General features: G+C 39.0%; 1 protein-coding gene across 1 annotated transcript; it reads left to right on the forward strand.

Moving 5' to 3' along the window:
- The first annotated feature begins 2,990 nt into the window (after window positions 1-2,990).
- On the forward strand, window positions 2,991-52,056 carry CA8 (carbonic anhydrase 8). Its single transcript, XM_039703051.1, has 9 exons — window positions 2,991-3,173; window positions 3,413-3,604; window positions 7,298-7,422; window positions 24,896-24,991; window positions 27,423-27,485; window positions 28,839-28,887; window positions 31,496-31,608; window positions 38,628-38,800; window positions 49,840-52,056. Exons 1-8 carry the CDS (start codon window positions 3,095-3,097, stop codon window positions 38,760-38,762), a joined length of 852 nt encoding a protein of 283 aa, XP_039558985.1. The 5' UTR covers window positions 2,991-3,094; the 3' UTR covers window positions 38,763-38,800; window positions 49,840-52,056.
- Window positions 52,057-72,089: the final 20,033 nt, after the last annotated feature.

The raw sequence follows: 72,089 nt of genomic DNA on the forward strand, positions 1-72,089 counted from the left end.
GAATAAGAGGGCATTTATATGTAATATAATTATATATTTAACATATTTTCATTATAAATTCAACTATTGGGAACTTCTACACAAACTTAAATGATTTTACGTTTGTTTACGTCATTAAAGGAGATCAAATCCCACTGATCTTGAAGAAACTTTAGCTCATGCGACTTTCTCCATCTGATTGTTTCAGCCCTTTTATTTGAAGCTGGGTCCATAAACGAATGAGCTGGTTTGTGCGGCGTTCAATATCCACATCCATCTTTATACATTTTTGTAAGGTCAATATTCACATTTGCCATTGGAGTTTAATGTGAGGGCTCAGTCCCGTGCTCCATTTCCTTGTGGAGAAGTGAACCTCTTTGTTACTTACATTTTTCACCATTAAAGAAGTCTCAGGAATCCTCAGTGGAATCTAATCTGTTCATTCTCTAATCTATGCCTGATGGATACTAAGGAAGAAACAGGATATTTGCACAAAAACTACTCAGCAGACATATGGGAATAAAGAGATGTCAATTACTCGGCAGGGATTTACCTGCTATGCCTAATTTTGCAGAGGAATATGGAAAGAATTGAAAGGTTAAAAGGAAGGGCAACAAATTTGTAGCAAAGCCATGAAAAGTATTTATTGCAAGACAGGAGCTCACAGGTCTGATAACGTTATCCCTCATAAGCATGAAATTCTAGAACAGACATCCCACAGGAAGGTTACTGCAGGAAAGGACTTAATAGAGAGCATGAATGAATGAAATACTGTATTTGAAGGACTAAGGCAATGAACCCAGCCTCCTAGGACTCTTTGGTTCATTTCCAAAATATGCCTCCTTTTTTAGAAGAAAATGAATTTCCAGTCAGATGGACCAGAACAGATGACGATTTAGGGTAATGTTTGTTTTTTCCCCAAGTGGTTGAACAATGATTCAAAGGAATCTGTATTAATAGAAGCAGGTGGTGTGTACTTTAAGAGTAGATTATGAAACCTAACAACTTAATAAAGCCAGTTGGCTATGGGAGGTGGGTATGCATATACAACATGATACTTCAAGTGACTAAAATGCATGTTAAAAATTTCCTAGTCCTCTCTTTGTACTGATGTCAGGTGCTCAATATATGAAAAATGTCTGTTTGGGTTTTTTCCTCAATAAACTGCATCATGTTGTAATTTGGGTAGTATGATACTGCAGAAGGAAATCTGTGTTTCTTCTCTGCTCTTGAAAAAACCCAACCCAGTAAACTCTACTTCTTTTGCCCTGTTTTCTTTTCACCTTGCATGCAGCTCATGAACAAGTGAGCTTCATTAATGAAGCTTCATCTCAGTCCTTAATTTTTCATCTCACACTCACACTGATAATAATTTCTGCTCCCCTGTCAGTGCTGCACAGGAATCACAGGTACTGCTGCTGAGTTGGGGATCACTGAAGCACAAATATCTCCACACTGAGATCAAACCTTGTGGATCAACAGCACGGGATAAAGATGTTATCACCATGGGATACCAGAATTCAGGGAGGTCTGGTCACTGTCTTTAAGTGGACTAGGATGGTAAGCAAAGGGCACTTCTTACATTTTGGCAATGCTATTTGACTGCCTCTGTTATGTTTTTTGATTGCTGTCAGGGATTGCAGTCTGTCAGTACTACATTCCCATTTCCCTTCCTGTCACTGATGCAAGTTTTTGGGCCACTGCCTAGAAGAGATCTCTATAACAGAGGTCCCTTCTGTCCTTTTTTTCCCCTGACAGAATGAATATTCTCTAGCTCCATACACGGCTGTTTTCAAAGGAGAATGAAGAGTCCTTTCATAACCTTGAACTGAGGCATCTTCATCTTGGGAGAGAATTTCCTCAAACCTTCCATTTTTGGATAATCTGCAGTAGGAATTGATGCCACATTTCTTCCTTTAGGACAGAAAGGGCTGAAGTGGGCTCCCTTCCTTATTCAGTGGCTTCCTTATCCTCACTGAGGGTTTCTGTTCCTCCACAGAAGGGACACAGTGCTCAGTAGTGAGGAGTAAACACAGAGGCACAGAATGGCTGATGCTGGAAGGAACTTCTGGACATCATCTTGTCCAAATCACCTGTTTAAGCAGGGCTGCCCACAACAAGGACTGTGGTCACATTAATACCTTCATGGATGGAGACTCCTCAACCTCCTGGGGCAACCTGTTCCTGATGTCCAAAAAAACTGTCCCATGTTTCAGTTTGTGCCCATCTCCACTGGTCTTGTTACTGGACCCCAATGAAAAGAGCCTGGCTCCACCCTCTTTGCCTTTTCCCTTCGGGTATTTGAACACATCCCTGAGATCCCAGTGAGCCTGCCCTTTAAACTGAACAACTCTCTCAGCCTTTCCCATAGGAGAGATGGTCCAGCAGCTTAACCATGGTCATGACCATTTGTTGGACTCTCTCCAGTATGCTCATGTCTCTCTGTACTGGAGCAGCTCAGATCTGAACCCAGCACCCCATCCATGTGTGTTCTCAGCTGTGCTGAGCAGAGGGGCAGGATCACCTCCCTCGACTTGTCGGAACTGCTTTGCCCAATGCAGCCCAAGGTGTCGTTCACCTTCTTTGCGGCAAGGGCACACTGCTGGCTCATGTCTGACCTGATGCCCGCTAGGACCCTCAGTGGGTGGGAGCCATCCACCCACTGCCAAACTGCATTCCAGTCAGGGAGTCCCCCACTTGTCCCGGCGCCTGGATTGTTCCTCCCCAGCGGCCGGGCTTTGCCCTTCGCCTTGTTAAAGCCGCTCTCCCTGGGTGTCCCCGTGTGCACAGAGCGCCTGTGCCCCGCTGGAGGGGCAGCGGGAGCTGTGGAGACACGCACCCACGCGGGCCGGGGAAGCAGCCTGCGGAGGACGGCGAGGAAGACGCGGGGAGGCTCAGGAGCAGCGTCCCGCCCGCTGCCGCCTCACCTCTCGCTCGGGGACAGCGAGCGGCTGCCGGCGGCCGCCCCGGCCCTGCCCGGCCCCGGCGCTCGCCGCCAGCCGCGGGCGGGGGCGGAGGGCGGAGGGCGGGGGAGGTCCGGGCGCGGAGCCGAGCGCCGCCAGCCCCGCGCTGCTCGCACTCCGCACAGCCCGCCCGGCTCCCGGGCCGCCCGCCCATGGCTGACAGCAGCCTGATCGAGGGCGCCGAGCCCCTGCCGCGCCGGGAGGAGGCTCCGGAGTGGGGCTACGAGGAAGGTGAGGAGCGGGCGGCGACTCCGCCGGGGAGAAACTTTGTCCGCTGCCGGGGGAGGAGGAGGCGGTGTGGGGATTTCAGTGGCGGAACGCAGCGGGGTTCCGGGGGAGCGCCGTCCCGCAGCAGCTGCATCCCGCCGGCGGGAGGGCAGCGCGGGGTCCGGCCGAGCAGCCCCCTCCCCGGCCCGGGCAGGGTCTGTCTCACCCGGGTCCCCCCTCACCGCTTTTCCCTTGTGCCTCAGGAGTGGAGTGGGGGCTGATTTTCCCCGATGCTAACGGGGAGTACCAGTCGCCCATCAACTTGAACTCGAGAGAAGCCAAATATGACCCCTCGCTGCTGGAAGTGCGTTTGTCACCGAACTACGTGGTGTGTCGTGACTGCGAAGTGATCAACGATGGGCATTCGATTCAGATTGCCCTGAAGTCAAAATCAGGTATGCTGAAACATGGCTTTGATTTTCCCGGCTAAAGCTTGTGTTGTCTGAAGACTCACTGTGCTCATGTCCCGGAGGGTAGCAGAAGCAGCCTTTCTCAGCTGAGAGCAGCTGTGCCCATTCCGCATGGACTATGCCCGGTGAGAGTGTTGCTGTTGACTTTGGTAGGAAGACGAGCAAGTGTTGCAATGGGAGTTGCAGATTTCGATGCCAAATTGGATGGTCAGTGGGATTGCTTCAATACATATCCAGAATTTCTTCTTGTGGTGGTGGTATCCAATTCACTGGCATTAATAGCTGTCTGCACTCAGAAGCAGTACAGACTATTGCTAAGACAGTGTAGTGCCAAACTGTTCTGTACAGTTGGAAGGATTTGTTCATGGTTCAAAGACCATGTAAGTTAAAAGTGCTTTTTCCCATTAACTTGAGTGGGTTCTGAATACTACCTACAGAATTGGACAGCTTAAGATAGATAAACCAGTTATATACACGCTCACAATATTGATGAGGACCAAGCAGAAGGCAGTCCTCATTTCTTAAAGGACGACATTTTTTGGTGTCACTCATCAAATTTGATTTAGAAGAAAATAATAAAAGAAACAATTCCAATGTAAGTGAAGTTGCAGTATCTTATCCAGACCCTTCATCTGGGTAAACTGTTCTGTATGAGGGAGGCAAGAAAGTAGGAAGGAAAAAAACCTCTGTTTTGCTTTCCAGCACTTAGTTCTTACTGTGTGTTTGGAAGAGCCTCCATGTTATTCCAACCAGTCTTAGCTAGTAACAGCCCTTTGGGGGCATTTAAACAGCTGGACATTGTCAAACCATGAGATATTCCAACTTCTGTTTCCTTCTGAGAACTCAGTAGTACTGGGAACTACAGCTGTGCTAAGTGAGGGAGTCAGTTCAGTTTTACACAGTTTTTTAAAAACGAAGGATTTGTTATCTTAATAATGATGCTTTCCTTTATAATTTCCTTTCTATGATAATTTCCATGTGTTTTTGCAACACGGAATGTTTCTTTCCATGGAATTTTGCAGATTTGCAATAAAAATGTTGTTCTTCCAGTCAGTTTTACTGCCTTCTTCAGAAGCAGAGCTCTTTTCCCAAGGGATAAGGCTCTCCCTGCAGGATCAGGAATACTTGAATTCTCCTGTGGAGGAAATGAGAGTGACAAGTGTCCTCATCATTTGTATGACAAAATGCAACTCCTTCCATGCTACCTTTCCCAAGGGCAGTTTCTAACTTAGTAGTGATTAATAAAATGGGACCAACACACCTAAATGCCTTTGCAAAACCATTAAGAGAGAAAAAATGAAAGACTTCTTTTATACTTGAATGCAATGTGATGCCGGACAAATGAGTCTTGAATTATAAGAAAATGTAAAATAGAAAACAAGTTTATGACTGGAGTATGGAATTATGATTTAGGAACTCTTGGTTTAGTTTCAGCTTTTTCTTAAATTTAATGTTACGTAATTTGCCATTTTCCCTTTGTAAACTAGTAATAATTTGGGAGGGAGAGGACAACATTTATTAGACCTACCAAGAGGACAAAAGAGTTAATAAGTTGTGATTGAACCTGGCCTAGTATTCTGGCCATTTTTCAGGGATTTCAGAAACTCCTGCAGTTTCTTTTCCTCACAGGAGATCTCTGATGACAAATCCATTTAGCTGGATTATTTTGTTGGGAACTATTGAGCACTGGATGCTTTTGAAACTTGGCCCAATTAATGTGCAAGAGATCCTCATCTACTGTAATGTTAGCAGTCAAAGAAACATTTATGGAAAAAAGTAAACTGACTAAGATACATATTAAAAGCAAATTTGTTATTACTGGTGAATGTGCTTATCATTTAATTCAAGACACGCAGTCCATATGAAACTCCCAAATCCTTCTCATTATTTAATTGGAAACATTTTCACAGCTGCTTTCATTTTGATAGTGGGATACATGTGGTGCATTAGGTGGAAGAACCATAACCAACTATGAAATAGTTTTATCATGGGATCAGTCTCCTAACTGAAGCCCTGGAAATAAACTCTTTGAACCTCCTGGAGATCCAAAACTACATCGTATAGAGAACAATTGTTCTAGTTACAGTTTTTCTCAGAACAATGTTTCAAAACAGAGAAAAGGCTCAATTATCCTAATTTAGATTATTATTATTATTATTGCTGTGGTTGTTGTCCTAATTGAGCACTACTTGAGTATCATTATTCTTTTTGTTTGTCCAGATTTCTTAAATAATTCAATTGGTTGTTTCCTTGAGTGTTCACTGGATTTGTAGATTTTCCCTCTAGGGGATATAGGTATAGACAGAATATAGATAAAACAAAGTTAATAAGCAAATCTGAATCTATAACCATATTTAGGACATATAATTTTAAAAACTCTAATGGCTGTTAGATAAGTTGTGAAGAATTATTAAAAGAGGATTAACTGGAATATTTGACTTTTTTCCTCCAATGTAATTACTTATGAAAACCATAATTGATCTGTTTTCTTTTATTTTTTTTTACAGTTTCATACCTTTGGTTTTGTGTTTGTGCAATTGTAATATGATTCAATTGCTAACTTATGTTTTACTATTACACCACCTCTTGTGCTCCAAGTTCAGGTGGTATAGCTTGTGTGTCAAAATAGCTATATATTATGGAACTAATTCCCTTAGGCTATTTTCATGCAGTTAAATAATCCTTATCAATTATCAGAGATTGTAAAAGATTAATTCCAACTCTATGAAATGTAAGCTAGAATTTAATGGGTTCTGGGAAGACTGTGAATGCCCTTAAATAAAACTCAGCCCTGCCTAGAAGCCAATATTCAATGATTTTAGTGGGAAGTTACGTTCAGCTTGTGATGTAATATTTGATCTAAAGCAGATTCGGAAATCCCTGGGTGAAATGTTTCCATTGATTAATTCCATAGCAGATTTGGCCTCACAATTGCTTGCTTTTACTGCTTCTGGTGGAAGTTTCTATTAATGCAAAAGTACTGAGCAGCTATGTACATTTTTTTGTACACGTGTTGGATTGTGGACAGATGCTTTTAAGAAATTCCAGATGTTTAAAAAACTGAAGTAAGGAAAACCCATGGCTGCCTAGAAGCTGTTTTTAAGTAAATGAGGTATGCTGGTTTTGCTCCAGTGTGTAGATTATATTTTGGTGGGGAGGCATTCAGCATCTCAGAAGCCTGACAGGTGGTATATGACTGAACACCTTTACCCAGCAAAATATTTGCTATCAAAAGTTTTCTATCCATTTCTGTGACCCACAGTAAATATAGGTGATGAAAATCAAACATTTGGACAACTTGGAGGTTACTTCCCAGTTCAATTCAGAAGCCCTACCATCTGTTTAGAGCACACAGTTAATGTCTTGTTACGACAGATAAACATTCCCTCTTCTGACTGGTAAAGGTACAATGCTTTTATTTGGTGTTCTGCATCATAAAACAAAGAGTTCAATATGACAGCAGTTTTACTGTTTTTCATAACTGCCTCAATTCATGCTCTATACCTGCAAGGTTCTTCAGAAGTAAAGGTGACAAGACTGTCAACTTAACTCTTCTCTTCTCTGGTACCACTAAGAATATAGAAGATTACCACAGACTCCTTGCTGTATTTGGAGAATGTATTCAGTGGCTTGTCTGCTTTGAAAGTCAAGTTCTTTACCGCTTATCTTCTTCCCCAGTGTTAATAGGGGGGCCATTACCTCGGGGACACGAGTTTGAGCTACACGACGTTCGATTTCACTGGGGGAGAGAAAACCAGCGTGGTTCTGAACACACAGTTAATTTTAAGGCCTTTCCCATGGAGGTAAGAGTGCTCTGCATTGTATAACACCCGTGAAATGGAAAAGATTTTATTTCATAGCCTGCATTCTTGGTAGTTCAAAAGCGACTTCCTTTTAGCTCTGCATGCTTTATATTTCAACCACAAAGCTATCTTCCTGGGGTGTGCTTTAGTGCAGGTAAATTAGGATATGCATCTGGAATAGAATGCCTCCAGCACTCATCACACTGTATGATTAATTGGTCGTAAAGTTAACTTGCAGAATTATTAACTTCTTTCTTATTAGTGTTCTAACAAGATCTGCCATTTCAACACTTCCTATGTCACCTTGACTAATAGCTATAGATGTGGAGAACTAGCCACTGGAAATATTTCCATGGTGAGTAATAACAATGTAGGTCAGTTTGGAGTAAGTGTAGAGAAATTTGTTCATGAAACAGCTTTACATACTTGAAAATTAAAGATTATGTGATAGTCCTCTGTATGTTCTCCAAGATCTGAAAGAAGTACACAATTTTGAAATAAAAGCAAAGTGATAATGCAGTCTTAAAAAATTCAGTTCCTCATGGGGTTCATGTCATAGGCAACACAAAATGCTTGGTCCTATTTCTCCTGCCCTCCAGCAGTGGTTTGTCTTCACTTCCCACTGTCCCATTGCTTACAGCTGTCAAGGAATGGCTTGGAGTATTCCTTAGGCCCTGGGCTGCAAGACTATTTTTAAAATATACCAGCCCTGATGTTTGGTGTCTTCAGCTTTGCATCTTTTATTTCACTTGTTGCGCACTATTTGTTTTAAAGAAACTCAAGATTTTTTTGAGTTCTTTAATTTATTTTTGCCCTATTTATCTATCATAGTTCCTCATGAGTCTGAAACTGTTTCTTTTATTCACTGTTCTCAGTGCTAGGAAATTTATTATTGTAGTGTTCATAACTATTGGAATAGAACTGTCTTACGGGAAAGAATATGCAAATATTAAAGAATGTTAAAGCAACTACTGCAGAAATAAGTGTAAAAATCTTGTAGACTTACATCATCCATCTAGTTTTTAGGGTTGTTCAAATACTTTCTTTAAGAGTTGTGGGTCAGATTTTGGTCTCTGCTATTTGCTACTTTACACTGGTCTATCACAACCTCCCATATATAAACTTAAAAATTTGAAGTTTTCAGGTTGAATTGAGTCAGATCACAGAATCATTTATGTTGGAGAAGGCCTTTATGATCAACAAGTCCAATCACAAACCTAATACTGCCAAAGTCCTCCCCTAAACCATGTCCCTAAGTACCACATCTATGTGTAGCTCCCCTCTGCAGGATGATTCCAGGCAGGTCTTGGAAATGCAGAATTGCTTTGGGTAAGACTCATCAACCAAAGGGAAAACAAGGCAATGACTTCTGCATCCTGATTACCTGGCATAATATATACAATATGATTTATATGGGCTGTAAGACCTTCAGGATATTGCAGTGTTCCCTTGAGGCAGGAAGTAGCCAATTCATTATAAAATAGCTCTGCTTAGTGCTTTTCTTCAAGGCTGGTTGAGTGTGTGGCGATTGAGAAATATGCATATGAACTATGCTGAGAACTGTACTTGGGAATCTATCAGGGTTTCCTGTCTCTTTGTTTATTAAAGATCACTTGCAAAGAGTCTTGGTGGTATTTGGGAACAGTATATTGATGATCTGCAGAAGACCTAGAATTATCTACTGCAGATCAGTCCAGAGAAAAATATGCTTGACCCTAAGATACAAAACAACAAACTTAATAAGTCATGAAAGGATTTCATTCTTCACCTACTTTAAAAGCAATGCAGCAGCTGCACAAACAGAATTCTGGCACAGTTGAAGAACATCACCTGGAGGTGAGCAAGCCAGTGTTTTTCTGTTTCTTGCATCTAAGCACCTTTCAACTAAACTCTAACTTCCAAGAAATAATTACTGATTCAAAAATTCTCTAGCAGAAGCAAATCTTACCTATAATATACTTTAAGTACAATATGAATGTTTCATTTAGTGAACAGATAAGTTCTTATGGCAGAAAATGGCCAGTTAATCACCTTCTGCCCCAAGTTCCAAGAAAGTGCAGAGCAGTTTTTTTGACAGATGAACTGCATTTCCTTCTGCTATATGCACAAAGAGCTGTTATATTAATTCCCTCTCAAATTGTCCAAGTCAAATATTATACTTGAGCAATAAATAATAAAACGGGTGCTTGTGGCCACTATAAGGTTTAGGTAGCACACTTCAGAATGGAAGATTTGCTATTTGCATTCCAGGCATAGCCTTGTCTTCTTTTTTTTTTTTTTTTATAACAATGGCTTTGATCAATGGACCAGGAAATCTTGTTTTCTTAGCTTTTGACATTGGCATTGGCTTATACAGTTGTTGGAAATCATCAAATTCTGAATGTATATTTGCCTTGATTTCTACTGGGTTTCATAGAATATCCTGTCTTGAAAGGGGCCCACATGGATCATCCAGTCCAACTCTTTAGTAAATGGCCCGTATGGGGATTGATCCCACAATCTTGGTGTTATAAGTCCCATGTTCTTATCAGCTGAACTGAGTTTGTTGGTTACTCAGCACAAACAGCAATTGATGCCTATTTTGGCTACATCCAAGCAGTCTGCTGCACAAAATAAGCTGGCAGTTGTTTGTGCATCAGTGCATGCCTAGGAATATGTTGCACGCCAAGTGCATAAGTTTGGATCTTTTTCAAGTGTAACAAATCTAGTAGGTCATCTTCCTAAGGAACTAGAAATTATTTCCATGGCAAATGATAGGGATTCTCTTCTCTTTGTAAGAGGAAAACGAGGAGATAATTGGTAATATGAAAGTGGAAGCGCTTGATTTAAGTGGGTACATTAACAACACAACAGGTTGGCCTAGATTACACTCTCTACTACTCTATTTTAAAACCTGAACTGAGCAGTTCTACAAAAATCAGCTTTTAGTTTGATGAGATCTGAGATGACTATCTGAGACTAATTATTGGCTAGAGCAGCAGTCTGGTTTTTTTTAGGGCTGAAGACTGTATAGCTTTATTTTATTACACTGGACAAAATAGTTGTGAAACAGCTTCAGATTATCATGTAATGACCTTTGTAAAAGATTTTGAAAAAGAGTGTAATTTTTCAAAATTTGGAAGGCCAATCTTCAATTACTTCCTTAGTCTCTTCATCTTTGGTACCATAATTTCTATTAAAGAAGTTAGGCAATATCCTGTATTAGTTGGGCAATATCCCATGTTTCTTAGTGCAAAAATCCATTACTTCTTACTACACAGCCAGGGCCTTTGCATGTGGTTAGGATATATAGTTTCATGGTGTAGTTGGGTAGATTACAAAGCTTGTGTAACCTCTGGAACAACTTCTTGAGCTAATACATATTGTCCAAAAATGTTGTTCCTGTGGCTTGGAGGCTGAGTTCTTTGGGTTTTTTTTATTCTTACATGAGGTTCAGCAAAGATGTGTTTTCCACCTTCCTTGACTGAAGAAACCAGAATGTAGACAGTGATATGCCAGTATTTTCATTTTCACTGAAAAATCTGTGTTTGCAATAAGTCAGGAAAGCAGCACAAAGCAAAAATATTTGTCAAAAGTAAAAATGGTAACACCTCTTAAACCAAGGAAAAGCAGGGGCCTGCACGTACCAATACTCCTCCCTTTTTTTCATGGAAAAAGAGCATGAAGACCACTGTTGCCCTTTAGGCAGGAATCGGAAGAAAACATTTGTGCAACTTTCTGTAGAAATCTATCTTGCCAACTACTTTTACTTCATGTAAAAGAGTACTACTTTGCTTTTTTGGCTAAAGATGTGTTGGCCGTGACATTTGCTAATGTTTAGTAATGGTCTTAGCATTGAGAGACTGTTTCATGCCAGCAAATGGAACAGGGTACCAAATATCTGTGCCTTACAGTACAAATTGCCACGAAGCAGTGAAATCCACATTTACACATGTGATTTACCTGAAGCTGATTTAGGTGTAGGAAAGAGAGGAACTCTTTGGTATCTTTATTCCTCTCCTTGATGCCCAGAGTATGGGTTGGAGAAGGAGGAAAAGCAAATGAGGAACTAACTTTCTTCATTTAACTTTCCCTTACCTCTGATGTATGACAGGGAGATAGAAGAGGACAGGAATTGCAAATTGCTGATATTTATTTTTGTTAATTAAGTGAAATGGGAGCAGCTAAAAACGAGTTCCCATTGCACCTGATCTCTGTATAAACATAGCATATTATAGTGCCAGGCTGAAGGAACTTATATCAAAAAAGAAATGAAATCCAGCAGGAGAAAGTAAATCATATAACATCAATGCAGGTTTATGGGAAAAAAAAATGTTTTCACTACTTCTGAAATAAAGGGAAACAGAAAAATATAAGGGGGGTTTAAGGTTGTCTCTTCCTCTTAGTTAGTCAAATAGTGGTGTGACCAAAGGCACAAACTGACCATAAAGGCACAGTTGTTTCCAGGCTCTCGCTCTGAAATAAAACTCTATCAGGTAAAATAAAAAGGTTCCTTTCACCACTTGCTATATAACTAGGAGGATAATTCTCTGTAATCCATCCTCTTTAAAATGTAGGATTACATTAGCTGTGAACCATGTGAAAGCTCTCAGCAGAAGTGGGTTGGCAGAAAATAATTTAAAAATGTTTCCAAGATGTGCAGGAAGATTAAAAACTATTATTGTCCGCCCTACATTTTTTCTTCTGAGTAGTACAGAAGAAAATACAGTTGCTGCAAGGACCAAAATCAGTTCTGCACAGGAATAAAAACTATTCCTTTCTGTTGGATAACAAAATGCAAACGAATTAATTCTGTAGACTCATTCAGAGTAACTGAAATATCTGCTGCAATGAAGGTGACAGTGCAAAATACATATCCTACCCTCGATTTGATTTAAACCATGATGTTTTCCTTTGTTAACAAGAAATGGTGCCTGAAGTACTCATCTAACACAGTTAAAACTTTAGGGCTTCAGGTGATGCTTTTAACATTACTCTTACCTACTAAAGCCTTTACAGTCTTCAGCCTGGGGTTTTCTCTGTGCCTGGCTCTGAAATCACTTATCTGCACACAGTGCATCCCCTTTCTGGCATTTCTGGAGAGAAAGTATTATGCTTTCAACACAGAAATTTATCTTTTGCCAACTTTTAATAGTCTTTGCCAAGGCTATTTGACCTTGCTGTCTCTTTTAATAATTTTCCTATTACCTTATCTGAACTAAAAAATAAACCAGAGTATTTTTAATTGTAATAGAAGGCCTGGGAAACAGCGTGCTTGCCAGCGTGTCTTTCCCTCTTTATTCAGAGACTGACAAGCTGCAGAAGGACTGGGTGGGTGTGAATGGCAAGCAGAATTCAAACCATGATGACAGTAGTTTCTTTATTAGATCTATGATCCAAATAATATACTCTAAAAGATAAACCAAGGAGTAAATCCTGTTGCCTTAGTTGCTTGCATTGCTTGCCTGATTGTGAAAAAAAATTAATTCCACTCATATTTGCAGCATAAGACCTTTGAACGAAAGATATCTGTGAATTTAGCAGGAGGCAAAAAGAACAGATTCCAGAAGAGTTTATGTAGCATCATGCTGAGGTCTGGAACTCTTCTCAGACACTGTCCAAGTTTTCTGGTGGAATATTAACTTGTTACTAATAGTCTTGGACAATCTTCTAAATTTTGGAATCATTGCAGGTGAACACTCTTAGCTGTGATTAAACACAGTGTACCTTATAAGGAAATGATGCAATAGCTAATATCCTTTTCAGGTTATGAATAAGACTAGTAATTGTTTAAAGTAGATATTTTCATTGGACTGCATCTAATTTTTGAGGACAGAATTTTGGAAATATACAGGAAAATTGTGCCAATATTTAAACAGATGTTTTCAGTTTTGTTTTCTAAATCTCAGTGATTTCTACAAAAGCAATTTTTACATGTTGTGTAGACACCATTTAAGAAAGTAACAGTAATACTTAGATTTACACAGCACTCTGTGGGCTGTGGGCTGAGCACAAATTCCAGGACTGTCAGTGAATTGTGTTATGTAGGATCCTAGTCCCAAATGTGCAGATGTTTTAAGTATTTTTCTGCAATTTTCTATGTAGCATACATTCTGCAATCCCCTAATTGATGTGACTTCTCTTTATAGTTTTTGTGGTGGGACAAAGCTGTAAGATCCTTGTCTCCTCCCAATGTATAGGGAAACATGAAACCAGCAACAAGATTAAAAAAATTACCATCATTGTAAAAGCACACATGATCAGCTTATGACTCCTGAGATTGCTAGTGCTTTAAGTTCTTTCAGTGTTATGGTTTTATTGTTGTTGTGGGTTAGTGTGACCTAAGAAGGCACATGCAGTCTCTGGAGTACACTTTGGTTTTGGGTAATTTGCCACTATGGGCTTCACTGGCCCTTGCTTTGCTCACTCACATATAGTTTTAATTTTTCAGGAATGCATCTGTGTGCTTTCTAATGTGAATTCCTGAAAGCAGGTACAAAAATGGGCTGATGCACTTACTCAAAAGTGCTTTTATCTTGTCTAACACCTAAAAAAAAAATTAAGCCCTGTGGAAAAAGGCACACACCTTTAGAGGTAGCAAATGTGCTACCCTTCAGTGCAAAATCTACAATATATTTATTGAATTGTGGAAGATATGTGAGCTGCCAGGCACCAGGTCAAAGAGGAGTGGTGTTAATAGTGTTTACTGAAGCCTCTTTATCTTTTTGTCTGTTTTTTAAGAGTAATTTGAGTTTTGTGTGGAGAAGCTCTATATGCACCAAAACCACTTTTGAGGTCGTGGTTGCAATCATCTATGATTAGCAGCTTCTACCAGGATGGAGAATTTCAGTATTCATTGAAGAAATAAATAGCTCAAACTAAAAATGACTGAGCAGAACAGGACAAACTAGCAGGAAAAAAATTGCAAGAGGAGAAAAGCTGGGTGAAGGAAAAGAGAATGAGAAGAAAATGAGGAGCAACTGAAGAGAGAAGCCCTTCTCTGGGCTCCCTGTTCCACCTAATCTCAGTCTGTTAGTCTATTAGTCTCAGTTTAGTTCTACCAGAAGCCACAGGCAGTCTTTGCCCACATCAATTTTCTTGCAGCCCTGCTGGGCTAAGGTAAGCTGCTCAGTTGCAGCCTGTTTGGTGGCACTGTGTCCTTGTGGAGGCAGGCGTGTAACCTTGGCCAGAAGAGCTCTTAGCATACCATCTGTGGTAGCAACAGTACAGCCTCTGACACTTTTTAAAAATATGGAATTCTTTTCCGTTCCTTGAGCAGATTTACAGCTTTTCCTTCTCCTTAACGCGACTTTCTTACACAGCTGTCTTGCTGACAGTGCTTGGATTCATGGATAGCGAGGTTGCTGTCAGACAACCCTTACAGAAAACTCTATTCCCCAACTCTAACAGAATGGCTACTTATATATCTGCTGTGGGAGAAGACATTCTGTAGTCTCTGAGCAGATGGGACTTCTGAAGAGGATTTAAACTTAGTTTGGAGCTCAACAAAATTGCTGCTCAGGTCTTTGCCATTTTTTTTTTGGCTGTGTGCCCTTGCTGTGATTTGCTTCAGTTGTACATAATTTTCTAATTTCTGCCATGATCCTTGCTGGCACTCTGCATGTATTTTGCTTCAGTTTCCTGCTGCCTTGGTTTTCCTATTAGGTTTTCCTTGGCACTTTGCCCTAACCACTAGGTCTAACTGTTTTGCTATCTAAAACTTATCACTTGTTGAAGAAGGGGAAAGGAGATTCCTTAGTTTGTTGTTTTCCATACTGCATGCTTGAGTCAGTACCAGTTCCAAGACTGGCCCCAATGCATAATTAAATACTTTAAAAACCAGAAATAATAGCTTTTTGATGCTAGCCCAAAATTTCATGTTATTTGTGCTAATGGTGCACTCGTGGTCCTCAAGAGGGCTGAAACGTGTAGATCACCTAAGATCTGAAAACCTTAGGAGGCTTCCAGAAATATTTGCTTTTGTGCCTGAGTGCATCACGAGCACAAATAATATAATCCTTAAAACATCAGTGTAGGGGAGATGAGTTCTCTATTGCTATTGTCAAGGAACTGGTAGGAAACAAGTTCAAAGGGATTAAATTGTTTGGCCATGGTCAAACCAGATGCCTTTTGTAAAAGTGGGGGAGAACTGACTCATGATTCCTAGATGCTTGAATTCTAGTGAGGGTTCAGACACTGTAGTGTTGGAGTACCTAACTTAGGTTGTAAATCCTGTTTCAGTAATTTAACAAAAGGGCTACCTGATGCCACACTGTTTTCAATGAGGTACTGGTCATTTCTGACCTTTTGCTGTCCCAGCATTAAGCCTCATAATGAACAGAACTGGGAAACAGCTAAAGTTTAGCAAAATTTGTGGAGTTTATAGAGCTTTGAAAGAAAAAAATATAGCATGCTATTACACAATCTGAAAACTTGAAATTCAGGAGAAAACTGTTGGAGAAGCATAACAAAGTTTATTATTTCAAAGGAAGCTTAGCCAACATTACAGGAAAACAAAAACCTGCCTGAGTTTCCTAGAGGAGTGTATTATGGAAGAACAACTGCTCCCTGGATAACAGTCAAGACTATGACTTAAGAAGATAATATGCAGCTGCAGATTCTCATATCTTAAGACAGACCATTACCTTTGAAACACAGAGAACTGTGGGATACAAATCAGTTATTAACAAAACATGGCAAATTAACAGGGAAGGAGTGCTTTCTCTTCTCCCATAATGAGAGAATCTACCACTGAGAATTAAATTGGTGATTAAAAACCTCCTACACATGAACAGCCTGGTTTTAAATCCAAGACAATAGATTGCAGGCAACACTTTGGATCTGAACATGCTTTTATTAAATGCTTTGTCATATAAATAACACTTGCAGAATTAAATGCTTGACCTATAGCTCTTTGTGTTTTCTGTCTTCTTGATGATATTGCTAGTCTGTAATATAATCAACTATCCATCAGGGTCCAGTCTTTTCCAGCTTCACCCTGTCTAACTGTGGACCTATGAAAGCACATGCAGGCATGCACATGCACCCTCTCAGGCTGGTAAGAACCCAGATTGAAGGTAGGCTGGAGAATCTTGCAGTAAAACCTTTGCTTTTTCCTTCCTGGCTTTCATATTTCAAAGGAAAGAAAAAGAAAGGCTTGAAAGTATATTTGTTTCTGTTAGCATAGGTAAAGGCAGAGCCAGGGCACTTCAGCCTGCATGTTTGCTGAAGCCAAACATGGTAGGGAACAATAAGCTGCTCTGTGGTGCTCCTTGCTTTGCACACTGAGCAGAAACTTGGCACAAAGAAGAGTCTGACCTATGAATCTGACAGTAATAACTGTGTGGCTGTTTAGTTTCTTGCCATTAGGTTGATATTGAAAGTTGGCAGCATGGAGACAGGGACATTTTCAGTCCATTCATGCATTTTTCAGTCCTCTTCTTAGCCTGTATACTTACATTACAGTTTAAAAAAAGTTAATTTTGATTAATTCCTGTTTTCTTTTAATCTCTTGTGAGTGCCAGTACACATAAGCTGTGCTTGTGATTTCAAACATGAAGAAAAAAAATACATACAGATGACAAATTATGTATCCTCAGTTTACCCTATGATGTTTTTGCCAGTGATTTTCCTAAGAAACAGGCACACTAATGTTACATATCAGTAGCTTCTGTGGGCAAACAAGGACATAGGTAAAAACATCTATGTTGCAGTTGCATTAACCATGAAGATTCCTTTTTTTTTTCTTTTTTCCCACTCTTTTAGACCTTCTGGCTTCTTTTCCCAGAACAGAAAGAAGAGTGCTGGTTGGATTTTTATGTTTCCCATTGCTTTTCTTTTTAGCTTACTCTTTGTAGCTGTCGTGTTTTGAGTTTTTCCATGTACATCAGTACTTCCTGCTGTTAATTTCATTTTTTAAATGAACCAATAGTTCTTTGTGTAAAATGAAATGAGGATGCTGCATGTGGTTAGACTTTTCAAAGGGAGCAGAGATTCCTGTTTAATATTAGATGTTACAATGTTTTTATACTCTGTTATGTAGATACTTCTTTTGAGTTTGCCAAAAGAAACTACGATAGTGTTTCCTGAGATGCTGCAAATAATTCAATTGTCCCACCATTTGTTACCTTTTTTGTGGCACATCTGAAAGCATGCCACACAATTGCTTAGACTACTTCTGCTTTCACTAGACTGACTTGTTTGGAAAGAGAATAGGTTTTGAAAGTGTCCTTGCAGTCCTTGCTTTTATGATTCAACAAAAATAACTTTTTTTACAGCTGTTCTTCTTTCAAAGATGTTCATGGAGAAGTCAGCAAAGGTTCTGGACTGCTGTGGTGTCCCAGTCAAGCCTATGTTCAGCATGTTTTAGCTATGAATTTAGCTTTTGACCTGAAACATGTAGTATCTCACTCTGTGATTGTGAAGTTCTTGGAACAGTATCTCCAGGATACCTTGAGCTCTGCTCCATCTTGATTTATGTGCACCTAATTTCTCTGATCTTAGATTACAGACTTCTTTGTTCAGAGAATGTCATCTTGTTCTGAACATACTTGGAGCCTGACGATTAATGTGCAGACTAGATCTGCTTGATCTTTAACACTTTCAGTAAATTATAACAAGCAGAAGTTGAGCAGAAACTGTGCTTTCTCTTCTACATTATATTAATCAGGAGATTTTTAATGCTAACAGTATTGTCATCTGTGTTCATTGGAACTGCTTCAGTTATGGCTCTTAGTTGTGAACTTAGTGCTGCTTTCAAAGATAAGCAAGGAGTTTCCTTTATGTAATTTTTTCATTACAATGATCTATGTATGTAATTTTAAGGAGCATTTAAATTATACTAAAATTTAGTGGAATTTTGGCACCTATCCACTATAGAAGCCTAGAAAAATTTAAATATGGAAGAATAAACCAAGTGCACAAATTTATAACCTAATGACATTCTCATGCTCTTCATTTTACCCAGCGTTTATGATTTAGTAATTTGCTTCTATTTGCATTTTCAAAGGAAGCCTGTTTACGTTGACCATACTATAATGTTTAACCATGAAGACTTTATGGGTATTTGTTTCTTTGTTTTGTGGCATGAAGTATGTACATGTACTTCTGCCTCTCTTAAGATATTTTCAAACAGTCCATCAATTCCATTAACTTTATTTTCTTAAACCTCTCCTTCAGGCTGTTAATAACTAACTTTCTGGTTTTTTAATCACTTTTCTGAAAGCTGTGTGCCCTGGTCATATCCTTGGTTTGGTCCCCTTGTGAGGATTTGGAACTTAATTACTGTATGTTATGGTCACTGCCAACAGCTTAGTCAATTGCTTCCTGAAACAATTCAGTGCCAAGTCAAGTATCAACTCATAAATTCTTGTGCACATGTAAAATAGCAAGACAAATTTTTCCATATTTTGTTCTCCTGAGATGTCGCTTACGCAATATTTGTGCTGTTGAAATTACACATCATTATTGTACAAGTAGACTGTGTCGCCTTCCACTATTACTAGCCAAAATCCTGAGCTTCATTTCATCCCTCTCAATCCAGAAAAAAGCCTTCCTGCTGGCCACAGTTAGGTAGCTGAGTTTGCCCTACTCCATTTTTATGGCATGTGGATGAAACTGGAATGTACTGATCCCTGGCAAACTTGAGTGAGTCCAGGACAACCTTTGATATCTCTACAATCTTTAGCAGAGGAATTCTAAAGCTGCTTTAATTTGCCTTAGAGATATAGATTTATCCCTGAGACCCTGTTTATGGAATCAAAAGAGTGTTTCAGCTACACTCTTTCTCAGCAGAGACAGAAATATCACAAAACCCAGTCTGCTCAAAATTTCCAGACTGACATGTTTTAGGTGCCCCTCTGATTTAAAGCATCATGATAGAGTATTCCTGTATTAGTATTTTGATGTATAGTCTGTATGCATTGAAATAAGTGTTGGGAAGATGTGAGAGCAATGACAAATCTCGCATCCTTGAGAGATTTGTTGAGAGGTGCCTTTTATCCTCTAATATTATTAGACTAAGTGAACTTTTGTGGAGCTTGTAACAGCTGGTTACACCACTAGCAAGGAATTGCTGTATATCCTAGTTCTGAGCAAGGAACAAAGGTTACTAGAAGATTAATTTACACATGATGCAGCATGCACTGAAGAAAGACGCTTTTGTAATAATTAGCTTCTCAGTCAAGAGTGTAGAGAGTGGAAAAAATGCAATGGTTGATTGTGCCAGCTGCACAGTTTCAAGCAGGCCCACTGATGATTGTGTCCCAGTCAGATGTTCCAATCGATCTAAAGAAGAATTATTTAAAAATTATGGTCTTCTACTGTGCATAGAGTACAAACAGGAGCCTGTTAAACAGAATAATCCCCCACATCACAAGCTCTTGCAATATGTGTTATGGTTGCCAATTAAGTTGAGGTAGGACCTACACCCAGGCTGGGCAGGTGTTTCTTGTTGTCTCTTGCTGCCTGAGCTGCCAATGGTTTTATCAGGCCCCTGTAGAACCTGGTTCTGGTGCCAGGGGGGTCAGGAGGATTTTTGCTGTTGGCACATTTCCTTTTGACTCCTATGGAGCATGACTTTGGCACTCTATTCCAAACTGCCTGACTTATCCAGTGGAAACACAGCACATTGAGCAGCAAATTAGAATTTCAGTAATTTAGCAGTAAGTATTCATAAAGAAAGGTGTTATAACATATGAGCTGCTTTTTTTCCAGACTGTGCAGGTTCATAGCAAATTTGCAACATTAGGATCATACAAGAGTGCAGAAATGCTGGTGCAGAGTTCTTCTTCTCCCTGTACCATTAATCAGATACCTCATCACAGATGAGGTATCCTGATTTATTTCAGGATGTGTTTTCCTGTAAGGAATTAGCCTATGTTGTTTTTGGTCTGACATTTGGGTGACACATGCATACCAGTAGGTCACAGTAAGGGACAGAGCTACTAGCAACTTTCCTGACATTTTAAGGGTTGGGCAAGCTTAGTTGAAAGTAAGCTTAGGTGAAACATGGTCATCCAAACAAGTGGATAACTGAGGGGTTTTGAGAAAGAGGCATCACTCAGGAGTCAGTCACGAGATGCTGAGTTGGTGGTCGCAGGCAATTCATGGTTGTGCTCAGAGAGCCTTCAGGAGTGCAAAAGAACAAGAGGCAAGGGACACAGGCTGCAACAGGAGACATTCTGATTAGGTAGGAGAAATAAATTATGGGGAGGTCAAGCACAGAATGGGTTATCTAGAGAGGTTGTGAGACTTCTGTCGTTGGAGATACGCAAAACTTAGTTGGACAAGGACCTGAAAAACCTGATCTGACTTTGAATTAGTAGCTAACTTTGAAGTTGGTGCTGCTGTGAAAGAGTTGAACTTCAGAGGTGACTTCCAACATAAATTATCCTGTCATTATATATTGTATCTGTGAGCTGGGAATGAAGAAAGGTCATCAACGGAGCTTAAAAGATCATTTTTGCTCTCAGTGAGCTTTAGACCCTGCAGAATTCCACAGAGCAGTCAGTGCCCCAGACAGGGGAAAAATGTACATTTTTGCAACTGTGATTTTTATTGAGACACTGGTTTCCAGAACTGATGAATGTGATAGGTCATATATATTGACTCTGATTCCTGCCAGAATCTGTCATCCCAGGACTCCAATTTTGTGAAAAAATCTACCATCAAGCCTTTTCATATTGACAAAGAAGGTATTTCTGTGGTAAAGAAAGGAATGGATTTAAGTTGACTCCAATTTTGTGAAAAAATCTACCATCAAGCCTTTTCATATTGACAAAGGTATTTCTGTAAAGAAAGGAATGGATTTAAGTTATAGGGTTTTAATTTGATAAATGTTTATTGATTTTGAAGCCAGAATCTCTGGTCCTTAGAAAGTTTAGAGGAAGTCTTGTTTTGAGACAGGCCCCTTTTTAATGTCTGTCAACTTTTCCTAAATAAGGATTGGGTTCAGTAGCCTTTTGCTTGAGAGGGGTCTGGGTGAAAATTGAGAAATTTCTCAGAATTTGTTCCATACAGAATAATCTTTCCAGGGGGTTTGCTCTGCTACCTGGAATGATTTCTTAATCTTCACTGTGTAGGAGAGTTTATCCAGCTGTTCACTTCAGAGCAAATCAACTTTATCAGCACTTTATTATTATTTGCCTTCATGAGTTTTCCGTTTATCTGATTTTAAAGTAGCTGCTACTACAATTCTTTGCTTTACAGCTGTAATGTTAAAAGGCCCAAAATTATGGTTTTTTTCATCCAAGAGAAAAGTGGATTTTTTGAGTGCTAAGGATTTTCTGATAGCTCTCTGATTATTTTGTAATAATATACTGTCTGGCATGTCAAGCCAGTCACGATAATCAGTAACAGCACAGCTGACTCATTTTGGCTGTGTAGAGCCATCATAACTGCAAAGTATCCAAACATTACCTGACAAGGTGAGCAGAGCCTTTCCTGCCACACTGACATGTGTGGCTGCTTTGTACTCTGAGTGAAAACCACACAATGGGAAGCTACCAATGCACTGTAACTGATTGTTTAAAAAGCCCTGCATGGTTATGTTCATATCAGGGGCTGGCATCCCTTGTGAGTGAGCATTTTTCAAACAGCTGTCTCAAATAAATGTAAAAAGGTTACCAAAATACAGAACATTATTAGCCTCCATGATTATTCCTAGTTGTGAGATACAGAGGCATGGATATGATGTTGTCCGTGAGCATTATATCATAGTGACAGTTCCAAGATTTGTGAAAGCACTGTGATCTTTCCTCTGTGCACATCTGATTCCCATAAATATTAACAAGAGTTATAGGCCATGTTTTTTGTGGTCTGTGCTCTCAAGAGTTCAGATTTTGTAATGTTTTTGGACTTGTTGCCATCTTTTTTTGAAAACTGTTGTCTGATGTTTGTGTCTGATGTTACATTACTAATAAAAAAGAACACACAAAAGTCAGAGCAGCTCCAGAGAGTAACAAATATACAGGATAAAACATGATTTAAAAAACCCCCACTCTTTACTACAAACACCTACTACTTCCTTGCACCACTTTCTGAATGACTTTTCCATGTACTTACCCAGCCCTGCTTTGAGCTACATTTTCTTTGCTTTGTAGAAGAAATAATTTGACTTCCATTTATTTAAGTGCATAACCAAATGCGTTTAATTATTTGAGTGTGTGTGCATGGTCTTACAGAGTTAAATGATACATTGGCCTGCTGTTTGGAAATATCATGGTATTAATTACTATTTTCCATTAGGTTGCCTTTCTAATTTCAGTTTGTAAATCACTAATGACAGAACATTTTCTGTGAAGAGCTAATTGTGAATATTACCTTGAGTCAGGACATGGGAACGTAACAAATACACTGCAGTGCATCCAGTGTGCTGTTGTTAGCAGTACCAGTCAGGGGTGCTATGTAGAAAGAACACATGAGCCTGACCACTTTTGTTGTACTCCCCAGCCATCTACTGTCATGGGGCTAGGATTGCTCTATACCTGTTTTCTTTAGTGTTTATGACAGCAAGTTTGCAACCTGCTGTGTGAAAAGTTTATCACTAATCCACTGTAATTATGGCCATCTTTAGCATTTTAAACACATATCAGAAATTAATTCTATTTTGGGTGTTAGTAACCCAGTACAAAATGATGGATCCTGTTCCAAGGACCCTGCTGTGGAATTTAAATCACATATCAGAAATTAATTCTATTTTGGGTGTTAGTAACCCAGTACAAAATGATGATGTTCCAAGGACCCCGCTGTGGAATTTAAACGTCCTTGAGCAGACCCTCAAAGTTACAGAAACTTTTAGACCAGAAAGTGCTGATTGCCTATTTTTCAGTTCCTTTAGTGATGTTGATTACTAAACCTGAACCTAGTCTGGGGGTTTCAACATTACTTTTACATATATATGTACTGCACCGACTAATTCTAGAGCTCTTAACATTTTATAGCATTACACAGAGGTTTTGATGTCACTTTTCTAGGTAATGCAGCCTTATCATAGGGAAATCTGATGAACCTGCTGCTTAAGATAGGACAATCTGTTTCTGGATAAACTGGGGTCATTGCTTGAACAATTTGAGGTGCTTGTTCATTTTCCTATTTCTGGGGTTCAGCATTTTACTTTCAGATCTGTTTAGAGAAAATGTGCTGTTGTCAGAACACAGACAGATGTCAGATTAGACTTCACCTCTGAGGGAATGTTAACATGCTGAATGCCACAGCAGCTTTAGCCAAGACCTGTCTGTTGACACAGGCAAAGCCATGGTCCCTGGACGCCTGGGGATTGTCCTCAGTGCTGTAGTTTCAGCCACCAAGGGACAAGCTGGCCTTGACATGTCCAGCCAAGAGAGTCCTCGTAGCTCTGAGGACACTGCCATCCCCCCTGCAGTCACCACAACCAATTTCTCTTTCACATTTCCCTCTTAACATCAGGATTTTTGTTCGGGTTGTGGGACTCCGTGATCTCCCTCTAGCGGGGAGCTGGTGCGAACGCCAGGCTCTTCTGGAGAGAAGACCTCGGAGACCGAGATCTCATTATTTGATCCTCTGGCTTTAAAATCCAAAGGCAAACCAAATGTGTAACAAAGCTTTTCATTCGTGATAAAATGCACACAACCAAGTAAATCCATGGGCTTAGTTCTTACAGGGAGCATTTGTATATCTAGAAGTTGTGTAGCTGTGGGCTACTTTCTTCCTCCCTCTCTCCCTTCCCTTTCCAAATGTCACTGTTTTCCAACACTTTTCTCTTCCCCCTCATCTCCCTCCCTTCTTTCTTCCCTTTCCAACTTCTTCCTAGTCTGCCTTCCAGCTCTTTTCTCAAACTCGACTTCCCATATTATGCTGTGACACTTCACCACAACAGATTTTGTGTTAACTATCCAGTGTCTACTGCCTCCCATATATTCCTGCATTGGCTCCTTTGCTCTTTACCATCTCTTTCTTTCAACCTCACCCCTAAGGTGATCCTCAAGCCACTTTTCTTTGCTTGATTTTCTCTGTGTTTAACCTTTTCCAAAATCACTTCTACTCTTACTAGTGACATTTGAATGATTTGTCTTGGGAGGTAGTGTGTGAGACAAGTGGCATTGTGATAGTACAGTCAGTCAGTCTAATGTGTGTTTGGACAGCCTATGTCCATAATAATTCTCCTACCTTGGGAGAGAGCTGGCTGGCTGAGGAGCAGTGTTGGTGGATTTCATTAGCTGATATTATTTCAGTATTCAGATTGAGAGAGTTGTTAAATCATCATTAGTATAGTATATAATTCACACCTTTGGTGTAGATTTTTGTAACTGGCTGTACATCACTTTATCTGCAACATTATCTGGTTTTTTTTCTTGGTGTTCCTGATATTTACAATATGTATTATAAATAGTAAATCCACTTATCCCTGCATGCGCACACACAACATGCTGAGGCTTTTTTAATTGATGTTAATTGCTGGTGTTTTTAATTACAAGGCATATTTCTCTATTGTTATGTTTGCACTGCTTTGTTTTAGCTTCATCTAATGCACTGGAACTCCACACTGTACAGCAGCATTGATGAGGCAGTAGGGAAGAAGCACGGCATAGCTATTATTGCTTTATTTGTGCAGGTAAGTCTCCTGTCTTACACTTGTTCTGATGCACTCTCATTTGTCTGAGGATAATGAGGTCCTTTCCATGTTATTTAATTTTTAATGATTTCATGAAAGAAAACAATGTATGACTGCCGGTATTCTGTTTGCAAGATATTTTTCAGTCATGTCTTCTATATGTGTGCTAAGCAATCACTTCTTGTTTAAACAGGATATTGGAAGTATGTTAGTTAAAGAAGGGATAATACATAGTTAGGCACCTTTCTGGGACTCTGGCTATAAGCAGACATCTAATCTTCATTCCTCTGAGAGCAGAATGAGGCTGTCAGGAGGAACAAGTGCCTCACTATCTCTGTCACGTATTTCTATTAATTCCTGGCTGGGTCTGCTGTTCAGGGGTTGAGGATATAGACAGAGGAGAGGAGGAAAGATTAAAGAAAAGGCCTACAAAGCCATTGGCACTGCTGAAAACTGGTATTAGAATTGTGCTTTCCTGAGCACGGGGACAAGTGTGTTTCTTCACACAGGACAAATGTGAGGTAGAGTCGTACCACTTCTTCAGAGACTGAGAGTGTTAACAAGAATTTCCAGAGACCCTCAGAAAAGCCTGCAATGAGGAGGCTTAAAGCTTCCTGGGGACAAGGTGGAATGAATTCTAGGAAATTAGCACTATAATCTAATTGCTGTCGAAGGTTTTTCAAGGTCTGCACCTTATAAAGATTTTTAGTTTTAATCCTCAAACACCAGATTCTCATCTTCCTCATGAGAAATGGCAAACTGTTTTATTTAAATGGGTTTGGAGGAAGAGGTTTAAAGTTCATCCTTAGATCAAATGGATTTTCTTGCACAGTGATATTATTAATTTGTCGTATTTCATAACGAGTTTATGAGTGCCTTTGAGCTTTACATCTGAATTTAAAGGTACATTGGTTAGTGCCTCAACACTCAGATAGAACTGCTAAAAATGGAAGTTAGAAAGTCTTCATCTTTGTGTCCTAGAGGGCTGTGTGATAATTGCTTATGTAAGTCACCTTCTCATTCCAGCAGAGGTAACCTTCAAATCAGTTAGAAAGTTATATATAAGGTCTTAAATAAATTTGAAACTTCAATGATACATTTTCCATTTCTGGTCTGTCATCCACATCTAAACCACAGAGTTTGTAAGCATTCCAAAAAGGCTTCTTCATTAGCCAAGAGAGGCATAATTACCACTGACCAAGGAAAAATAATGTTTAAGCTGTTTATTAAAGAAACGGGGAGAGGAAATTTGGTGACTATTTTTTTCTTGGTAAAGGCATGGAAAAATATTTTTTTTACCATAGTTCTCAAAATACATTATTTTAAGGTCAATGAAAATATTTTCACTGATTTAAGTGACAGCCCTTGGGGATTTATTTAGAAGCAGCATCTTTGAAGTGACTTCAATATCTTTTACGCACTTTGAAATGTTTGAAATTGAAATTCTGTTGAAACAAAAGAAAATGCTCTTAAATTCCTAGAAGTAACAAAGTACCTTTTGTTGACATTCAGTTGTTTCCTTCCAATGGCTACTGTGTCATTCTATTCCAAGAGAAACAAAAAGCAAACAGACTTTTGAGGGTCTAGCTCTCCCATTCTCACTCATGCTGGTTTATTTCCTCACCTTGTATTTGTACACGTTGGCAAAGAAAGCAAGTGGAAGGCCATTCTGCCTCTTCTGATTTTGTTCTGAAAGTAAAGCTAGGATCCTGGAATGGGTGAATTGAGTCAGAAGCAGCTGAGTTCAGTGTGCAGAGTGAGCAGCGTCCATATAAAATTAGAATCTCTCATCTCAGTGTCTTTCTCTAGAGCCCCATCTCCTGTTCCTCACAGGCGTTCAGCAGAGGCAGTGCTGCAGCCTGCTGGAGCCTGGCTTCCACTGGCACCATCCCAGAGATGCTGTGGGAGAGGGAATCTGCTGTTCTGTGCTCTGCAGGCTCAAAAAAACTCCCCTGAGCTTCAGAGATAACTTGGGCCAGATTTGCAATGCTATGGGAACAAATTCAAAATTTTTCTGTTATGCTTGTTCACTCTGTTCCTTTCTGTTTACTTTTCTGGCAAAAGCCAGTAAGGACAAACTGTATGCTTGGCATCTATATGCCACAATACTGCATGAACTTGACTCCACATAGAACAGGTGCTGCATAACAGGGTTAATAAAAACCTGCCAGATGTAATTTTGACTCTTCCTCTTGTTCTGTGAGTTTGTCTCTGCTTTAAAGTTATTTAAGCCCTGTTTACTTTTGGCTGGTGGTTTTATAATGATTTAATTTTTTGGAGTTGTCATGTATCAGTGTATTTGATTAACAGAAGGTTATGTAGCTAAACTAAAAACAGCTATAGTACTTACTGTTCTGGTTGACCTGTGTTTTGCCTCACAGTTTCTGAAATACCAAGATACTGAAATTCACCTTTGCTTGCTGCATTTCAGATAGGAAAAGAGCATGTGGGCCTAAAGGCTGTAACTGAAATTCTTCAGGACATCCAGTACAAGGTAAGGCATTGTCTGAAGAAATGCTTCCTTTAATGACCAGAGAGAGAGTAAGCAAAGGGTCTGTAGGGAGTCAAGAGAAAGATTTCAGATGTGTCTGTAGTAAAACCTCATATAAAAGCCATCATTTGGTGGCCAGCATGAAAACCTCAGCATTTTATTCTGATAATATTATTCAGCTAATATATATTTTTTATACTTCTTTCCTTTTCTGGTGGCCAGAAAGTTTGATCTATACCAGTAACTGCTTGCAAGTCCTACCTTTCCAGTGATTTCCATGGAGTCAGTGTGAGTGCAAGCACTGCAACATGTTTAGTGAACACCAGCAGCCATGTCTCCAAACTTACCTGGTTTTAGTTTGTAGAGGAAAAGAACAGATGAAGTGAGCACCCATATTAACTTGCAGGGAAATCAGCAAAAACACAATGCCAACTTGTCAAGTGCATTATGTCTGGGGATTGTGGAGGACAGGTTGTAATCCTCGCAGGACTAAGAAGATTTGAGTGCTCTCTAAAATGTTGACACTATCTTAAATGACCTTGGGCAAGTTACTTTCAACTCTTTACTTCATGATCTGTAACATAGAAATAATCATACATTCCTTTGATTTTAAAAGGATTTTGAGATGTATTGATGACACATATTTTTATTGGTCTGAAGAGATTACCATTCACTTCAGCAGATGCTGAAGTGCAGAAAAATAAGAAAGGAATTGAAATCTTTTACTCAAATCCTATATGTTAAACTTCAGGCATGATTTTTAATATTATAAACTCTTTCTTTATGAAAGTGTCAGAGAAAACAATAGTGTATTGAACTCTAATTTCATTACTGAGACAATATCCGAGCAGGGGAAGGTCATGAGAGGCCTCACCATTTTGTGACTGTGTTATAATGGTGCCTTTCAAAGGGTCAGCATCAAACACACTTTGGCATACATAACATTTTCTTGTATTAAATATGTGGGACCAGCATTATTTTATTAAGTGTTATCCATATCAGTTACATAAGCTCACTTTGGCCCTTGTTTTTTTAACTCTTTTTGTATGAAACCCGTGAATTTCATATAGAGAATTTCAAGGCTGGGACCTTAAAGAAGTCCACGTGCTAAAGGCAGAAAGTTAACAGATTTATGGGATAAGCTTAAATTAAAGAAAAAATAGGATAAAAATCTATCTGTTTGTGTAGCTGCAAGGAGAAATGCAATGATGATTAAATGGGTGCTCTTTGTGAGGTTGCTTTCCACAGGAATTCAAGTCTTAATGGTAAAAGAACACAGAATGTGTTTTACCTCGGCATTCATCAGCATTTTAATTAGAAGCTAGAGATGAGATTGACTTGTATTCCTTTTTTCAGGGAAAGTCCAAAACAATACCCTGTTTTAATCCCAACTCTTTATTGCCAGGTAGGTGCCTTTGCTTACTTTTGCACTTTTTTACTTTTCGTGTGTGGATTAGTAGCTGATTGCAAGGGCTGAGACAATCCTAATCTAAAGCCTAGCCTAAACTGCAAGCCTGAGTGATCCCATAGGGTGGTAATGCATTTTTGTAATGCCCATCCTAACAGGGATACTGGTGAATTCCCATTGGAATTTACTGTAAATCTGCACCTTTGTTATGTGAGTGGGATGTGATTCTCTATCTGTGCACTGCTGACAACACTATGGCTAGCTTTGTTGAGGATTTACCCACCCATCCAGAGAGACAGCTGTGCATATTCCTTTCTCTACTTGGGCATAAAATAGGAAGTGTAAGGCTACCCACTTAAGAAGGTAATTTTTTTGGCAGAATCAGAAGACAATTCCATTATGCAATGACAGTTGTATAGCAAAAAATGAGAAGGGACAAAGGGAGGCAAATTCAAACTTACTAAAAGCTAAAAATTAGAGAGTAACAATAAGAAATGTGACATTAAAAAAACCCAAACATTTCTAAAGAGAAATGTTTCTGCAAGGAATTCATTTGAGCTAAACTTTGTCATAGTGGCAAGATGAATCTTGAATTTTTCAAAGTAGCCCAGGTCTACATTAAACTATATTAATTATATCAAAAGAATATTGTTTAGGTTGCAAAGTCAAGTCTCAACAATTAGGAATTGCAAGAATTAAGGCAGCCTGTGCCTCTCATGCATATCCATTGTGAAACATCACCCGATTGCATGACCATAAGCTGTTTTTTACAGGACCCTTGCCTCACAGTTCCTGCTTGATGCTGATCAAGTCACAAAAAATTAAAATGCTCACAGGTCATCTCTAACTATGTGTTCCTCATTTTCCAGGTGCCCGACTTGAGATCATGGGGTCTGATTTGCAGAAGTGCTGAGTGCTTACACCTCCAAGAGAAGTCAATGGGAGCAGTGCTCTGACTGTATTATGTGCTATAGAAAGTTAAATACTCTGAGAAATCAGGTTCTAAGCATGTCATATTGAACACCTCAAATGAATAGATGCATTTGACCTCATCTTCTCTGCCTCAGTTCCCCAGCTGTAAATTGAGGGGATAATCTATCCTTCCTCACCAGTCAGGGGTATGGGAGGATAAATGAATTAATTTAAGCTCTCAGGCACTGGAGAAATGAGTGTATTAGAAATATGAAAAATGAGAAAATATTCTAACAAGCAAGATTTCAATAGCATAGGAAAAATAATTCCAAATTCCTCATATTGTACTGAGAATTCTAAATAATATTATGTACTTTTCAAAACAAAATAATCTGTCTTTGCAAGTAAATGATGAAAGATTCTTTAGAAAAGACACACATGATCATGTGACAGCACTGTACCACAATGCATGCACAGGATGGGCTGAATTAATTCTTGCAGTTCTTAACTTTTGAGTGTTTGATAATGCAACTTGCTGTCAATGGATTTGCTGTATCATTTCCTAGCTGAGAAAGAAAATTACACCTACAAAACAAAATCCATTTGCTGAAAGTCACGAGCTTCATTAGCAAGATTTAATTCTACTGATATTCCTCTGAGCTAGTAGTGAAATGATGGTGACGTGTTACTTCCACCAAGCAGGTTTATTTGTTTCCAGTATCCCATTCTGTCCTTGTCAAGCAAGTCACAACCTTACCCCTGGCTCTCCATGCCATGATAAACCACCCTTTGTCTCCAGTTTCTCTCTAGGTTTGTTTCTTGAGAAACACTCTTTTAGTTCTCTCTCCTTTTGTCAATACTTTTTAGGCTCTATGGCCTACAGCAGGAAAAGAAAGCCCTGTGTTGTCTCACTTATGAAGTGTAGTGTGATTGGAATCTATGAGAAATTAAAATTAAAATAATGAAAATCAAATGTGTTTTATGAGAGTTAAAAGTCTGCATGCACAAAATATTGCACAAATTTTTCAGCGACAACTGTTTATTCTAACAGTTATTCATCAACCTATTAATAAATATATAAACTTAAAGAATTATGTAATTATAAGATAAACCTTGATGTTTTTTCCCCTCTGAAATTCAACTCACTTTTCAAAGGTAGGAAGCACCAGTGCATCTCAAAAAATATGTCACCAGAATTGCAAAGTGAAAAGTTTTTCTTCAGCTGAATTTTCATTGATTTTTTTTTCTAAAACATGAAATAAAATTAATTCTTGAAACATATCCTAAATGTGGAAGTCAGTTAAAATTCAATCACCACAGACCCTCTGCCTTCAAAATACGTCTCTTTTTAGCTTTTGACATTAACAGGAATTACTTTATTCCTGTAACATTGCTTATTTGCCGTGTTAATTTCAAGTGCTGTGCACTTGTTATTTTTCACATCTACAGAATGGCATTTTCACATCTAAAATGCTCATCTGCAGGGGAACTTACTGTAATATAATGACCACAAGCTCATATACATTCATATGAGGAAGTAGTGGGCAGTGCTTGGCAGGTTATAAATTCACACCTTAGCTTCTGCTTACTAACTTCATCATGCGAGTGTGCCCACAGCTGTCATAAGCTGTCACTGAAAGACACCATTAACTTCCTAATAGTCATTAAAATTCCATGCTTCTTTTGATTTCAGATCCTCTTCTGCGTGACTACTGGGTGTATGAGGGCTCTCTAACCATTCCACCCTGCAGTGAAGGTGTCACCTGGATATTATTTCGCTATCCTTTGACTGTGTCCCAAGTGCAGGTAACAGCTGTGCTTAAATTGACCTTGGAATATGGTTATGAGCTAAAGGTTATAGCGTGCAAATGTATATATCAGAACGTTATGTCTGTTCTCCTTAAAGATCCCATTAGATCAGTACATGGCTTTTCAAGTAAAGGTCAAACCTTTTGAGTCACTGAAAGCAACGCAAAGGTCAGAGATGAAAAACCTTATCATTTATCATCTGCATTTAAAATAATTCTTATATTTAAGTCAACAAAAAAGAAAAAAGGAACTCAATGGGCAAAAGAAATTCAATTCTTTGTAATTGTAAGCTTTCAAATATCCCTGCTTTTTAATGTTAAAGGAAAAAAAAAAAGCACAGGGAGGCACTGCGTCCTGGAGAATGAAAAACGTTAATGTAGTACAGGTTGGTTAGATTGCACTGAACTGTATTTAATTTATCTGGCTCTTTTAAAATTCAGTTTTATAATAAATGCCAAATGGAAGCTACCTATTTAAATTTCATTTCACGCATATGTATTTTAAAATATTTGGATTTTTTTTCTTAAATTAAATCTGACAGTTCTGAGCCTTTCAAGGTACAATTTTTCAACTCTTTCTACAAATAATCCCAGTAAAAACAATGAAAACTCCTGATGAATATTCTCCTACAGTCAGTGAGTCCCAGCTGGAGGAATGTGCATTTAATTTAAGTAAACCCACCTAGAATCCCTGAAGCTGAATGCATTCATTTTTATTGCCTGCTCTGAAGCATGTGTAAAAAGTATAAAAGGTGATAAATTAAATTTTTTTCAGCTTTAATAATTTAAAATTTTAACACTATATTCTAACACAATATTTTAACGTCATTAACAATTTAAAATTGGCAGCATTTCTTGTTTTATGGAAACTGAATTCTAGGTCTATTCATAGGATATCTCCCAATAAGTTATTTGTCTGATAGCTGCAAATTAAATCCATCCCATCATGAATCTGTTATTTGTTTATGAAAAGCTAAGACTTGTGGCTGCTTATTACTGAGTAAATGCATTACTTACTACTGAGTAAACAGCATTCTGTTAGCATTATTAGATTCAAAATAACTTTTAAAGACAGTGCATTTTGTAACTTGTCAGTTAATTGTCTACATGGTATATTGATAAATAAGGGGACTTAATCAGATGTACAAAGTCCAGCTATTACAGCTGAGACATAGTAAGGTATTACAGCTATTATACTGAGACATAGTATGATATTGCTAATTGCAGATTTTGTAGTCTCTATTCCTTTTTAATCCAGTCAGTGCACAGAGGAGAGCCGAGTTTAAACCATCCACGTGTAGTGGGAGACAGCAAGAGGGTGAACAAAAGAGGAATTAAGAAGAGAAATACAACTTTAGTTAGCATTACCATGTACTAATTTACCACAAGAAAGCAGGATGTTGGAATGTTGTGTGAAGGGGATAAGACTCCTGAAAAGAATATTGTGCCTGGGGAAAAGAGTGGCTTGTAATGCCTGGGCCAAAGACTGAGATTCACAGCCATGGCCTTTGTTAGGTGAGGGGTAGCTGCTTTGTGTCCCTGCATTTCTTTGATAGGTGCAAACCCCATCCAAAAACATTGCACTGATGAAGGGCATGCAAGTCATGGAGGAGCTTTTAACTCCCACTCTCACTGTACATGGGTGAGAGGTGGCACAGGAGTCCAGTGATGGATTGGAGCAGACTCACGCCAGGATGATCCACTATTCTTGTCATAGATAAGCATCAATTAGAAAAACATTCCACCGTGATATTTATGATTGCAGCATTAAAGTTAAGGTTGTGCAGGAAAGATAATTATTAAGAACATGAAAGGCGTTTGCCAAGGGGCAAAAAAGGGACATAAAATAATTATGTTTCACCAGATGTTGCTTTCAGATGTCAATGAAAAATAAATATGTCAATAAAATAAATATGTCAATGAAAAATAAATGTGGGGTAGGTGAGAGGAGATGATTCTGGGATTCGTAAATTGAAAGGTATTGTGAGGTCTCCATGATGCCCAAATTAAGATTTTGTTAGTTCTAGAATATTTTGCTATAGATAAAATTCCAAGATTTTAAAGTGTAATTAGCATTTTGGCTGCAATGAACTATCTGGCCTCTTTTGTGCATGTGGGCATGAGTGCCTATGAGAGATTTCATTTAATCACAGAACCTCGGAATGATTGGGGTTGGAAGGGACCTCTGGAGAGTATCTATTCCAAATGCCTTGCTAAAGCAGGTTCATCTACAGCAAGTTGCCCAGGAGAGATTAGAAATGCAAGGCCTTTTGTCTGTGGAATATAGAGGATGTAGTATAGGATATACCATTTGAATCTTCTGTGGAAGGCTGGTTAAGGTATTGAATTTTACTAAGCCAGCTTGTAGTATTAAATCATAGATTTCAGTGCAAATGCATTTCTAATAGGTTTAAGTACATTATTTTTACATTTGTCACTACCTTGTAGAAATTTCTTCTTTGGGATACTAATGAACTATCAAGTGCTTTATATAAATACTAGTAGCATCAGTGGTTATAGGCAGTGAGAGACAAATTCAAGGCTATTTTCATTTTTCAGGCCATGAAATAATCAAGTTCTGAATGTCAATAACAAGTAAATAAAGAATTAGATAATATAATATGGAATAAGTTTTGTTTCTTTCCTCTGATCACACTAGTTCATATATTGGAGACAACATCCTAATTTTCTGCAATTAGCACAGCAGTATTGATTAGCTTAACAAACTGCGGGTCATAAGGGCAAATGATGAATAAAATTGCCTCTCTGTTTCATGGTCACACTCATAAAATATTTTCATATTTTGTTATTTTGAAACAATGAAGTTACCATTTTGACATAGGCACAATAGGCTGACCATTACAAAGTAGAGAACCTCTTTTTTACCTGAAGACATTTTCAGATAGTAAAGTCCTACTGATGAATAGATATGTTACTGATCTAAGTCAAAGTTAAGTGAAAGGAGATCTGAGTGTGCTGATTATACAAATAGCAAAAGAGCAGTTCAGGGCTGCAGCATCAGGATGTGCTTTCCTGGAATCATGAGGAACGCTGTTTCCTCATTGGAAGCAATTTTCTTTGTTATGAGACTTCACTTCCATGAAAAAGTCCTTCATGAGTTATTCTGTGCATATTCCTGTCCTCCTATTGTGATTTTTTTTCATCCTCACTTGATTTATGTTGAAATGCACAGCCCAGAAAGAGCTGTGTTGATTCTTTTTGTGAGACACCTGGCACATGCATGTACCTGCTGAAAAGTAGTGGGAGAAAACTCCTATTAGGCAAGTAAAAATCAGGAAATAGTGAAAAAGACTTAGTCATGCTTCTGTCCATATTAAAAAAAAGGGACATTTGTGAATAAATGCTTTGTGGTTCACTGAAGACCAAGTGCATTGTCTAAGCCATTCAGAATAGGGATTTTAAACAATGAGGCAGAAGAAGCTGTATGCTTTGTGGTTCACTGAAGACCAAGTGCATTGTCTAAGCCATTCAGAATTTTAAACAATGAGGCAGAAGAAGCTGGTTTTTTGCCGTATTCATTGTCAGAGTTAACTGGTTTTTTATTGATTGGCATGGTCTCTAGTCCTTTTGTCTACCTCATTCAGAATTAAAATCTACCAAAGGACAGAAAGAGTAACTACCATATGGAGCGGTAGCGGGAAGTGTGCAAAATTTATGTACTAAAACTGAAATAAAGCCCTCAGAGCTTCATGGTGTTCTGGGTGCTGGAAGTAGGTCCATGCTCTTGGAAGATGTCATGGATACATGTAAAATTTTCAAACAGAGGGATAATGCTTCTACATTATGAAATGTAGAAATGTTTATAGAAAACATGTAAATTCTAGTATTGTGTACTCTATTCTTCAGCAAATGTGTAAGTGAAACAGAAGAATGCTCAGGATCTGAATACAATGAGTGGTAAGAAAAATTCTACACAACGTGAACATGAGTGGTTTTACTCAGTAGAAATGCAACTGTTCACATTGTGGATTTGCCTTCTACACTGGTTAGAACTTAATCCCAAATTTCAGTGTGAACAGGCTTGGGTCATCCTTAATGTCTTCTGGACAGGAGAAGAATTTTTAAAGTAGCTATTCCTGGTAAAAGTATGTGACTATCCAAGGGTCCATAGCCCTCTGCCTCTAAAATATCTGTTTCACTGGCAGTCCTGCAGGGTGTGCTCCACAGCATTGACTTATGAGGGGCTGGGAGGAGATGGTGAGAAGTGAAATGGGATCAGCAGGGCACACATATGTCTTGGTTTGAAAAGACAAGTGTGTGCTAAGGAAGGCAGGAGCCTCCCGTGAAATGGAAAATATAAACTCCCTCCAAATTACAACTTTGAAATTAAGGGGCTCTCAGACAAAGATATGGGAATGGGAATAACAGTTCTTTACTAGGAAAATTAAAAAAATTACTAGCAATAGTGCAAGAGAAAAAAAAACAACTATTGACAGAGTCAGAATACAACCTGACACTCTGTTGGTCAAGGTGTTGGTGGCAGTCTGATTGAATGGTGGCTGCAGTCCTCCTGGAGTAACACATGTGGGTCTGTGGAAGCAGTCTGTAGAAGGGTGTAGTTTTCCTCTGAAGTTCTGGTGGTGGTGTAGATGGGCCTGGTCTTCCTCTGTGAATCCACTGGAGAAGAAAGCTGCTCCTCTGGGAATCCAGTGGGGAAAGGCTGACTGTGATGTTCCAAATCTCAGATTATATCCAGCTAGGAATTCTTGGCTCCTCCCTCTGGGCGGTGCACCTCACAATGGGATGCTGTAGTTTTTATCAGCCATGCAGTGACACTCAATGGCCCAATAACAGAAGATATTTCCTGGAGGGAGGATGTGGAAGAGATAAAGAAAAACTTCCCAATTAACAGAAGATAACTGCCCCACCTCTAACAGATGGGAATAGAATACACATCCAGTTACCTTTTAACCAGAGACAACATATTACCTTGCCACATGGAAATTTAATAGGGAAAGTTTTGTTGGCACAGCTGATGTCCTTTTCTGACAGAAGTACTTCTCACGAGTAGAGCAAATCACCATGTGGTAGAGGGTCTCTGTCACGGCAGTCCATGGAAGGAACAACAAAACAAGGAGGGTGTTGATCGCAGAAAAAATTCCCCCTTGGAGCAGAGCTGCAATTCTTGACTTCCATAAAGACTAAAGAGCAGGCACAGAGATCAGGTCAGTTCTACTCTCCTGACTGAAGAAACTGGAAGCTGCTTTGTGAGGAGTTACCTCCTGGAGAAAGATTTCACTGTGGGAACTGGGACAGAGCATTTGTAGTTTCAGTAGGAGACAGCTCACAAATGCCAGCTTTGCAGAGAGCCTGCTCTTCCCTCTCCTTCATCTGTCCTTGTTTGAAGTATCTCATTCTCACAAGATCAAACAAAAGCCACATTTTTGTAAAGTGCTCCTTCCTAAACTGCAATTATCTCAGACTTTCCAGAGTTGATTCAGATGGTGAAAAAGTATGCTTTTACAAAGCTCCTTCAGTCATTTACCAGCCCTTGAGTTCTGAAGACTTTTTCAATTCCAAGTAGTGGGTTTGTTTTCAGTATGCTGGTAGTGGGTTTGTTTTCAATTTCCTTTAAGTAAACAACAACAAAAATCTTCCATAACAGGATTCTGCCTCTAAAAGCACCTTCAAGGAGCTTTTTTCATTTTTGCAGTCTAAGCTGTTGCCTTACATCTCAGCTGCCACAAGCTGAGTGTTGATTTCCAAGCACACTGCTTTTTGAGGAAAATTAAGCAGAGACGAACTAGCCTCTAAATCAAGTAAATAAGTCTGTATCAGTACTGCTGTAGAGTGGAAAACAACGAGGGCAGTTGTGTTCCAGGTTGCAGTAAGAAAGTATTCTCTGTAGACAGGATAAGAATAAAAATGCCATTACCTGCTGTTTAGTACCTCATTTAATTTAATTCTGGAATCATGCTTGCATTCTCCCTGTAATGTTTCCTAGGGTATTTTTCACAGAGAAATTATAATGTCTTAAATGTTAAAATGATTTTAAATGGATCCAGGCTCCATTTTACTTTCTGTATATCTTCAGTTTCAAGTTAGAGATGAACTGCATAGTGAAGTGTCACAGGGCCAGTCAAAGTACAAAGGCTGAGGCTTTGTAGTACACAGGGGAGTCAGCCATCAAGTACATTGCTGTATCCTGCAAAGACAGCTTGTGAATATGTCAAAGAAAAATATTTTTTCTAGTAGTTGTAACTATTTAACATCTCAGACTCCTGAAAACAGGTCAGGTGAATACTAATGGAGGGTGTTTTGTTGTGAAGCACTTGATGAAGGGATGGAGATGGAAGCTGCTCATATTCTTCTGTACACCAGATGAGATTTAGAAAAATCTAAAAAGAGTCTATCAGCAAGAAACATATTTGTTTTGGCTCAATTGAAATATTTTGTATTTATTTTTTACTGTATTTGACTTTCTGACTATCTACACCTACAGATCTTTTGAAGCAGTATTTTGTTTTGATCACAATACTGGTATTTTTTCATATAAAATGTCAACAGACATCCTCTAAAGCTAAGAATCTGTCCAGTATTCTCCTGGTTTAGAAGATATCAACAATTTCAGGAAGTAAATAAATCACTAGGAGAATTTCAAAACAATTTATAGTCAAGCAAGTTATTCCTGAAATGCACTTCTTTGAAGAAGACCAGAATTGCTGCTCTAAACACACAACAGTAAGGCTGATTCATCGGATGTAATCTGCAACGGCCAAGATGGTTGTAGATCTTAAAAGAATCTTTGAAAAGGCAAAGGATAATTTTGCCAAACCATGTACTTAAGAGTTCTTGTTTTTCTCTATATCTCAAATATTTTGGCAGTGCTGATAACGATTTAAAAATGTTATTAATGTATATTGACCTTACTATATGGTACCTGAACACTCCAATTTTCAAAGCTGAAGAATTGGCTGGACAGGGCTGGTTGTGATCATTAGTGCCATGGAGAAGAATATGTCTCAGCTTCTTCATTTCTGTTTTTTTGTCTTTCAGATAGAGGAATTTCGAAGACTGAGGACTCATGTTAAAGGTGCTGAACTTTTAGAGGGCTCTGATGGAATCCTAGGAGATAACTTCAGACCAACTCAGCCACTTAGTGATAGAGTCATCAGGGCTGCATTTCAGTAGCAGAGGAGGAAGAACAATGATGAATCTTCTTCAGTCAGGTAAGCAAAAACTTACTGGAAAAATCAAAATTTTGAAATAATTTAGCTAAAGTAGGAAATGCACTTAATCTTAGCTAATGTTATGATACATTGTCAAAATTGTAAATTCTGACACTGTAATTTCTATTTCATCCTGTGTATAATAGTTTGGTTATGTCATGATTTAACTCCAGCTGGCAACCAAGGCCCACGAGCTGCTCAGTCACTTCATGTGGTGGGATGGGGGAGAGAATCAGAAGGGTAAAAATGAGAGAATTTGTGGGTTGAGGCAAAGACAGTTTAATAGGTAAAGCAAAAGCCATGCATGCAAGCAAAGCAATGGAAAACAAGAAAGCCATTCACCACCATCCAGGCAGTGAATCACGATGCCCACTTACATCACAATTACTTCTTGTAGCTTTAGATTTCTCCTGCTGCAGTGAGGAAGAGCACAGCATGCCTTGGTTATGTGGTATATTTCCCCAGTTACCGAGTTTTACTGGTTGATTTCTTTCCATGTTTCTGGAAGACCAGCCATTGGTGGATCTTTTCACGCTGTTAAAAACCAGGGTAGTAATTCTGGAAGGAGGTCTTTAATTAAAATGAGACTTTTTTTTTTCTTTTAACAATGCTGTTTTTTCCCAACAAGACAACAAGACTGAATTTTGAACTTCTCCAGTGAAAGTACAAAAGGCAGCAAATTAAATTCTGTCATGGCTATTCTTTCATATTTCATTTGTCAAAATAATTGCTGCTTCTTTTCCACTTTCATTGACTCCCAGAGCAAGAATTTGAAGATGACATAAGAGAAATACACATGTGAACCTGCATTAACCCTGCTTCAATTATTAAAGCTTCTCATGTTATGTTCCCCCAGCCTCTATCTATTTTATATATAAAATAAAGCCAGTCAGCGTTCAACAGTTACTCCTAATCCTCGTTACACTTTGTTAATGGATGTTTTGCTATAATGAAAAACCTAGCAAAGAGATTCAAAGAGACTTAAAGTCCAGGGAAGTGGTTGAGTCACCATTTCTGAAGGCATTTGAGATGTTAGAGGTGATTTTAGGGATATGGTTTAGTGGTGGACCTGGCAATGCTGGGTTAATAGTTGGACATGATCATCTTAAAGATCTTTTCTAACTTAAAAAATTCTATTATACTAAGTCAAATTATTGTCTTGAAAGTAATGAGTCAAAGCAACAGCTTTATGGTTGATTTTGAAATGAAGTGATCCTGTTTTAATGCAGGACCCTATTTTCTGTTGAAATACATAATATAAAAGCTTTCAATTTTATATCTTCACATTTCTTCAAAGCTACAAAATAAGAGATTTATCTATGGTTTAATCTGGAAAGCATGCTGCTTTAAGGGTTTTAAGAAACTGTTTTGGATAAGGATATTTATTTGTACTTTAAATTCTTGCCCTGTCTAGTTCATGTCAGACTTTGTTGTGGAGTTAAGCCCATTCAGATCATGTTCTGGATCCAGTTCCCAGTTTCATGTGAAGTAACAAATGATCAGGCAGCAGATAACCCATAAAAAAGATTGATAAGTCAGTGCTTCCAAAATATAGATCCATTAAAACGAAGTGAGAAGATTATCCTCCCTCCTGCAAATGATAGAAATTATTAAATTGGCTGGGACAATGACCAACAATTTCATGGTCTTTCCACATAGCATAAGAATTTGATATAGTGTATGCATCTAAACACTGTTGAAGTAAGAATTTGTTCATATTTTATAATCCTATTTAATATCTGCTTCCCAGAAATTGAATGAAAACCCCAAAACATTGATCCCTTTTTAAATATTATTTTCTCATTCCCATATTTAATTTTGGGCATATCCCTAAGAAGAATTCTCAATTACATGGTTCTCTGCAGTAACCAAATATTGTCACTTTAATCTTGAAATGGATGTTTCAAATTCATCCCAGCTTCTGCATAAAAATGACTTGGGAAAATTGTAGCAATATTAAAGTACAATTTTTCTCAGAGAGTGAATAATGCCCTCAGGCCAGTGCAGGTAATTCAAGTCTGTAACAGTGAAATTACTTGACACACTGAGTTTGAATTTTAAGCATGAAAGAGTTTCCTTTACAATGATGGAATTGAAATGTAAAAATTTCCCTTTTGCTTTCATGTTTGAAATTTTATTACATTTGTCAATACTTATAAAGATTTTTTCTATGTAATAAGATTTATCTCAGCTTTGCTTCACAAAATAATCTGCAGTTTTAATTCTCAAATGATGGAATTTTTGATACAAAGTAATAGTCCTCACTGTAAGGCCATACTAATTATGGACACTCAAGTACTGAGGAAGAACTGTGACTCCTGGCACAGTGTAGCTCACAGAAGAAATGACACTTGTTTCTCTACACCTGATTGAATTATTTATCAGAAATTAATTTGGTCAGGCCTTTTGAGTTTTGTGTGCATCAGTCCAAGTAGCACTGTACTAATAAAAGTTTCATTATATATCTTTGCTATTGAATTTAGGGAGCTGGAAAAATGAAGTGTAAAAAGAAACCGCATGGCTTTGTTCACATTTCTTCTATGCAAAGGGGTAAAAAGGGAAGGAAACAATCCTACTTACTTTGTAATGATTTCTTCACACCTCTCCAGGAGGAAGTGTTGAGGAACAGTAGCTCCTCAACACAGACCACAGAAATCTCAGAAAGATTCCTTCCTTCACAGGAATGAGGGATGTCCCTTAAGCAGGGACTGCTGGCATCAGCTGAATATTACTATGAAGACTCAGTAGTAGGTGGGGAAGTAATGGTTTTCAGGGCAGCATCTTCCTAGTGATTCAAGAGGAGCTTTTTTCCTTTATTTTCAAAGAGCAGATTACCATTTATTTTAAAGCTCTGGTATGTCTTTAATATTACAATTACAAACACACTGGTTGACTTCTTTTCTTACACTATGCCCCTCTGCCAAGGCTGCTGGAACTCCTGTCAGTAAAGTTTTCAATATTTTTTTTTATTCCAAGCCAACGTGGCACAGCCACTTGAAGAACCTTGAGGAATATTAGTTTGCCATGACCTTCTTATTCTGCTGGGGAAAGAAAGAGACAAATGTGTCTGTAAGTGTATCCACAGGAGTAGAAAGAGATTCTTTGAAAGGTCTAATTAATTTTGACTGAATCAGAAGGCAGGCTCTATGCACACCATGCTCCCAAAGCTTCAGAACATCTGCTCCTCAGCCTTGATTTAAACCTTGACAACACTGAACCTTTTGTGGCTTATGATTAAATGGCATATGTTGATCTTTGATGTAATTTGTTCTAATTTGTTAAGAGGCAGAGTTGACACAAACATGGAATATCATGATGTGTAATACCAGGGAAATAACTGATGAACTTTTTTTTTTTTTAATGTTCCTCCATCATGGAAAAGCCCAGATCTCAAAATATTCCTCTCCAGTTCTAAGACAAAGTTTGGCCAAGCTCTAAAGGGGGCCTTCAGGATGACAAAACAGATAGAACTTTGTAGCTTCTCTGCTCTCTTTAACCCAGTGGGTTTTAGAATAAGTTTTCTTCTATCTAGTTGGCCTCTCCTGGCTCTGCTTCTTTTCTGCTGAAAAAGTATCTCTCTCAGTTATAGCTTGGGGTTAATGAGTTTTTGGATTCTGTTTTGGTAGGGTTTTTGACAGGCATCCAAGTTACATCCCATTAAATGACCTTTTTATCCTTCTTCTCCTGCAGTTGCTAAAGTTTTCAAATACATTTCTTTTGAAAAGACCATTTAGAAAATTTCTAACATCTTTAAATCATATCCAATAGTGAAAGAACCAGTCAGGTGTTAAGGAGTTTGGAGGAAAAGCTCAGTACAGATTTGCTTTCAGACATGGAGGGTTAAAAAATTGAGTTCAGATTTAGATAGTGAAGAACAATAGAATAACAGAGTAGTTGTAATTGAAAGGTGCCTCTGGAGATCTATTAGTTTGATCCTCTGCTCAAAGCAGTGTTAACTACAGTGGGTTGCTCAGAGCCATGTCCAGCTGGGTTTTGAATGTCATAAGGATGAAGACTCCTTAACCTCTCCAGGCAAATTGTACCTGTGCACTCCTGCAGGGAAAAAGGTTTTTCTTAATTTTAAATGAAATTTCCTTTATTTCAGTTTGTACTCATTGACTCTTCTCCTTTCACTGTATGCAGCTGAAGATGCAGTCTGGTGTGATCTTCTCTACTTGTTCTCATAAAGTGTTTATACACATTGATAAAATCCCTGTTGAAACATCTTTTCTGGATGCTAGACAGTTTCAGCTCTCTCAGCCATCCTTTAATGGCAGGTGCTCCAATCCTTTGCCGTGCTGTTGCTCTCTCCAGTATGTCTGTTTCTCCTGAACTGGGGAAACCAGGACTGGACCCAGTGCCCCACATGTGCTATCAGTGCTGAGGAGATGCATTTCCCTCCACCTGCTGGCAGTGCTTTTCCTGCTGCAGCCTGGAAAGCTGCACAACTTCATTATTGCCTTGGGTGCACTACTGGCTTAGCTTAAACTTCATGTTTGCCAGGATTTCCAAGTCCTTTCTGAAGGAAAAGAGAAGAGATAACATTGTGACTTCCTCAGTGTTAATGCTAGTTCTTTTTTACCTCCTGCTTGACTCAGAGCCCTTGCTATAGGCATTGAGCTATTTCTTGATAATTTCAGATGATCTTGGAATAAGATTTATAGTTACTATTGTTATACAGCAAAGCCTAACAGTGAGGAAAACAGATGCTACTGCTCTTAGAAATCAAACAACAAAAATCTTACATCTTCAATTTCAATTAATTTCATTATTTGACAGTTGTAGGCTTGACAGGCTATTTCACAAGATGTGAATTGTGACTGTTCCAGAAGGCTTGCTGGAATTTGGGGCTTGCCACATTTTCTAATGGATAAGTACTTTTCCAGTACTGCGTTCTTCACTGAAGACAGCATTATTTTTGGTTTCCAATGGACTTATCACCCCCTCTATAATTCTTGTTGCTTTACATGTAGCTGATTTGATAGACATGCCTTTCCCCACCTTTGCATCAGTGGAACAGCTTTATCTGTGAATGAGCAAGACTTCTGATTTCAAACACTTGAATATCAACTTGAATTCATAATGATTGCAAACTCAGTATGGCATGCCAATGTGTCTTCACCCTTTATACACCAGGGTGTATACACATGATTCCATGCATAGAGTAGGTAAATGGCACTGCTCCTGTTTACTAAGAGGAGGTAAAATAGGTGCCTATTATAGAGGTCATTTAAATCCACAAGACTCTTTTAGCAGAAGACTGTAAGAGCTTGTTCTAAAAAAAACAATTTTCTGAAAGAATATTTTCTTTTTAAAGTCATAAACTTTAATTTGATTTCCTCTGAGAATAATTAATAAATAAAGGATTTGATCTCCAATGTGTTGTCTCAAAACTGCCCATCTCAGACACAATTTATTTTGTATTCATAAACAATTATCCTCCAAGTGTGATGATGTCTTATACCTACTCCATCTACATACATACATTACTCAAGTTCTCCTGAACATTTTTTCATTTGTGACTGATTCAGAAATTCCTGAGAAAGCATCAATTTTTATATACACAAGTGCATGTACATACTCATACATACACATACATCTGTGGTAGGCTCAGAATGCGAGTAACTGCAAGTTTATCCAATGTCCTGTAAATTATGATAGCAGAAATTAATTCAGATTAAAAACATGCTTAATATAATTACTATTTTCCTAGTTGTAAATTCAAGATTAGAGAAAACAATTAAATTACATCATTAAAATAGCAAGGTTTTGCTAGGCCTGAGGAACAGGAAGGTGTAATTCAGGGTGGGAGGAACAGAGACTGCATTTCTGATGCTGCAGAGACTCTGCATGATACTGAGAGGTCTGAGCAGACAAGGAGAAGCTGGCACAGCATTAGTTTCACAGCAATGAGGGAGGGTGATGTGGTGACTATCTGGTGTGCTTTGTGAATGACAAGTGCAAATTCCTTGCTTTTGAAGCTGCTGAGGATCTCTTGTGGCTAGAAAATTATGTTGCCCTTGCCCCAGGATAATAAATAGGGGATCTGGTGTTGCCAGTGGGAATGAATGAGTACTGAACAGGCGATGGTGCACTCCTCTTTATGGAATTGTGAATTATATGATAATAGATTGTAGAATATGAAAGAACCTTCAAATCCAGAGTGAGTTGTGGAGTTGCACCCTGCCTTTGAGAAAAGGAAAGGGTGATGCAATGCTATGGACTGGATTTCTGTGTTTAAACAGATCTCAGTGAAATTTATATTTTAATGGACATTAACATTAGCAATCCATGTTTCTTTATTCTCAGTTTACTAGTAGCACTTACATATTGTGAAGTTCACAAACAAGTTGCTCTGCAGAAGTTCTAATACTTGGGGATTTTATCCTTTCCTGTTGTGTAGGTCCAGAGCTGGAATGAGCTGTCAGCAGCCATGCATCATTAGGCTACTACAGCTGTTCTTATCGTTTTCCTGTTTGAAAAAACCTGAATCAACCTGACACAAAGATTATCAACACTAGTTCTTTAGAAATGCAAACACCAATTTCCTAGATTTGTTGAAATATAAGTATTTATACTTCTTCTAAATGAGTGATTTTTTTTATTGGTCATTGTTTGTCTCCATGAATTTAGTTTGTGCTTAAAAGGTGATTGGTTTATTTGCTAAGTTTCAGTCTTTAAAGAAACTGAACTTCATGTTATCACCAAAACCGACTCTTGTTCTTCTGTATTTAACATCTAATGTCCAGTGCCCAGCCCTCTGCAGCCACTTCAGAGTTCTTGAGAATGTGCTTACACTTGAGTGCATGACTGTAGGACAGAGGGCCAAACACATTTGCCATGTGAGCCACATGCCGTTATCAGAGGCCTACTGGAAAAAAAATTTTTGGAGACTTCAGGCAACCAAAAGCTCCAGGAATGGCTGAAAAAGGGTGCCTTTTGAGGCTGCTTTCCACTACTTCATTGTAATAGCAGGGGGTAGGCTGTGCACTGAGATTGCAGGTGAACCCTATAATATCAGCATTATTTTTTTCCCCGATTGAAATAAGTGACTAAAAAAACTCTTTTGTTACTTATATGACATAGCTCTGACATGGGGACCAGAATGTAGGGACTTGGTAGACAGAGGCAGCCAAGAGTCTTAGACTGATCCTTGCTGTGGTAGGTGTTTATGTGTCCAGGCCAGAGCATCAGTATAGCAGGGGATCAAGCCCTAAATGAGAAATAAAACCATTTTGAGTTTTCAGAGTTAGTATCATATTGGAATTGTCCTTGTTCAATTCCTTACTGAGCTCTTGTTAGAAATATACAAATTGTGGAGGAATGGAAAATGTTCAAAATCCCTTAGCACGTAAAGAAGCAAGGAGGAAAGATTACTGTGCTTCCTTTTCAAAGCTAAAAACATCACAAGGTAGTCTAGGAATCAGATCCCTGCTTATGCTTTAAATAAGATACTTCATGCTGACAAGTGCTCCTAAATTTTGTGACCTGTGAGTTTCTACCAGCATAATACTGTCTTTCTGATTCATAATTCACTGTTATCATCAACTTTTCATAAAAAGAGTTTTGAGACTATAATTCCCTGCAACTTACCATAATCATGTATGGTTTGTAGACTGCTTCTTGGGAGCTGGTAATTCAGGAGCCCAGAGTACCTGTCATACAAAACACCCTCACAGCATGTTTATTAGCAATCACAACACACAAGTTAGAGTCTGAACATGCACTGAAACTCTGCCATGGTATTTTCACTTATGGGGAAAATGCTGCAAATTAGTGGTGAGTCAAAACAGTGGGAAGCTTAAATCATCACTGATAAAGCTACACCAATTTTGAAAAAAAGAGTGATGCATATAAAATATAATGCAATAGACTCTCAATTATCAAAGATACTAGAAGGACATACAGTCCTTTTAGTCCTTCTAGTATTTTATGTCTGTACAATACAGAGAAGAAAGCCTGCAATATGCTTCCCTCCTTCACCAATGTTATACAAGTTAGGCACTGGAAGTGCACTCTGTTTTTCCTGGATGAAATCACACAGATTTAAGCAGAATATTATTGCTCCATTGAAGATCCAGGTCAGCCCAGATCCTTACTCTTATTGGAACTTTTTAATTCTGATTATTTTGCATGGATAAAGACAATGCAATGAAAAATATGCAAACTCTTGCTAAGCAAACAGACATATTTTGTAAATAAATAGCAAATGAAAACTTTGAAATTATTTGGATTACTGAAAATGTTTTTGCAACTGATACTTGGCACTCAAGAAACAAAATGTCAGCACTAACTGTTGATAGCCATGTTTTATGGATAAGACCAGAGTTTATGACAGCAGTGCTACCCAACAAAACTTGCTTTAAAAACATTTATGCGTCCCCATAGCTCAAGACAAACAAAAGTTTTAGTTAGTTAGATGTAGCTAAATGCCCACAGAACTTGATGTTGATTCGATAAATTGTAACCTTTTCATGGAAGGAATGTAAAGTGTTTCAAGAATGATAAGGTTTGATAAGGTACTCAGTTCTTTTTTCTGAGACACTCTGAATCCATGCCTGGCTGTACTTTCAGGTGCTGTTTTTAGGAAGGTGTAGGATAAAGGCAATGTTTTGTCAGTATTATACTGGTTTTGCCACCTGTGTATTTTGATTTTTTTTTAAACTCTTAAACTTTTTGATTTATTATAGTGTTAAGGAGGAGAAGGCAAGATCCTTCTGTAAAGAAAAAGATGGGGCATTGTGTGAGACAATGGGAGTAAGGAATATGGTAAGACAAAAGAAGTGGAAAAGCTCTCCAGGAAAGAGATTGCTGCTTTTAAGCAGCAGAATAAAAGTTTTGATCTTGTGTATTGATCTTGACCTAAAGCTGCTGCAGTGGGACATGTTACTTCCTCCCTATCAGATGGAAAGACAGATTATTGTGGACATCCTATGTAATTTCTCCATAGTTTCTTTATTTGCACTTTCTCAACACTTTTGGGAGACTGAAAAATAATCCTTTTCACTGAAGTTTTCTCATATCTTCTCTTTTAAATATTTTCTCTCTATTGCTATAGGAACATTGGTTTTTAAAAATACAATAGCTTTTCTCCATCTTTGCTCCTACTTCTGCTCCTTGTTTCTGAGATAAAATTTATAGCATTCCATTTGTCCCAGTTTTGTACAAGAAAATTTCTCCGTGAAGAATATAGATGTATAAAATTTTGTATATGAAGAATTAGATAGAAATCTTCTTGAAAAAATAATGATTACTTTACATTCTGAGGTTGAATTCTTGATTAACCTTGTGAATATTTTTTTTTCCTAACCATGGGTATTGTGAGGAACTCTCAGATTTTGCAGGTATTTACACTTTATGGCACTGATCCTGTAAGGTTTTCTTCCGTAACAAACACAGCTGAAATCTTCAGACTGGCTATATAATTGGGCTCCCTTCAAAAAGTAATTCATTAATACAATAGGTACCAAATCCCAGTTCAACTTAATTTCACTGACTTTTGGACTAAAAGCATTAAGCTTAAACTAGCTTAAAATGTACAAAATGTGCATTCAATTAAAGAGTAATTAGATACTCAATCACCCTTACATCACACTAGGGATTATCCAAGGAAGAAGATAGGTACTACTCACTGCAGTGTGTAAAACAATTTTCTTAATTAGTTTAAGCACTAATTGAGATTGAGGAAGCATCACTGTGTCACAGCATTACTTTACGTAAATGGAACCTTAAAAACACAAACGTTTTGGGTTCTTTTGAATTTTTTCACTTGGATTGTTCAGTTCTATTCACTGATCCAGTATCTCTGGCCACAAAAATGGTTGGTCCCTGCACCCTTGTACCAGTAGTCCTTTGAAAGTCCATGCCAAGATTTTTCCCAGAGATGGCGAATAACTTATTATTGCTTGGTTGTTGTTTTGGGCTTTTTTTTTTTTTATGTTACACCTCTATACCAAGCCCCAGGAAGAGCTGGGAATCCTCTGTGCTGCTAGGTGGAGTGTGAAACCCTTACACTGCTTACAGCCTGCCTTAGGAGGCATCTGGTGGAAAGCTCTTGAAGGGGAGCATCAAATGGTGCTGCTGCCAGGCAGTGTGGCTTTGGGGGTATTGAGTGATAACCAGGGGGTATGTGGAAATCACAACACAGATTGTCTTGTGGTAGGCACTGACTTCTTGGCAGCACTGCTGGTTACTGACAACCTCTACACTCCCTTCCCCTGTCAGGACCAGAGCAGGAATTCTCTGGAATGAGTTGAGTCTTCCTGCAAATAGTTGTAGCCCTAGGTGACCATTTGCACATGAGCACTTTCAGATTGTGTGTGTGTACACACCGAGCTATTGTTAGCACTATAATAACCTCAGGGCAAAAAAAAGAGAAATTGTTATTACAGCAGAATGAAGCAGTCAGAGACACTCTCATACCCACCCCACTGCTTCTGAGCTGAGAGCACTGGGGAAACCTGAGCACCTGGATTCTTAAGGTTATGCCAAAGCACATAAATATGTGTTTGCATGAAATCAAGTATTGATTAATGCTGCTAATAAACATTACTGCTGTTAGGAGAAATTGAGTGATTGTTTTCTATCCTTTGAACCCACCTGACTCCCATGAGAGCTGGTACTCAGCATTTCACTTAGTAAGGCCCCTAAAATAGTAAATGGTAAAAAGTTCTCTGTGTCCAGTATATTTTTCTTTCTAGTTTACTTCCATAGGCACCAGGTTGTAATCAATTACCAGACTGATTCAGAAAGCCAGTTCTAAAACTTTGTTTCAAATTAATAATTCTACCCCTTAATTTAACTTTGCATTTTTACTGCCATTTCCTCCATTGCTAGTAAATCTTGCAGCACTGCCTTTACCCTAAAAGAGAAGAATCAGTACCATTATGTCACTGAAGTATATATCCTGAAACTGCTCCCACCTGCTGTCATGAAATCCCAGCTTTTAGTTTTCCCTGTCTTCCTGGCTGGATATAAACAGTCTTTCAGACCCACTGCGGAGGAATTTCAGTAACATAATTGTTCCATTCTCTTTTCAGAGAGGGGGAAGACAATGCTCCCACAGTGCCTGCAGATGAGAAATGGAAACTTTTGAGACTGCTGCTTCAGTTGAACCACAAAGCCTGTATTGTTTGTCTTCATCTAATTCAGCCTTGATAGACAGCTGTGACAGTTGGTCTGTCCACATGGTCCAGTGAAATTCTGGGAATGGGCTGTACATTAAAATAAGAAAACGTATTAAATCTTTCAATTCACACTGTTAACTATTTTTAAATTTTCATTATCGTTGCTTTTATAGCGACTTTGGCATAGCGTTCAATAGTCATCTCTGATCCAAATAGTACTGATTTTAAGCTTGGTATGAATGCTAATATCTAGAAATACCCATTATTGTTTTGAATGTTAGATTTGCTTTTATTCTGTATCATCTCTTGTGCTGTCAGTAACCATGTTTTCTGTAGAGGGGAGATGCATTCTACAAAGGTAATAAAAACATAGTTTGTTCACAAAGAGTATTATACAAATTCAAAATTAATTTTTTGGCAGAAGGCAGCACTTCTCTGCTAAACATATGCACTTGACATGATTTATCTGAATAAAGTTGAATGACATTTGCATTACTAGGAACCTTACTGAAAAGAAAGACAGTTTGGAACTGAGTAAAATTAACCAATATAACAATAAACAGAATTGTCTGGATTATTTTCTACTTGGAGAGCCATGGAACTTTGCAGTGTAGTGTTCAATTGAGGCAGAAAATTTTCAGTCTTTGTTCTCCTGTGAATTATGACAGTACTATTTGTTTTGTGCATTGCTGAGGATGGTGGTCTGGGGACTTACTCTGCATGTCCTGAGCTCGCTGCATAGCATGGGGATTTCCACGCTGGGCCACACATGACTTATCTGACAGAGAAGATAAGGCAAGGGTAGTCTGGACCAGCTAGTCAGCCTCATAGCTTCTAATTCCTGAAACACCAATAAAACACCAAGATCTGAAGGACAGAGTCACTAATGTGGGAGGCAATAACTTTGATCACTGTAACTATTAGTGAGGTCCCCTGTCCTAGCATGAGGGACATTGCAGAGATCTGTGTCAGTGGAAGAGCCCCAGAGGCATAGATGGCAACTTCCAGTGTGGGACACAACGAAGATGCAAACTGAGGGCTCACAAAGGGGAGGCCACTCGCTTGGAGCATGTCAATCATCACCCACAAAGTCATTCCCAGGCAATGGTAAATGCAGAGTCAGAAGGCCCCCTTAATCCACCTTGTCAAGGGTTATGGGGACAGCTACTGCTGAATAATGAGTTACGAGCCCTGTGAGTAATTTATGTGTATATTTGGGGCAGCAGAAACAACAGGGCAAACTAACACAGTGCATGTGAGCTGGGTGTGGGGGACCAGATACTGCTGATCTCTTGATGTGTTTGTAACTGGGTGTTCTGCAGAAACACGTGCTTCCTTTGGAGATAAGTCTTGGTGCATTGCAATAAATACACAGAAAGTGTAAAGCAAGCAGCCCACCATGAGGTCATATGTTCATTTGGGCTTAGCAGAGTAACAATCACCATATTGTTCCTTGGGCTTAGAGAAACATATTTCTTAGGGTTATCTCCATCTCCTGACCACATTTAATGAAGTATAAACCCACAATCTATACAGTGGGTTCAAGATTTCAGTGCTGACCAAAACCACAGTTTCCACCTGCAGTATGGGCAACACGTGTGTTTAGCAGCTTCACTGGCTGCTGCCCCTCTTCCTTCAGCAGTTACTCCCCAAGCAGCTGCAGCCAGACCCCAACACCTGATTACCAAACCCTGGCTTCCCACTGATCTGCATCATACCACAGGACAGGAGAAGTCTCTGCTGCAATGGCCTGGCTGGACTGTCTGTAGTTTTTGACAGGAGACTGATAATTTATCTTAGTTGTCAGGTTTGGTGCTAAAATCTTTGGAAAATAAACAAAAAATCTGTGAGGTGGAAGCCAGCTGTTTTCTGCCAGGTGAAGGTCTGTTCTTGTCTCCTTGCACCCAGCAAGGAATGAACCATCCAAAAGTGGAGTGACCCATGTTGCTGACCTGACAGTTCTCAGGTTATATGTACAGCTCATTCATATCTTGTCCCTTTGCATACAATATACTGTTAACTACTGAGTGTTAACTGACAGGAACTGTAGTAGTAATATGGCAAATATTGACATTATGATGAAACCTGAACTAGATTTATTCTCTAAATAAACACGTTTCTTATCTTGGAGCTGGCTGATATTCTTGTGGCTGTGAAACACAGATAGATTGCAAAGCAAATGATGTAATGTCTCCACCAAAAAGTCCATTATTTCCTTTTCCTGTGCTCCCTTCCTGTGTTTGCTGTTCTTTCAAGCATTGCCCTGTGCAGTAAAAATCTAGTAATATAAATACTACTGCTGAGGAATTGAAGTTAGTAAATTTGTCTCAACACTTGTCAGACTTTTTTTTCCTAGGCTTGGCTTTGAAAGAAAAATAAAACCCACTAGTAAAAATACTTATAGCAGTTTTCTGTCTTAAGAACTGGATGTAATTATAACAACAAATTCATTCACAAAACACACCCATTACAGATTGGTCAACCCACATTCACTGTGTGTTGGGTAAAGTTAAATTAGTCTTTCTGGTTTTGGTAGGAATCCACGTGGAGGAATTTTTAGGAAGGGTTCTTGGTGTATTATTTCAGTTACACTGCACCCATCAGAGGTTTTATTGAGTGTGGAAAGGCTCTGCTGCTCTCCAATTGGAGTTCCACAGGCCTACCTTTGTATTAATATTTTTAAGAAATCATAAAAACTGATAAGGGGATAAGGGGGTTCTGAGAGTAGTGTAAGGCTGTAAATTAATAATTTACTCTTCAAGCCTACAGCCACTAAAATTTTGAATCAGTTTGCTCTCTGGAAGCATTTTAAAGGTAAATGTTAATGGACATAATAATTCACATAATTTTAGAAATTTATTAGAAATGTGAATTATAAGTTTCCAAGAGATGTTGAGCAGTTGCACACTTGCTGATCACGAAAACAATGGCATAATACTTAAAAGCAATTCTGTGCTACATCAGGCAAAAGCTGGCTCTACAGGCTTCTGAAAAAGTGTAGGAAGGCATTGGGAATAGGAGGAAATCCGGCTCTTGAGAGTAGGAGGGTGAAGCCTTCTGTCAGTGATCATCCATCTGCAGGTGATGTATTCTTCAGTTTCCTCGGTAGTTTTCTGGAGCTTTCAGAAAAATTTAGAGCCTTTAAACTCTTAGTTTGACTGCAAACCATGGTATGATCTTTGCACTTTGGGCTGTGATTCTGGCCTTCCACTTACTCAAATTAGAGGAGCTTCTTAGAAAGCACTGTGCCACCCTAAAGCTGCCTTTTGCCCTGCCTCCCACCTTTTCTTTGTGTGAAAATTAAGTCATAGGTAGGTAAACCAGTAAATTCTAGGCCTGATCCCAAAATATACCTGGGAGGTAAACAGGAAAAAAATGATGTGGTTTAAAGGATAGGTTTGATCCCAGACATTACACTGGCAAGTGTGGGGTAGTGGCTGTGTATGGAAGCAGATGTGAGGTAGAACATGAGTCTAAAGAGGAAATAAGAGTGGTCCCTGGCCAGCATCCTGGTTTGCATCCTAAAGGTTGACTCATCTGTGTTCCTGACACTCAGAGGATAATTCAAGACTACTGTTGCTGAGGAGATAAAAGTGCTTAACAGCCAGAAAACATAAAAAATACCCCAATTTTACTGAGAAATTTTTGCTGAATTTTGCTGAGACTGCAGAAGGAACAAGGAGAGGAGATCCATGCACATGCAACATCTCAAGAAGTCACACCAATCAGCATTTTCCAGACCCAGCCAGGGTGCAGCTGCTGTAAAAGCACAGACTCACCTTCATTGATTTTGAGTGGTGGGCACAGCACTTTGTGCAGTGATGGCCTTGGGCAAACTGCTCCTTTCATGGTTGTCACATCCACTCCAATAAGAATGAAAGGAGGCTTCCTTTCTTGTAGAAATGGGGGAGTCTCAAGGGGGAATGATGATAGCTGTAGAGAAAAAAGGGAAATCTATCTAGGGGTTTGAGAATGTGGAAGGACTGCAGATTTTGGCCTGTTTTCTTTCTTGGCTGGGTTTCATGGTGGCATCATCAGCCACGGAGTTTGCTTTGAGATGTGTTCTTCCTTTGTACACCAGTGCTGTCTGCTGAAATGTCAGCTAGCTGGAGAACCACCCTCTGCACCTCCTGAGGCTAGACCATGCACGACATGTTTGGAAATGTTCATGTGAACATTTATTTATGAAACTGTAGCTACCATTGTAAGCACACCTATGTGTGTGTATTTATCTCTTTAGAATACTACACATTAAAAACTATTTTAAGAACAAAATAAATTCAAATTTAATTGTAGAACTTCTAATTAAAGTTAATATATTTCAGTGTGAAGACTTTATGCCTAGCATTAGTTCACCAGCCCTTTTGGTATTTGTATGATTTGTTTTCTCCCTTTGCTTAATGAATTTGTGTTAAAGTCCTATTTTTTTTCCTTTTTCCCCATTATTCATTTTACAGCCCCAGGTCATTTATATCGAATGCTGTTCGAGACTTGCTCTGAAGACATTATTCACTTTCTCAAGAGCCTTTCTCTTACAGTACTTGTTTGAATGCTTCAGATGCATTAAAAGACTTATCTTTCAATCCCTTTGCACATGCCTTCTCCCCTCTATCACGTGAGGATTCCTCTCTGATCACAGATTATCTGTAGGATGCCAGGTATAAGAGAAAGACACAGCAAAAAGTCATGTCAGAGAGAGACTCCTCATATGGACCTGCAATGCATATAGTCCTTGCCCAGGAGAACTTGTTATACCTTAGCTTAGCCTTCTTTGCAAATTAAAAACCAGCACTGACTTGGCAGTCAGATCACCTCTTAAGTCTTCTCCCTGATTTGCTGGGAGAATTACTTCTAATGTAAGGTTTGCTTTTCAGGACTGGGTAATTTTTTGTGATTCTTCCATTCAGTATCTTCAAATGCTTCCCACCAGTGTTCTTCCCATGCTGTTTACAGAGACAGTGGCAGCTTTTTGCTACTGCTTGGCCTTCCCCAGAGCCTGACCTCATCTTGATCCAAAGAGGCCCTCCCCTCCCCAAATATCAGAAACAACTGAAGATGGGGTAAAAGAAGGGAAATATTAGATAAACTTGGAACAAACTTGCCCTATAAAGTACACAATGAGCTTTTTAAGCCTTAAATAACAAAGAAAAATAAAGTATAAAGATAAAAAAAGAAAAAATGGCATAAAGAAACTTCCTTAAGTATCCTTTTCACTAGCAGAGATGTGGTTGGAAATATTCCTTTTCTATTTCCATCTCAACTTGCTTGTGTTGGAAGTGATCCATTCTGGGTTGTGTAACAGCAGCTGACTAACCCACAGCCAACTCCCAAATCAGTGATCAGAAACCACATCCAGCCAGCCTTACTCCCTGAGACTGCTTCTCTCGTGCACCTTTCCCACCAGTGACAGGGAATTGGCTGCTTGTCCTTGGACAGCAAGCCTTATCCAAAGCCCTGGCTGTCCACCACATTCCCTGTGTTGGGTTACTTTCCCACCCCCACCACATCTCCTGAGATGGGAAATGGTAAAGAAATAAAGTTAAAACAAACTCCATTATTTTATAAAGTAAAGCTCTTGAGAAGGCCGGAGCTTCAAGTACATAAGCAACTCCAGTGCTTATTATTAAAGGTGATGTTTGTGTCTGAGATGGAGACAAAAACAACATGATCTTACGTAGAAATAAACTCTTTTCCTCCCTTAGGCTTTAGTATAAATATACACTACAAACAGTGCTTTCTGAAGTGCCTCCCATGTAAACATCTGACAGTGGTGAGCATGAAACAGATGAAAGCTGTGATAAGTCAGTGAACACATAGAGCTGAACATGATACACCATGTCAGCAATATTTTAAATAGCAGGTATAAAGCAGTTCTGAAAATGTGTGTTTAGCCTCATACTGTGAAGATACCAGGGTTTTTCTTGTTGGTGCTCTATTGGTCTGTATGAAGCGAGTTTCATTGTCTTGGATCATAAGTTAACAATGGCTTGGTCTCTTTAGCTGGGTAATCATATATGTGGCCAAGCAAAAATGAAAAAAAAATGCAAACCAAAGGTAGCTCAAAGATTTATTCATGGTTTAGAAACATGTAGTAGTTCATACAGATAAGGAGGTGTTTACTCAAGAGACAAATAAAAACCAAAGGTTGTGAGAGTTTTGTGCTCTTGGCAGGGAAGGTGCTAATGATTACCAAGTGCATGAGTCTCAGTGTGAAATTATAGGCTGTGATTAAGTGGATGTGCTGCAGCATTTTGAATCTTGCTGATTTTACATTTTGAGCACCCCTGTTCCACAAAATTTAAAATGGAATGCCAGAAACACATGAGGCCAGAGTATCTCAAAATGCCTGTGACTAGGGCTGTAATGAATGAAAAAACTCTTGAAGAGCCAAAGAATTTGTTTTCAACAGGATCCAAGGTATCAAGCCTTCAGATGACGATTCAGTGGCACAAAACTTTTACAGGTGTCCTGTAAAGTTGTGTTAATTGCATTATATTATCCAGCCACTAGATGTCTGCATACTATAGCTTCAGGCAGGATTTGTTCCCCAACATAAAAAGCAAACAAAGAAAATGTGTATGTGCAGATGTCTCTCTGTGTATCATAATTTGGCATCTGGTTTTTTCTGACCTATGTCCCTTGTCCAAAGAGGGATCTGTGGCAAAGAGATACCCTGCAAGAAAAATTATGTGTATGAAAATTATTGGTTTCTGTTAAAACTGGAAAGTAAACAATAGATTAGGCCAAATGTCAAGATCACATCTATTCAGATAAAATTCACATCTATTCAGATAAAATTCACAAATACCAGAAATTAAATACAGCAGGGCCAGCTCAAAAATAACAGAAATTAAATACAGCAGGGTCAGCAGTGATTTTAAGAGCACCGTATGTTCTAGTTCTGGTTTGACTCCAGTTCTTCAGGAAGTCCCACTGGTGTTTGTTGCTTATTATTTGCAAAGTAATGCATCATCTCTTTGATTTAATGGAATCAGAGCTGTTAGGAAGTGGAAGGTGAGCTGTGAGCACTGTGAGCCCACAGACATTCCCTTAAGTGCTTGCTTTGTAGTAACATCATTAAAACAAGAACACATCTTTCCCAAACTGTAGGACAGCCCAGGCTAAGCATGCTCTGCATGGGCAGTTGTTTACAGACTTGGCATGAACACTTTTCTCACAGGGTTTCCCCATGGCACAGTCATCAGCAGCCCTTCCTAGGTGGTTGCTGTGCAGAAATTCCAAGAGTAGCATGGGAAAAAGTTCCTGTGCTTTCAGGGCCTTTGCTACTGCCTGGAAAGCATATACTGCTTGGGTTTAGATACCCCTCTTATCTGAGTTAATGGGAATAAGTGAAGGCTTTGAAGTTTTGCAAAAAATTACTGGTTTACACAAGGCAGTACCTGCAGTGTCTCAAGTGACGACCATAGCAGAGGCAGATTAACTGGGTTCTATAACCCTTGAATTGGAACTCTTCCTCCTCTCTCCAAAGACCTCTTCACACCTTTAGCACATTGCTTTTATTTCTTGCTCCAAAATACACCTTCCTCTTGCTTCTCCTGATCTGCCACCTTTCCTTGCTGTTGTGAATTCTTTCCCAAATACATTTAGTAGTGGCTGCAGACCACAGACATTTCTTATGTGCTACTTGCTATTATAGTATTCACCCTTTCCCAAAAAGTTTTAAATGGTGTTCAAGACTTTTCATGCTTCTTTGCATCTCTTGGCTAGTTAATAAATTAACAGTTCCTAAATTCTGTTTCTCATTAACAAAATTAAATCTCATATTAAGGATTCATTTTCATTTTAGAGTTGATTACCATAATTGTGGTTAGTGTTACATCACAATTAGCTTTGGTTTTAATCATTAAAAGGCCAACAAGCTCATTTCACTGCACTTTCATTTGGGTTCATAAAAGCAAAAAAGGAAGATCCGAGAGGTATCCTGCACTTACAAACTGCAGAAATTTTCTTTCACTGTCCTTAATAGTGGGTGTCAAATTTGTGAGGCTTAGGGACAGATTGATGAGGACATTTTTCTCTTTTTAAGTAGAGGAATCAATAAAAAGTCATTGCTACTTCTTTTTGAATTAGAGCAGAATCCTGTTGCTGTTTATGGGAATGTTAAACTGTGCAGTTCTTCACTGTATTTTTTTTTCTAAATTCATGAAGTCTCTGAAATGATTTTGTGAAGATTATTTGTCTTGAGACAAATGCGTGCTGAACCTTAGGTCTCAAAAGTAAGGATTCAGTGAAGCCCTTGGAAGATGTGTCTTTGTTCCATGTGCAAGAAAAGGAAGTGCCCTTCTTGACATTTTTAGAATTTTTCTGAATTGCAATGAAGTTTTAATTAAGTTAGAATATGCTAAGTTACTGAGATTTTAAATTCCAATTAGTTTTAGCAATGTTTTTTAGGGCTTTTGTTATATTAGCTAAATTTCTCTTTTCATCGAGCCTCCAACTCCTGTATAGACCAACGTGCATTCTACATTTGTTTTGTTGTGTAATTGTTTTTATTTCTCAAAGAGAGAGAAAAGAAAAAGGAATGCTTTTTGAGAAAGTATCTGTCAGTTGTCCTGTAAATGAAGAGAATGGTTACATTACCAGCTCTTAATAGGAGAGATTTGTGATCTCGAATACACACCTTCTCTTGCTAATTAGTCAGTTAAAAAGAGCAATTTGGTATTACTTTGGGAATATTTTCATATAGAAATAAATTTAGTTGGGCATAGATGAAAATGATTTTACATTTTTTAAATAATTCTTCTTTCTTACCAAGAAAGAAGCATAATTCCTATCTAAGTAGGAAGAACCAAAATACATTAATTCAATACATTCTCCAGCAGCACAGCCTTGCCTTCAGAGCTGTGGCAAAACTACACCCGAGTCTGTGTGTACAATCCAGACTGCACCACCACAGGGACTAGCAATTACTTATGATCAACCAATATTAAAGTGGAAAGGTTCACTCTATTAGGCTTTGTCTTTATAAAAGAGACCACAGAAATTCACCCAGTTATTCCTTCATCAAGTTGAGAAGCTTGCATTGACCTTCTGCCTCATCTTGAGTTGCCTTTTATCTGTATTCTCAATGCTGTACACCTGGCACTATGTGTAATCATGTTGGGACTACCTGCAGTGTTTGCGTGGTTTTCAAATATTTTATTTCACATGCTATGTTTATTTATTTCCCTTTCAAGTCACGTTTCTTTTTTTTTTGCTCATCAGCTTTCCTCCAGCTTTTCTACTTTTTACTTTTCTCCTAGATTCTTTCTGTCACACACCATTTCTGTCAACAGTCCTCACGCAGGCTGTGCTTCCACTGTATAAGATCTGTGTGCTCCTGGATCAGCCTGTGGTACAAATCCAATCTGAATGAGGCACGGGCATATTTCTGATGAATTAGCCAGAGTACAGTACATGGATATATGCCAGGCTTTATCCCAACTATGGGTAAACAGATGATGTGTATTCGGCATAAAATTAGAGTGGGCAGGATGAGCTAAAAACTGATCTGTCAAGACAGATTGAAGTTGTACTAAGAATTCAAAATATTTGGAACAAATTTGAACTGACAGACTGAAGTTGTTTTAGTGCTTTGTGTCATATGGCCACAGGGTTTTTGATCTTGTAATAGGCATATTAAAACAGGTTTACCATCTTGTCTATTTACAGCCTCAGTAACACTAATGTCAGCACAGTAGTGAACTTCCTGCTATTAAGACCAGTAAGACTCCCTTGGGTAATTTCACCTGAGTTACCCAGGCAATAAAATTTCCTTCATTAATCCACAATGTGTTCAATATCCTTCTGTCATTCTCTAATATCAAGGCCCCATGGCAGAAAGTATGTGAAGCATCCAGTAATACAACGTTGCTTGGACAATACAGTCAACACATCATCTGAGAAGCACCTGTCTGAGATTTGTACATGGAGTGACAATTTCACACAGAACCTTGGCAAACCTCTTAGCTTAGAAACAGCCATCCTCAGCTTGGGTCTTGGCTTGACTCTCTGAGGAATAAGGCACCAGCCATGGATAAGAGACAGCTGTGGCTGGTGGTTGCCACATTGGCTAACTCCATTGCCTGCTGCTTTCCAGCTGAAATCAGCATTTGGCCACTGGAGTCAGAGCATGCTTGAGAAGGGTTTACAGGCTTGGCACAACCAGGGCTTGTGCCTCAGACAGACACAGGATGGAGACGTGGTCTAAGAGAGCACCACTGGCCCCTACAGCTGCAAAAGAGAGCAACCTAAGGAAAAGCTCCTCCATCCCCATCAGGGGAAATCCAGTTCTGAACTCTGAACTTCATGAGATGAAAGTAAGTTTTTTCTGTTCATTTGTGTACCTGTAGGTATACAATTAGTGAGGGAAGGAGTTGAGTGAGAAAATAAGAAGGAACACAGATGCACAAACTGATGGAAATAAATCCAGAATCTTTCCTGACACTGAAATCAGATGACAGGTCTTAAGTGAAGAGCCAAAAAAAACTGCTTCCAAAAGGGAAATGGGAATCTCTTTGTGGATGAACTGAGAGTGACAAAGATCTTTTTACTTTAAAAAGTTTTTAATAAATAGATAATATCTATTTAATAAATAGATAATATGGAGGACTGAAGACATAGAGCATATGAACTTCTTGGGAAAAATGTTTATCACTTCCTACCCAATTCATTGCATAAGATTCAGTGTTAGAATTATTATTATTATTAATAAGATTCATGTTAGAATTATTTGATTTGGCCAAAGTGTTTATGCTTTTCTCCAAAAATGACAAAGTCACATTTTTGATCTAGTAAACAACTTACCTTTGTGCACGTTCAAATATGACCTTCCAGAAATAAGTTTCCTGTGTTTTTTCACTATTAGTCCTGTTAGTCCTTCAGCTCCAGATATAGGAAAAATGTGTCTCTTCACTTTTTCTGACTCACAGATCTCCAAATTGTCTGCTTTTTATGCAGAAAATATCTTTCTTTGATGTTTTTTAGATACTGGACAATCAGTAGGGATGATTCAAATATTTCACATCTCCAAAGCTCTGTTAAGGACCTATGCCCTATATACCACTTCAGCCAAGTCATCTCTGAGCAGTAGGAGATGGTCTGGAAGTTATTTATTGCCTGCTTATTATGCCTGTTGTATACTTGCACAAGTTTCCCTCTAGCCAGGGCTGTAGTAAGATATCCTGGTACTCAGAGTACCTAATAGTTTCCCCTTTTAATAATGCAGTTTGAATAAGTATAGAGTCATAGAATGGCTTGGATTGGAAGGGACCTTAAAGGTTATCTTGTTCCAACTCCCCTGCCATGAGCAGCGACACCTTTCACTAGACCAGGTGGTTCAGGGGTCCATCCAGCCTGGCTTTGAACATTTACAAGGATGAGACTTCTACAACTTGCCTGGGCAACCTGTTCCAGTGCCTCACCACTCTTACAGTGAAAAATTTATGCCTAATATCTAATCTCAATCTACTCTCAGTTTAAAGCCATTATGCCTTGTTCTATCACTACATGCTGTTGTAAATAGTCATCTTTCTTATAGGCTGCCTTCAGGTAGTGGAAGATGCAATTAGGTCATCCTGAAGTCTTCTCTTCAGGCTAAATAATTCCAACTCTCTCAGCCTTTCCATGCAAGAGAGGAGCTCCATTCCATCCCTCTGATCATTTTGTTGGCCTCTTCTGGACTTGCTCCAGCAGGTGATTGTCCATCCTGTGCTGGGGACCCCTGACCTGGAATCAGTACTCAAGATGGGGTCTCACAAAGATGGAGTATAGAGACAGAACCACCTCACTTGACTTGCTGGCCATGCTGATTTTGATGCAGCCCAGCATACAACTGGCTTTGATATTTTTTCAAATACTTAAATTCTCAAATAAATAATTCAGTATTAGAGTTGCAGACACTAAATATTGATTATTCACAGAAAGTTACTACAAAATGGAATTGCTTCTGCCTAACTCTGTTGTCAGTCTCTTAAAAACTGGACTGATGGTATGGCTGGGCCTCAAGAGTACCTGCAGTGAGATCATGTTTGCTTTGGGAGACAAAGGCAGGGCCACCCCAGTGGTCTGAATTTCACTGCTGGATCCAGGTGCTCAGGTCTTGAGCTGGAAAGACTTAATGAAACTGCTTGGTCCTTCCTGATTCACTGAAGGAGAGATGTAAAGGGGTAGCCAAAATAAAGATTATCCACCCTGCTCTGTGCCCTACTTGGGTGAAGTTCAACGAGGCACCTTTTAGCAGGCTCAGCAGGAGAATACACTCCCAGAGGAGGTCTCCCCTTGCTGTGCATGAGCCTGTTGGTGCTGCAAAAACACAGGCATGTTGAGCTGCCATGTCTTGTCCTATCCCAGCATGGGGGCAAGAGTGGCTGATGGGTATAGGTATAACTTGCTTTAGAGACCTTCCCATGTGAGCCTTCCCCATCTCCTTGGAAAGCTAACTGCACTCTGCTGCAGTGGCTATGTCCCCCTGCCTTGTCCCTATCCCTCATGGGTTCTTCAGGGTATGGCAGTGGAGTAGGGAACTCCATGAGAGCTGGGGGCTCCCTGGGGTGGCAGGGCTGGCCCTGGCAGCTGCCCCTGTCCCACCACCTCATCCAGGAGCAGCCAAGGACACTGGGGTACACTGTCCTGTATCAGGCACCTCCCTGGGGAGGGACAGCTCTGGAAGTGCCCTCAGGCAATGACACAGAAATTTGTTCTGTGCCTAACAGCCTTTTACCTGCCTTAAAGATGTGTGTTGCATCTGTGGACAGTCCTGTCCCCTGAGAAAATCCTGGTGCCCATCTCCACTATTTTCTGCACTAAGAAATTTTTCTTAGTTTCATTGTGACTGTCACCTCTGCAGTGCAGAGAAGCCACCATCCCACCTGAGTATTGTGGTGCAGGTGACCACCAGATGTTACTGATCCTGCTGGTATCACCTCCTGGTGGTTGCTGATGTCTCTCTCTCCTGACCTCTATGGCTTCCTCACAGGGCTTACCTCGGCAGACAGAAATTTGACATTGGCACTGTGAACTCTGGTGAGTCATAAAATCTGCACAACTTAATGTCATGGGCCTCATCAACAAGTCTTGGTACTAAAGTAGCTGATTAAACAGTAACTAATCCCCCTTTGTTGCTGAAGGGAAAAACAGAACAGTAAAACATCTTGCATGTTGCCCATCTCCTGAAGTTAAAAGGCTGAAAAGGAAGAAAAGTAAATAACTATGCTTTGGATAGAACTGAAAACCTCGTGATCAGAAAAGGAGCAATTTACACATACTCCTCAAATGATCATGTGATAGCCAATTTCAAATCAATATAATTTCACACCTATTTCATAGCTCTTTCTTGATTCCTTGTGCACATTATTAATCCTTAAGTGACATCAAGCAGCTTACTGGCTTCTAGTGGTGAGGAGGAGTTTTGCCTGAGAAGACTGGGAAGAAGAAGCAGACAGAGAGGTGAGAGGACCTCATGGTGCTGGTTCTCAAAGGTCCGGTGCTCCTCTTCTATTCAATCAGGCTCATTCATCCTGGTGGAAACTCCTTCAATAGTCCTGTATTAAACACAGAGAGTCACCTGCACCTTCCTCCTTGGCAAGGGGTTTTACCACCTGGTCTGAGTGCCAGTGCTTCAAAAGGGCTGTGGCAGTTTCTTTGGGCATGAGAAAAGAAAACCCACAACAAACCTCTTCCACAATTTTGCTTCTGCTCCATAAAAACAACGGCTTGAGGTGGCAGGATGGCATGGAGGGGTGAAAAAGAAGATGATCATGCCATGAGGCCTCTGAACTCTTGTGGTGAACAGCTCTGTGACCCCATCCTGGGGCAGCCCAGTCTGGGATGAAGATGTCCTCCTCTTCTGTAGCTCCTCCTGAACACTCTTGCCCACTGTTTTGTCTGTCTAAACAGGGAAAATGCAGCTCTAACACACAAAGACAGAAGCAGAAGCTGGAGTCAGCTTTTTTGCAGACACAACTGATGTTTCCAAGTGTTGCCACCAGAGGATGTACCAAGCACATTTTTTGCTGTATCAACACATAAACATACAAACAGATTAAAATAGCCAGATTTACCAGCAGAGGTAGCATAACTTCTGTATCAACACAGGAGATATCAGTGTAAACAACAGTTCTTGAAAAAGAGAGCAGAGAGAGGGGTGAGGAAGTTACACACTGTATTTTCTGATGCAATTATCCCAGCTCCGTAGTATTTAGCATATTAAATGGTAAGTGCATTTCTGATTTCTTTAATGCGTTGCTAATACTGGCAATGTCTAGCCTAGGCCACTTTCAGTATTTAAAGAGTTTCTATCAAGGACAGCAGCCATTTTGATGTTTGAATGTTTTTCATTGCAGTAATTCATCTTCTAGATGTGGGGTAGTCAGCAATTTAGACACCAGACAGAACAGAGTGCTCAAAGAGACAATGGCTACTGGAGAGAGGCACTGACTCAAAAGCCATTTGAAAAATGGTTGCTATAAAAAGGAATGCTAAGAGGATCAACTGTAGATAATTAGACAGCATTTAAAACTGGTGTTTTAAATGTAATCTTCTCAAAGACAATTGTCAAAGATTTCTTAGTAGTTACATTCTGTGTCAATAAGAAAGTATACACTTTTAACTGAAAAAAACCAAGTTAATCTCACCTTGGCATTTTCCCCCTTATTACAGGCACTGACTACTTCTAGGAAGCCACAGATATACTTCAAAATGTACATTCTAAAAGTGTATAATGTTGTGAAACATTCAGGAATACTCACCCTGCATTAACTGTTTCTAGACTTCATTAATGGTCTGACTCTGACCATTCAGTGTCTGGTTCAGTGACAAAACACCCCATTTAGTGGAAGGGAATCAAGCCTTGAAAAATAGATGTTACTATTATTTGCTGTCATACTCTGAAATAAAGATAACACATTGCAGGAATTTTATCTTTTGTGGATAAACTGAGTTATGTAGTCATGGACCCATACTGGAAACAACTCATTTATGTCTCTGTGTCTGTTTAGGCACCAAGTCTCAACAAATAACTCAGGAGTTATTAACTTTCTAAAACAACCTGTTTACTTAGCACATGACCTCTCTGTATTATGATAAACAAACATGAAAACACATGGATTAAGGAAAGATTCACTGCTCTCTATTGAAGGCTTCTGAGAAGAATTATTCTGGATACGTGGTAAATTGCAGTTATTGTTTATTTGAATGGGGCTTGCCAGCATAAAAATTAGCAGAATAATTTCCCTTCAGTTACAGTGTTTGCAACATCTGCAATTGCTGCATTAGAGAGCTGTGGATGAACAGATTCATATTCCATATTGTAAATACAATCATGTATTTTCAGCTGTCAGTGTACTAGTGTTCATTTTTTAACCAATCATACACCTTTTTCTGTTATTATTAGTATCACTAGTCACTTAATTCTGTCCATTTGAACTCCACTTGCAAGTGCTGGGAAGCTTGGATGTTGTAGTAAATTTGCTTATTGATCATCCAATTATAAAATGAGTACTTTTTATTTCTTCCTAATGGCAAACAAGCAAATTCTGAGGAGTTTTTCATACTCTTGTATTGTCATGCCAATGTTAAGTATCAGTCCATGACTGCTAGAGGCCCTGGCAGACCTGTAACACATCAGGAGCCTGATCACTTCTTCTGAAAGTGCAAGTCATTCCTCCCCCATCTCTCTGAAAGCAAACAGGGAATTTGTAGCCCTTGGCAGCCCAAGTACCTGCTCACACTTTGGCCCATGTAGCACACAACCCACCATCTGATGCTTCTCACAGTGCTTTTTTTGAAATCCCTTAGTTCTAAGAAGTTAGGATATAACATTGACTACCTTTGAATTTTCTGTTTCCTTTATTTCAATAGCACAAAAGAAAATCAAACACACCATAGACATTTTATACACAACTGAACAAACAAAACCCAATCAACATCTAAGGCACAGAGGAAGAGAACAGTTCAAATATTAGTGTATTTTTTAGTTACAGCCTGACTGACTGACTCCTCAGAGCCCGTTCACTCATCATCTCTGGCATATTGGTCTAGGGAGAAAGGCATCCTCTGGATACAGGATCCTGTCACATTCATATGTTTTGAAAAATTCTTTTGCTCAGAATTTTTCTCCTGAGAAGCCTCAGAGAAAAAAGAAAACAATATTACCTCATTTGCTTCTCCTGTGTTTAGCTCCTTTAGAATGTGGTTGGAGATTGTTTATCCAGCAAGTAGTTGTCTTATTAAGTTTCTGATGTGAATTGTTTTAACTTATTGGCCAATCAAGGTCAAGATGTTTGAGACTCTGGAGAGAGTCACAAGTTTCTTTATTATCTTTTTAGCATTCTGTAAGTATCCTTTCTGTATTTTTTAGTACAGTATAATTTAGTATTCTTCAATATAATATAGTATCTCAAATTAACCTTCTAAGAACATAGAGTCAAATTCATCATTCTTTCCTTCATCAAAACACCCCACAAATACAAGAGGATCCTCTGAACCCAGCTGTGCTCCAAGGCAGTCATTTCAGCTAGAAACACTAGACACCAGAGACTCCACAGGGCAGACTAGGGAAAAAGTTGCTTCTGAGAGCCCTTTCTATGAAGAGGCTGGAGACCCAGGCATGCCTGGTCCAGTCAAGCCATTCCATGTGATGAAGTCATTGCTCTGCCATGGACTCCACACCTCTGGAGTCTGCACCTGAGCCTCAAAGAAGCACAACCTCCAGAGGAGCCTTCAAGCAGGGGTCAGGACTCTTGCAGCCTCCTCCTCTGAACTGTCCCTACACTCAAAACAGGATCCAATTCCCTGTCCTCAAGAGCACCTGGCACATGCATTCTTTTGCCCTTTTGTTTTCAGCATGGTGTCTGCCATCACCTGTGACATCAGGTGTTGTCACTTGTGCAGCTGAAGAGTGGGCAACCCCCCCAGTATCCAACAAGTAGGATAATGCCTGAGAAACTCCATCACTCAGTGAACAGTGCCAGATAGGGCTGGTTAGAGCAGCCTTTAATCCTGGCAACACTCTTAGCTCTGGTATGCACATATGCCCCTAAAATGGAATTTTTTTCACAGCTGTAATGTCAGAAATCTCAAAGGCATTTTTGATTAGCTTGTTGTGGGAGATTTCAGCTGTACTTCACATGGTCTTCTCCTCTGTAGTGGACAAATCTGGAATCAGTTTCTGGGATGTAACTTCATCTAAAACCTCACTGTAGTTACTAGAGCTTCTGAGACTTCTCAGATGGGTGGCTGACAGGAAGCTGCCTGGTTTCATGAGTTTTAACACATCTTTCACTTAACTCTGAGACTCAAATGCAACATCTGCTAGAACACACAAGGATGTCATGTGGATTTATGATTATTTGCTTGAGGATTCTGGAACCATAAACCAATGAATGGACTACAATGAGATAAATACAGTATTTCTTGTCTGTCAAAGGCAATTCTGTCCCAATACTTTTCAATGCATTATTTAATTGAAAGCAGTTCCCATTTTGCTCAACCTAGCAATTTAAAAGTTTAAAAGATAATCTACATTTGTTTGACTATACTGTCAAATACATTTGAAAATGAAATTCTCAATCATGATAATGTTAAGACTGCTCTTTATGTTTGTGGGTTTAGAATGTTAAACCTAATAATACTCCTTTTTTGAAACTGGGCCAAAGCTACTTCACTTGAAGTCAATGGGAATTTTGCCAATAACTTAAATGAAACCAAAATTGGGCACTATATATTAGCTTCAGGTTTTAGGACTCCACAGGAGCCCAGTATTTCCACTTTGTGAAAATTAAATATTTCCAACTGCACTGATCTCTCTGACTTTAATTTGCTGCCACATCTCCAAAAATACATTAAAATGAACACTGACAAAGAGGGAAATATTTTGTTATATTGCTGCCAGATTCTAAAGTTTTAAAGCAACAATATTCCCTTGCCTTTTTTTTTTCTTCTTTCTTCCCTCCCCGAAACATTTGCATTTCTCAAAGACATGAGACACAGTGCCAATCCTCCAGGCAATTCTCCACACAAGGAGAATTGTGAAGCCCAGGTAATGTCTGCAAGTCTTCAACAAGCCTGTGCACTGCCTGGGAGCCCACCTACACTGACTAGCTATAGCTGCTGTAGAGACTCCAAAGGTTTTTTGAAGACCATTGTCTTTTAAGAGATTATTTAAAATATTGATGTGTTTTTCTAGTACTCATCTCTCTTGTTTTGTCACAATGACTCAAAAGGAAGGGTAAGAAAAGTTTAAACATTCTGTGGCCAATTCTAACAAAATTGGTTAAATAAGCTCCTTTTCAGTTATTATGAAATCCTAATGAACTCAGTAGGCAGATGAAAGGTGGACCAGAAAGTTTAACCTGATGTAGAGAATGAATAGTCCTTCCAGCACTCAGTCTTTGGAATGAACGCTTGATATATCTCACAGAAAATAGTTTCTGCATTTGGACCAGTACTCTATGAACCCCAAGTTATTGCACCAATTATGGCCTGAGAATGCAAGTAAAAATGAAGAAAACCAAGAAAGAGACAGGACAAAACTCACTAGCCTACTTACACATCAAATTTGAGATACCAGTCTCCCCTTACACCAAATTAATCATCTGGTTTTGGAGAGGCTTCCTTCTTCTCCTCATTTGGTGATCAGATATCTCAGAGGTGAGCACTGCAGCTCAGCTGCAAGTCAGGTGGCTCAGTGACACAGAGTCAGTATCCTTGCTTGCCTGATTTCCTAGAACCAGCACACCTTCCAGGATCAAGCTGAGGGTTTATCTGCAAAGGAATTCAGAAAAAGTGGGAATACACTTCTGAAATCATAGAACCATGAAATGCGTTAGTTAAAAGGGATCTTTAAAATTCAACTAGGTCAACACATAAATATAATAAAAACATAATATTTTACCCACTGTTTCTTTTTTGTACATAATTTCAGCACAGAGGGTCACGTTGCTAAGAGTCATATTGCTATGGCATACTAGAAGTCATGGTCTGCCTCCCTCTGCCCAGCAATTTTGAGGAACTAGTTTATCCACTCATCCCTTGAAAAAAATCCCAGTATTTTACAATTAACTGAATAACTCTGCATGCTTTGCGGGGAAACACGCAAAAGTCATCCTCTCCCTCCCTCTGCTGATATCAGTACAAAGGGCCTGATTTAGAGACTCAGAATATCTACAAAATCCAACAGACTCTGCGCACTTTTAAACAGCAATGCTTCCTGAAAACCAAAATGTCTGCATGAGTTTTTTCCACAGCAGGGTGCTCATTTGCAAGTTCAACCTAAAGCATATTAAAAGTGTGTTATTATGTCTTTCTATAAATTATATGTATGTGGTAATCATTCCTTCCTACTCTGGATGGATAATGACAGATTCGTTTTATTTATCTGAGAAAGATGGAGTTTGGGGTACAATGTAGTGGTTAAATAATTGCCAAGTCACCATAAAGACATTACTCCATCTAATGTGCACAATCTCACATTCAGTCAACTGATGATACAAGCCAAGCAGAACTAATCAAAACATTGAAGGTGGATGCTTGCTGCCAGCATCTCTCCTGCATTTACCAGACAAGCTATTTACAAACCTAGAATGTGAGCTACTTAACTGAGAGTGAATTGAGTTTTGAAAGTAAAATGTAGCTAAAATTAAATAAAAATGTTCACTTAGAAGAGCTGGGGAGTTGCAGGCTGGCTGCAGATTAGATTTTCAGTAGTCATATCATTCACTGGTGATGATATCTTCACTTTTAGGCTTTCACTGACCTTCTGAAACCATTGTTTCATAGAAATGGATGCTATCATCAGATTTCCCAAATCTTAGGAAACACAGCTGAAAATAAGCTCCAGAGATCCTTTTTTTACCTCTTCAAAGGGATCAGCTGTCCTAAACCTTTCCTAAGGGAAGTTTATGCAGCCTGTTACCATTTTTCTAGTATTGTAGCGCAAGACCCTGTGAGCTGACTCAGATCTCTTCTGCTGATTCCTCCAAGTTTGCACTGGGGCTTATCCTGTTAGGTGATCTAGTATTTCAAGAGTGCAAACTTGTTTTTTTCTCTGTGTTATGTCATGACTAAAGGGAAAAAAATAAAAGGTAAAGGAAATATATTAGTGAAACTCACCAAATGAGATGGAGAATTATCAGGCTTACTTAGATCTATTGACCTATTTTGCTTTTTGTGACAACCTGTTACCCTTTCATTTTGAGCAGCAAACTACTGATCCCTTGGTTTGTTGCCACCAGGTGCCAGCCAGGCTGCTTGATCTCTTCTCCCTCCTCAGCAGGGGCAGAAAAAGTCCTCAGTATGAGACATGGAGAGGGAGATCACTCCCCATTTCCTGTCTTGGGCAAAACATAGTTGACTTTGCAAAATTATGTGATTTACTAAGAAGTAATAACAGAACAGGGTAAAACCAAAACTATGCCCACTTTTCACCTCTGCCCCACTTCTACCCCTACCACCTTCCCGGTTCCAATTTCACACACAATTCTTCTGCTTGTTTCTGCCCCCCGAGTGGCACTGGAGGAATGAGAAAGGGAGTTGCCATCACTTCAAAAGTCATCTTCTCCCTTTCTGCTCCTTCTTATATCCTTCCCATCCAACATGGGGACCCTTCCATGGCATAGTCTAATCACCAATGGGATACAGTCTTCCACCAGCTTCTCCAATATGTTCCATTCCATGCTCTGCTGTCTTTCAAGAACCACTCCAGAATCAGTCCTTTCCACTGCGCAAGATCTTTCAGTAATGGACTTCTGTAGTGTAAAAATGGGGTAAATAAAATGGGTAGATGGGTAAAAAGTAAAAAACGGGACATGAATAAAGTAATGCAAGCTATGACTTGATTACTAGAAAACATGGATTCCAAAATATCCATGAAACTATCAAAGTTGTAATATTAATAAAAATATGGACATTTTCTCTACCAAAGTCTTTCGGTATCTTAAAATATGAATAGTAGAAAAGACTTTTTAAAAATTGCATTTGTGTACATCATGCAGATTAAAATGACTGTTTTTAAATTGAATATTATGGGATTATGTGTTTAATTGTAATGAATGGAGCCAGAACCACTACTTAATAGACTTAATTTCAGAATTTTCTAATTTCTGAGTATTTGAAATGGAATTTAATATTCTGTTGTCTTATTTTTTTGTCTAGGAATACCTATTTCTAGTAACAGCCAATATTTAAGTATGCCTTTAATGCTAGGAGTTAGAAAAAGAGCTTTATCTAGTTGGAAAAAATGTCAAGAAAAATGGCTGTGAAATGTATATACAGCATTATTCCAATATCACTACATAGATAGGCTTCATAAAGCTGCTAAGAATTTGTGTATAAATCTTGACATTTGGTTTCATTATTTGTTTGCTTTTTATTTATATTCCTCAGTGAGCTTATAGATGTTCTCTAGTGTGTACTTTCATCAGCTTTCTTCCTAACCTGTAAAAGCTCATTTTGATTCTCCCAGACAAAGCATCTTCATCTGATATCAGCCTTCTCATATCAGCAATTCTATTTCCTTCTGTGAAAGGTCTGATGATCTGACTGCCTGGTAGCTACCACGATTATCTGACACACACTATATCTGTGCTGCTACTTCATTGCTTCCCACCATTAAACAGGAGGGGAAAGTGATGTCAGGAGACAAGAGGATGAGAGAATTATTTTGCATTAATAAAGCCCACAGCCATGACTGACTGATAAGGAACTAAGTGGTGATTGTGGAAGTACAGCTTCACTCTCTTGATGGATGGAAAAACGAAGGTATGTCTAAAAGTCATCACAGGAACGGCAATGGGTCTTAATCAGGCATATCAGTACCTGATAAGTGAATGGCTTAGTGAAATGCTGAGTGAGGAATCTAAATTGTCAACATGTGCCTTGTTAATTTCACTGCATGGTGACAAGCAGTTCAGAAAGACAACCACTGAAAGACCCTACTTATCTCTTTGGTTTGGATGTTGCTGTCTCCTTAAACATAGGCTAAGCTGAAAATAATAAGAAGAACTATATTTTAAACAAAAATGAATAAGCCAAATATTGGCCATATGAGAGGAAGAGATGCAGGATCCCACAGTTTTCTGATAGGCAAGAGAAGACTTCTTGGATAACTGCTGCAAGGACAGACATATATCCTTTTTATTTCATGTCACCTATAGCAAGATTACCTT

The sequence above is a fragment of the Passer montanus genome, unplaced genomic scaffold (assembly GCF_014805655.1).
Source record: "Passer montanus isolate IOZ18808 unplaced genomic scaffold, ASM1480565v1 scaffold16, whole genome shotgun sequence".
Lineage (NCBI taxonomy): Eukaryota > Metazoa > Chordata > Aves > Passeriformes > Passeridae > Passer > Passer montanus.

Coding starts and splice junctions, on each gene's coding strand:
- CA8 (XM_039703051.1), top strand. CDS start 3,095: ATGGCTGACAGCAGCCTGATCGAGGGCGCCGAGCCCCTGCCGCGCCGG. Junction 24,992..27,422: donor TTATTGCTTTATTTGTGCAG/GTAAGTCTCCTG, acceptor GCTGCATTTCAG/ATAGGAAAAGAGCATGTGGG. Junction 31,609..38,627: donor TGACTGTGTCCCAAGTGCAG/GTAACAGCTGTG, acceptor TTTGTCTTTCAG/ATAGAGGAATTTCGAAGACT.